Here is a 65,128-nt window from a genome sequence, read left to right as displayed (position 1 = left end):
TCTCCACTTCAATGTGACCTCCTTCTCCAAAGGCCAAGGGGAAGTCCGCACGTTAGGGTCCACTGAATATGCATACCCCACAGGGCTTACTCACGGTTAATCAGAATGTCTTGGGAATTATGGAAATAGGAAATCGAGGTAGAAAAATAAGTGCCTGGCACACAATCAATTCATGTGTTTATTTATATTTAATTGATTGGAGCCAGTTTTTGCAAAGAAAAAATATTTTTAAGCCCTGGCTGGTGTGACTCAGTGGATTGAGCGCCGGCCTGCGAACCAAAGGGTCGTAGGTTCAATTCCCAGTCAGGGCACATGCCTGGGTTTCAGGCCAGGTCCCCAGTTGGGGGTGTGTGAGAGGCAACCACATACCGATGTTTCTCTCTCTCTCTTCCTCCCTTCCCCTCTCTCTCAAAATAAATATGTAAATAAATCTTTAAAAAATATGGTTTTAAATATATTTTTAAGAAATCCCCTTGATGCTGAGCTTGAACCCATCTGAATCCGCAGCAGCACGGTGGGAGCTGTGGGTGCAGCAGGAGCACACGCGTGGGTCTGTAACGCTCTCCGCAAACCGTCTCACCCCGCTCTACCTCCGCCGGGATCGCAGGCGGGCGGTCGTGACGGAGAGGGTGGAGAGCAAGCCAGGGCTCTGGGTGCGGTCAGCAGCCGGGACTCGGGCGAGCACACGGCTCTGCAGAGCGGCCGGAAGGCCTCCATGAAGGAGAGGAAAGCGTCAGCCTTCCTCGTGGACGCTCCCGCCCCTCGCGGAAGGCTGTGCTTCTAGGAGTTCAGTTAGGGCCCTAGTCACCCGGGGGCCTGAGGGGAGACAAGAATCACACCGCCTGTGAGCTTTTCTAAACACGAGATTCCTAGAAGAAGAAGATAAGGGGTCACCGCGAGGTGACAGAGGAGGGAGGATCCGGCAGGGAGAAGCAATGGAGTGCGTAGGCTGAAATGTGCCACGGGGCCTGCATTCTTGCTCCAAAGTTTACAGGTGCTGCAATGTCTGTGCCGTATATAACCTCGCAGCCCGAGAGACCATGCACGAGTCAGAATAGTGGACTGCGTTTCTCTCGTGGTCGTTTGTTTTTCTTCTAATAGTATCACTAAATAAGCGAGTCATCTTTGCTGACAAAGAAATCCCGGTGACCTCAGTGTTTGATTATTTGAGTGCACCCTAAGACGGCTGCGCTAGTGAGGTCCCATGACACAGTTCCTCTGGGAGACGTGTATCGGGACTGAACACAGCCAGGATACAGTGACACGCGGTGAGTGCGTAGCGTGCTGCAGACCGTTCTACGTGCGTCACTGATGTCACCTCGTTTACCGAAAGGGAGGGAACGACGTCACAGAAAACGTAACTTTTATTGTTCGCAAACTAATTCATTTTTTAAATGTATTTTATTGATTATGCTATTACAGTTGTCCCATTAACCCCCCTTCATTCCCCTCCACCCTGCACACCCCCTCCCACCCACATTCCCCCTTTAGTTCATGTCCATGTGTCATAAGTTCTTTGGCTTCTACATTTCCCACACTATTCTTGCCCTCCCCCTGTCTATTCTCTACCTACCATCTATGCTACTTATTCTCTGCACCTTTTCCCCCCTCTCCTCTTCCCACTCCCCTGTTGCTAACCCTCCATGTGATCTCCATTTCTGTGGTTCTGTTCCTGTTCTAGTTGTTTGCTTAGTTTGTTTTTGTTTTTGTTTTAGGTGTGGTTGTTAATAATTTTGAGTCTGCTGTCCTTTTACTCTACATCTTTTTTATATTCTTTTTCTCAGATAAGTCCCTTTAACATTTCATAAAATAAGGGCTTGGTGATGATGAACTCTTTTAACTTGACCTTATCTGAGAAGCACTTTATCTTCTCTTCCATTCTAAATGAGAGCTTTGCTGGATAGAGCAATCTTAGATGTAGGCCGTTGTCTTTCATGACTTGGAATACTTCTTTCCAGCCCCTTCTTGCCTGCAAGGTCTCTTTTGAGAAATCAGCTGACAGTCTGATGGGAACTCTTTTGTAGGTGACTGTTCCCTTATCTCTCGCTGCTTCTAGGATTCCCTCCTTCATTTTAATCATGGGTAATGTGATTATGATGTGCCTTGGTGTGTTCCTTCTTGGGTCCAACTTCTTTGGGGCTCTCTGAGCTTCCCGGACTTCCTGGAAGTCTATTTCCTTTGCCAGATTGGGGGAGTTCTCCTTTATTATTTGTTCAGATAACTTTTCCACTTGACGCTCTTCCTCTTCCCCTTCTGGTACCCCTATAATTTGAATGTTGGGATGTTTAAAGATGTCCTGGAGGTTCCTAAGCCTCTCATCATTTTCTTTGAATTCTTGTTGCTTCATTCTTCTCTGTTTGGTTGTTTCTTCTTTCTGGCCCACTCCATTGATTTGAGTTCCAATTTTCTTCCCATCAGTGTTGGTTCCCTGTGCATTCTCCTTTATTTCACTTAGCATAGCCTTCATTTTTTTTATCTAATTAGCGACCAAATTCAACCAATTCTGTGAGCATCCTGATCACCAGTGCTTTGAACCGTGCATCTGATAGGTTGGCTATCTCTTGGTCGCTTAAGAGTATTCGCTCCGGCACTTTGATTTGTACTTCTGTTTGAGCCACTTCTTTTTGGGGGGGGGGGGTCTAGTCGCACCTGTTACATTGAGGGGCGGAGCCTTAGGTGTTCTCCAGGGTGGGGCAACCCAGTTCCTGGGTTGTAACGTTGTATGTGAGGCAGGGGTCTGAGAGGAAACAATGGTGCTTGTTCCTCTCTCTCACAGATTTCAGTCCCTTCCACCGCTTCCCCCAAGCTAACTGGGCCTTTCTGGTGCTGATTCCTGTGTGGGTGGGCTTGTGTATGCTCTAGGACCCCATGGGTCTCTCCAGCACACTCTCCTGTGAGGCCGGGTGTCTCTCCCTGTGGCTCAACCCCCACAGGTGTTTTCGATCAGTGTCCTGAGGCTCTGTTTCCTGGGTTGCACACAGGGCCTTGCTTCACAATCGCTGCCTCGCTGGGTCTGCCGTTTGCCACCCCTCGGCCGGGGTCCACCAGCAGCTGTTTGCACGCTCAGGGTCCACCCGCTGCAGCCTTACGCACCCCGGATGCCTTACACGCCCGGTCCCAGTGCTCTCTGCTCTCTGCACCTGGACCAGCACCTGGCTGCCCGACTCCGCCCCTCCTACCGGTCTGGAGGAATGGGTCTATTTTAACTCCTTGGTTGTCTGACTTCCATACAGTTCAGTTGTCTGTCAGTTTTGGTTGTTATTCTGTTTCTAAATTGTTGTTGTCCCTATCTTGGTTGTGCAAGGAGGCACAGTGTGTCTACCTACGCCTCCATCTTGGCTGGAAGTCCTCAAAAATGTATTCATTTTTAACATTTGGAGTTCCTACATAGAAGAAGGTGAAAAGAAAACATTTGTGGTCCAAGGCATCACCAAGAGATAAGAACTCTGTACTGTCTAAATCTGAGAAAGGATTAATATCCTTTTCATTAAAAAAAAAAACTTTTTGACCTGGCTGGCATAGCTCAGTGGATTGAGCATGGGCTGCGAACCAAAGTGTCCCAGGTTCGATTACCAGCCAGGGCACATGCCTGGGTTGCAGGCCACAGCCCCCAGCAACCACACATTGATGTTTTTCTCTCTCTCTATCTCCCTCCCTTCTCTCTCTAAAAATAAATAAAAATAAAATCTTAAAAAAAAACTTTTTGAGACAAAATATATTTCTATACGAAACAATAAATAGGCATGTCTAGGTATTGGTAAACCACCCCAGACTGAAGTGTGGGGCCGGGCGGGGACGGGCTGGTGACAAGGACGACAGGGAGTGAACCACCGATGGCACAGGGCAGGGGAAATGCCGGCAATCTCACCACTTAGTTCCGTTTAATAAACATGTATCCAGGCCCTACTTCTCCCAGACATTTTATCTGTGTGTGTTCTTTCTGATGGTGTCTGAGCCTCAGCGTGATTTATGAACACGAGATAACAAGACTGTTCATTAATTTTAGAGCATTGCATATGCCACAAGAACAGAGAGAAAAATAAAAATTCATTGCTGGAAAAAAGTATCGTTAAAGACACCGTATCTTGCTTATATGGTAAGATAAACTGACATAGAAGAAATGAGATTCTATCTTCAGTAATTTTTTTGTCTCAGGCAAGGCTGTTAAAGCATTAGATGCCAAGAAATACAATTAAAAATAAGCTCTGACATAAAATTACATGATAGGTTTGGAGAAGAGGAGATGTTATTTAGGTTGTTTATTAGTCTTTTATGAAAAATAAAACCTCAGAGGTATGTTAAGATGTTTCTGAGCCCCAAGTGACAACAAACTCAGCCTGTTCTGATAAAAATGAATCCTTAACAATGCCTGATAGTTCATTAATTCAACAAATAGTAATTACACTGTTACCACCTGCCCAGTACTGGTGCTCAGATATCATCTCACACACGGTTTCACATTAAAACCTCGACCCCAGACTCCTCTGATCCAAATCCCCAGCACAGCCGTCTTCGCGTTACTGCTCCCCGCTCTCGCAGGGGCTGGAAGCCCCAGGTCCACAGGTACCTCGGGACCCACCCCCAGACCTGTTGCTCTTCCTTCTGGGTTTTGTCCTCAGACAACGGCTCCACTTTCCACCTGAGGGGCGCAAGCCAGACGCAAAGTGGTCATCGCGGATGTCACGGTCACTTGTCTCATCCAGCCTCTCCCCCAAGGCCTGTTACTTTTACCTTTCAGGTGTTTCTCAAACCGACCGTCTTTCCGCCACCCTCAGCCACCATCTGGGTCCAGGTTCTTACTGGTGTCTCTTATTTCTGGACGGGACCCGGGCCTCCAGTCCGCCGGGCCCTCCGCCTCACTCCACATGGAAGCCCAGTCTGGTTGTGGTGTTGCTTATCCGCCCGCCCCCGCCCCATAAAGGTCTGTGCCTCCCCACTGGGAGAACAGAAGCTTTGTGGTGGCCAGCAACACATTCACAGTGTGTTCCTCCCTGTCTCTCCACCCTCCCTCATCCCACCGTCTCCCCTCCCCCATCTCTCTGCCCTTCCCTGCCGGCCTTAGAGTCCCTGCGTGCACCAGGCGCCCCCTGGACTTTGGACATGCTGTTCTCTCGGAATTGAAATACCCCCTCCATCTCTCTTCCCTCTCCCCCTTTTATTTTAAATTTACTTTTATATCCTCTGCGTATTGATTTTTAGGGAGAGGGAGAGAAACATCAGTGTGAGAGAGAAACACCGATGGGTTGTGGGGACAGGACCGGCATCCCAGGCATGTGCCCTGACCCGGAATTGAACCTGCGACCTTTCGGTTTATGGGACGATGCTCTCTCTGACCGAGCTGCACTGGCCTGGGCTCTTCTTCCTCTTTTTGACATAGGTCATCCATTCACTCACAAGTGTTCATTGAGAACCTGCCGGGCCCTGATTCAGGTGCTGAGGATTCATACCTGGATAGACTGCCTGCCCGCTTGAAGCTCCCATTTGGGTGAGCTGAACTTGGACCCTGGTGGATTCACACTGACCGAGCTCAGCATTTCTTCTTCAGAGAAGTCTGCTCGCCCCCAGTCCGCCAGGCCTCCCCGTTATACGCCCTCCAGGCCCCACGCGCTCCTTCCCAGCACGTCCTGCGGCCCGCAGCCGTGCGTTTATCTGCGGGCTTATCTGAATGACATCCGCCTCGCCCCGAGTCTGTGAGGCTCCTGCCGGGCAAAGACGTGTCCGCTTTCACTCATCACAGCGCCAGGTGCATAAAAAAAATCCTTCATCCAGTACCTGTGCACCGAGGGAATAAACCGCGGCTAGAAAACGGTTAATCTGGTGCAGACCGAAGAGGAGGGAGTAAACGAGACGCTGGGGGAAGGATGCTGACCCCGAAGTAGACACACGAGTTGAAGGGACACAAAAGGCCCCTCACTTTACTATTGTTTTCAATGGGAAGACACACATTTATATGTGAGAGTTAAGGTCAGGAGAGAGAGAAGCTGCTACAGGAGGGAGGGAGGGCGGGAGGGCGCCCTCCCCGGGGAGCAGGGGGGCGGAGGGGGCGCGTGCGGAGCTCTGCGCAGGCGCAGGCGCGCCGGGCGGGGGCGCTGGTGCGCCCTGTCGGAGGGCTGGGATGTCCTCGGGGGTCACAGGCTAGATCCGCTCTGCTCCGCACGGGGGCCACCTGCCGCGTGCGACCCCGGAGCCCTTGACCTGTGCCCAGTCTGAAGAACGCACACTCTGCGTGCAAAGTACGCGTTACGTTTTAAAGACGTAGCCCCACAAAGTAATCATTTGTATGTGAATTATCGTTGCATGAATTACCTGCAGAAATGATGACAGAGTGAGCGCTCAGTGGTTGTGGCAGCTGTGTGGTAGGAAGTTGCTCCACCAGGGGTGTCCAGCCTTTCGGCGTCTCTGGCCCACCCTGGAAGAGGAAGAGTCACTTTGGGCCACATTAAATACACAGACACTAACAAAACCTGATGAGCAAAGAAAAGGTTTTAAGTGGATTTACAGAGTCCTCCAGGCGCCTCTGGCTGTGAGCAGGGTGGCACCGCGGGGCTGGGCAGTGCATCCGCCTCTCAGGTGTGCTCCTAGCGGTTCAGGAGTCGTCCAATGCCTAAGGCTCCTTTTACGAAAAGGAAGGAGTTCTGCAGCTGGAATGAAGTTTACAGGCCACTGCCCTAGGCCCTGTAAGCAAACGCTGAGGCATCGGGGTGGGAGGGGGCCGGGAGTCCCCGGGGGGAGGAGTGGCTCCCAGGAGCGCTGGCCCAAAGGTGGGGGCGGAGGTGAGCCGAGGAGAGGAGGGCATCCCTTCTCCCGGGCAAGGTGACCTTGGTCAGAAAGGAGCTTTGTTTTGCATTAGGTGACTGATCCCTGCACTTTGGATCTGAAGGGTCCCTGAAAACCATTTCATGACCAGCTGCTGGGTGCCCTAGACACGACGGAAATTCCAAACTGGACTCTCACTGGCGTTTGACCCTCGGTCCCCCTCGGGGTTGCGGCGGACCCCCCGGCACCCATGACGCGATTGTGCTTGGAAGGCGGTGTGTATCGGGTCTGCTGGGCACAGCACCCAATGAAGGGACGACGTCACCCGTTTTCCTGCGCGGCGGCCGCTTGGGAACGCAGGTCGATGCCCTCCTCCCAACTCCCCACACTGTCCTCGCCTGGGGCACTCCTCCTGGGCTCCCAGTTTCAGAAGATGTGGGCATACAGAGTGTAATAGCGATCTCGATTTTTATTCTTCCTCGTGGATCTACAGAAAACTGCTCTTCCTACCATGAGCTTGCAGTTTCTTTGTATTTTTATTGCTGTAAGTGGCTTTTCATTGCAACAGCCCCAACAGTGAATTTAACAAGTGGTAGAGACCTTAAGAACTAATTCCTTTCTCATGAGATTTGAAGAAATATCCTTACTGTCTTGTTCGTGCTTTTGTGCTCCTTTTTGTACTATGGGGACATTATTTCTTGGCTGCACATAATTTTATATTCATGCCTGTTTACAGACTGCCATCCTATACTTTCTAAAGCAAACTTACCACATTCTTGCTGAATTATTGTTTAATATACACTTCACAACCTTGATCTCCCGGAGCTTATCTTCCAGGGAGACACAAAGCGAATCGGACCCACGCTCTCCTTATCTGGACACGGACGGATCATCTCTGATTTCAAAGTCACTTCAAAGTTTGTTTCTCCATTTTCTTTCTCGAACCCCATCATTACTTTGAAAACCAATGTACCTCCTTCGCGCCTTTGCTGCGCCAGCCCGCCCCCGCGCGCTAGTGCACACAACTTGGTCAGCTTTTCCAAAGCGACTCTCTGTGTCCTCCTTGTGACGTGGCCTGACTCCCTCCTCCTGGCTGGGGGCCGACGCTGTCTCGTGGGCAGGTGTCTTCGCCAGGCCGCCCGAGACACAGCTGCAGCCGTTCCTGGCGGGTTTCCGGCCATCCCACGGCTGTCGGCACACGGGCGTGCCTTCCGACGGTTTCTTCCCGAGACCAGCTTTCTTGCCCTTGGGGATCTTGAGTCTTGCCAGGCTGCCTGCGGAGCAGGAGTCGGCTTTGCCGTGTGCTCTGCGCTCAGGATGAGGCGAACCCGTGGGGGCATGAGGCCGGCTGTGCGCTGTGGATAGGGCCACCGCCCACCCACGGCTTTCTCCCTCTGCTCGGGCCACCGCCGCGGCTGTGTGCGGGGGCTGTGCGCGGGGGCAGCTCCCCGGCGGACCTGCAACCTCGATGCAGCTGTTCCTCATCAACATTTTTTCCTGATTATGCAACTAATGGCCTCGAAACTTGGGGAAATATTAGAAAACTCAGAAAAATTAAGATCGTTTGTCCTCTCACCCGACAGAAGGAACTGGCTATCGTATTTTGCTGCAGTTCTTTCCAGTCTTTGTTGAACCACACACACACACACACACACACACGTGCGTAAATACACCCGGAGAGGTAAAAGGGCGTCCTAGTGGGACCTAGACCGGGTCCTTCTGGGTGCCTGGGGGGCCTGACAGCGGACCCGCTGAGCCCCAGCCCCCCCCCACCACGGCCGTGGGTGGGTCCAGTGGGAGCTCCACAGACGCCTCCAGACTCCCCTCCGGCCACCACCCCGACTTCCCGCGCGCCCAGACTCACGTACGGAAGGAAAGGCCCGCTCACGATGCCGCCCCCTGAGCGTGGCGTGGGCTCTCTTCCTCATTCCACGGGGACTTTCTCCCGCGTAACAACTTCATGCCGCTCCATGCGAGCGTCTTCACGGCGTTCGCGTTCCCCCGAGCAGTGCCTCTCACCAAGGGACCGTGCACTTGCAGAGACCGGGGTGTGGGGGGGGGGGGGGGTGCTGTCGGTGACGTGCGCCAGGGATCTGCGGTTTTGCCGGCGCAGAGACGTGTACCGCTTTCCCACATCCTTCATCCCACCAATAGTTAGGCGCCTACTATGTGCCAGGTATCAGCGAGGGCCAGGACCGCAGCCCTGAGCTGTTCACGGAAGCCATTGTCTAGGAAGACGAGACAAGCAGCACACGGAGACGAAGAAACACGTAACACACGGTCAGGTATGCGTGTCATAAGGAAAACCAAGAGAGCGATGACCTGAGGGATGCTGTTTGAGATCGTGCGGCCAGCAAAGAACTTTCTTTGTGCGGTGGCTTCAGTGTGGCCAGGCGACAGCCCACCTGTGAGGACAGTTACGGATGGACGTGCTGGGTGGAGGGATGGACAGATGCAAACGGCTGGAGTCGGGGACGTGCCTGGTGGTTGGAGGACAGCTTGGGGCCCTCAGGGCCGAGGGAAGAGGGGCAGGCGCTCCCCGCCGATGCCGATGGGGTCCGGATCCCGCGGGGCCTTGTGAGTCACCCCAGGGACTGAGGGTTTCTCCGAGTAGGATGGGAAGCCACTGGACGATACCAAACAGGACAAGGGTGAACTCGGCATTTTAAAAAGGTCGCTCTGGCTCCGGAGTGAGGAATCTGGGGGCAAGAACGGGAGTAACGAGAAGGCGGTTGTGGGAATTTGGGACATTGGTGATGTGAGGGGGGGGGATGAGGGCGACAGTGGGTGACAGGGCCACCGCCAGGCAGCCGTGGACCAGTCTGTGAGCGGAGGACCAGTGGAGTCTGCTGGGGGATGGGTCAGGGCTACGAGCGGGAGAAAACCAAGGCTTTTGGCTTCAAATGTTTTTTTTTCCTTTTTCAAGTAGGAGAGAGCGGTTAGCCCCGTGAAATGCGGCTACAGATTCAGCACCTCCAGTGCCGAGACTTACCCGTTGCCTTTGGCAGCAGAGACACGATCTGCAGTCTCCACATCAGAGGTTGTAGCGAGCGGACCCCAGGCCCGACTCCAGTGGCTTCGGAGGGACTGGCTCTCTGTCTGGCAGACGGACGGGTCGGACGGAGGGGGAACGCGCGGGGCAAGCCGAAGCCATCGGTTACCTGCCAGTTCTCCGGTCGGGCGTCGGTGGGCCAGCTCACCAGGTCAGCCTGTGCTCCCCTTCACATGGGCATTCACACGTGCCTGTCCGTGGTTCCGACAGCGCCCTTCCCGCACTTTCCGTTTACCAGAGAAGGTGTCACACAAGCGGGTAACAGCTCTCATTTCGTCCTTCGGTACAGAGGTCGCACAGCCTGGCCCATGACGTCGCCCTCTCCGCATTCACTGTGACCCCCCTCCAGTACCGCCGGGCGAGGTGACGGGCGGCCCCTCCCTTCCTCCCGCCCCGGGGAGCAGGGCTGCGTGTGGAGACGGGGGTGGGGAGGGTTGGAGGAATGGATTTTAGAGGAGAGACTGACCTCTCCTCTAAAGGCGGTCACACTGCATCACGACGGCACCTCAGTGCAGACGTAAACTGGGGTTCATTTGTTCGTTCCGCCCACCAGTGCTGCCCGAGCCCTGGACCAGGCCCGAGCGCACCGGCTCTGCCCTGCAGGAGTTCACGGGGACGGCAGGTCCTGGGAACAGGGACCGTCATCAGGGTGATTGACTGGGCTTCCTCTGAACCCCAAGCTCCGTTGCTGGGCGCCCGGGCTCAGTGTGGCTCCCGGAGACAGAACTCAGACCCTCCGGCCGGAGGCACAACCAAGCAGGCTCCGTGGGAGGAGGAGCGATTGCTTCGTTGTGAGTGTCTGGCAGCGCTGTGGGCTCTGGCCTGGGGCCTGGGCAGTGTCGTCCCCGCCACAGGAAAGGTCTGGGCAGGAGACAGGCAGGGATTCAGAGGACCCTGCATGGGTGGCAGTTTAGATCGTAGGACGGCTAAGCTTCCTTCCAAGTCCACAGCTTTGGGTTTGAGTCGGTTGGGGCACGAGGCTGATAAAGCCATAGGATGGGTAGAAGATGGGTCACGGTCAAGGTCACTGGGAGCTGCAAACAACAGAGCCCACCCACTCTGGCTGGTTTCAGCAAGAAAGGGATTCGTTTATTAAAACAGATCGCTCACACGATGGGATGCTTTCCAAATACGGTGGGGGCCGAGCTTCCAGAACAGGACACCAGTCCCCTCCTGCGGCCGCTGAGTGCTGGGCGCTGGCCTCCCCGAGACGGACTCCAGCCTCCTGGAAGTGGTTACATTTGTTCTGATCGGTTCTCCGGGTAACTCTTTGCTTGTGTGATTGGCCAAGGAGAGCACGGTGACCGTGAGATCGGTGCTCGGAAAGGCCCAGCGGAAGTGCCGGCAGGTGCGGAAGGGGCCATGTGAGCGGGCAGGGAGGGAGGGGGCCGTGACGGAGAGGTCACGGTAGAAGTCGCTTCACCAGTTGACCTCGGGGGCAGCTGAGCTCTCAGGAGAAGGGGGGTGGGGGGTGGGGAGAGAGAGAGAGAGGAAGGAGGAGTTCTAGGAGGTGGGGACGGTAAGCAAAGGGGAGGGGAAAGTGAGCTACACGAAACCAAAGCCTGTCATCTGTTCCAACTAATTAATGCACTTTCCGCACCAGACAGCGCCCGGTGACTCAGGAGACCTATTCGAGTCTGTGGGCAGCAGCCTGGGAGGCTGGGCCAGATGGATGCTAACGGGGCCTCCCAAACTCTCAACTGCTGACCTTGGTTCTAATCATCAAGGGAGAGGAACCCTATGCAAAGACACAGCAAGCTTGGTTTTGTTCTGCATGGAATTATCTCTGTTTCGTTATCTCGGTGAGACATGGGTCTCAGGGCTGTGCACTTTAAACACAGGCGTACAGGCAGCCCGAAGAACTGCATCCCACGTGTGTGGATGTGGTTGGTGCATGTGGTTGGTGTGCACAGGTGCCTTAAACATGCGTGCTGTGTAGCTTCGCTCTTGCTGTCATGGGCCATTTCTGGCATCTTCTGTTGACTGCTCTGAAAATTCACTCGTGGTCCTTGTACTGTTTTGCACACTCACCCAGCTTGTTCCCTCTCAGCAGCTGACGGGCCCTCCTATCCCACCAGAAGACAAAAACCATCAGCTTCACGTTTCACGTCATCCTCTCGGCCTGTGTCATCCCCTCGGCCCGTGTCAGCCTCTCAGCCCAAAGCACACGGGCCTGCCTCTCTTTGCCTTCCACTCCCACCGGGACACCGCCCCGTCTCATCCCCCACTCAGGAAGACACGGTCCTTTGGACCGGAATCTATTGGCATGTACTCCCTTTCATCTGCACGCAAGATAAAAAGTCAAACATCGTTGAAGGGTTTTATTAAAAAATCATCCATCTCGCATGGTTGTGTACCTTTCAACTGTTCTGTTTGTGCTTGGCATTTCACCTCAACATTTTAAAATAACATGCAGGTACTTTTTTCTCTGAATCATTTACGCAATTGCCCAATATAGTCATAATCATAATCCTCCCTCCCATTCATAGTAAGAATAAATATGCAAAGTTGATTCACAGCTGAACCACACAAGGTACTATGAGAGCGTCCCTTCAATCACACAGTTTTTTTCCCCGGAGAGTGATCACTGCATTTTTTTCTTTCTTCCTGGCTCTGAGGCGTGACCTACCCCTCCAGACTGTGTTTTGTTCTTTCCCTTTTAGCGCAAGTTGTAACTCTGCTGAGAGCCGGACGTGAATAATCAGTCAGGTCAAAGGAACGGAGGTCGAGGGTCTTCCCTGTGTGGTTCTGTGCTCATCTGGCTGGGGCTGGGCTGTGTTGACTGTTTGTTTCTTTTTCTGTGCTGTCAGAATCTACAATTTTCTCTAACGTTCTCGGTTTTCTTCCATCCTATCGTCTTTGGGTTTCCCTAGGGATCTCTTCCTAAATAGGGCCTGAGGCCTGGAGTTCTTTGAGCTCCTCTCCCCGGTTGGTACCCGGGAGCCCCGCTGATGTGGTGGGCGGGGGCGTGGGGGGAGGGAAACACTCGGAGGTCCAGTGGTGGTGGCCTCTGCTGCTGGGCCCGCACTGGGCGGTTCTCGTCCTCCCTGCCAAAGGCGGAGGGAGCCGGGGCGGGGGATTTCCTGCCCTTCACCTGAGCTAACGTTGGTAAAACCCCAGTCGTCCCGGCTCTGGTGCAGCGGCGTCCCTTGAGGGAGCCGAGTGAGTTAAAGAGAACAGAGAGCTACAGACGGTTTCGGAACACCCCTCCCTCTCCCCCGCCAGGAGCGCGGGGGATCTTGGTTCCCTCTCTCTGCGCTTAGAAGCTGGGAGGGCTCATGGAGGTGAAAGTCACGGAAGTGTGGAGGGTCCCTTCAGAGTTTTTAACTCTGGAGCTCCCCCACACCGAATCCGTCCATCACAATGTGAAGTCGCCCTCCCGGGGTCGGCGCCCGCGGTGGCCTTGGCCCCGGGGGAGCTGTCCGTCTCCGTACTACCGCCCTGTCTGTCCAGTTTGGGGGCGGGGGCAGTGCTTCTTCGATGCATCTAAGTGGCTTTTCAACTTGCACGATGTTTTCCCCGTGTGAGAATGATGGCTTCCAGGCTTCCCACGTAGCGGGCCAGACACCTGAGACCCATTGCTTCGAACCCTGGCCCCGTTTTCTCCTTCCCGCCCGGAGTCCTGTGAAACCTCTCTTGGTGAGGTCAGTCCATACAGACTGTTCCTCTGGTTTGATCGTTTGTTCCTTTGTTTACTGGCACCCTGCCCTTGGAGCCCTGCATTCTCCCGCCCCAGCAGGACGCCCCTGCTCTGAGCTGGCTGCGCCCCAGCCTCCTCGTGCCGCGACCCCGAGAGCTCCCTACCTGTCCACGCTCCTCCGGCCTCCCCGCCTCTGCCTCCTGCCGCCCACGCTTCCTCTGCCTGCTTGCTCGTTTGCGCCCTCGTTTTAGCAGGGCACACGTTCTTACACCTTCACAAAGAAACATGTGCCTCTTAAAACACCTCTAATGCCTGCAAATGTCTATACGACCATTACACTTGGCTATTAGCTCGGCGGAGTGCGGAATTCTGGGTTGAAAATGGTTTTCGCCCATAATATCCACAGGTCTCTAATTCTCACTGTTACTGCTGAGAAGCTCCACACTCCTGTGGTTCTTGTTGTTTATTTATTTTTTCCTTCTGGAATCTTTAGGTGTTTGGAATCTTCAGGGTTTATCTTTATGTCTGGGATTGTGCAACTCCACAATGATGGACCTTACCTTGGGTCTTTTTTCGTGATTGCGCTACAGAGGCCCTTTGAACTGGAAATGCATGTCCTTCAATTATATGAAGTTTCTGTTTTTCTTTGTTCTCTCTCTCGGACGCCTATCAGGGGGATGTTTGATCTCCTTAATTTTCCTCAACCTTCCTCTCTTATTTCCTAACTTTTTTTCTACTAATTTCTAACAGATTTTCTTGTGTTCTAATACTTTTACCAATTTTTAAGTTTTAGTTTTGTCATCATATTCTTAGTTTCCAAGAGGCTTTTCTTCTTCCTCTTGTTCCTGTTTTCATTCTGACCCCGTTCCTGTACCATAGGTGCAATCCCTCTCTGACTGGGAAGTACTGACGACAGGCTTTGTCAGTAACACCGAGGAGGTTCCTGCTACCTCCTCAGGGGTATCTGCTACCCCTGGTCCGTCCTTTACAGCTAACCGGTGCGTCACTAGGGCACACAGTCTAGAAGGCGCGGCGCAGGGCGGGGCTGTGGATCACGGGGCTTTACGGCCGGGAGTCCCGAGCTGGCCTGGGGAACAGCTTGCTTTGCAGAATGTGCCTTAGTCCCATGCCCCACCCGTCCTATCCCCCACCTACACTGTCCCCACAGCAGTAGCCTCTTCGCGTCCATGTCCTGGGAGAGGGTAACTGCCCCGTGAGCCGGGGGCGGGCAGCCCCAGGCCCCGTGAAGGGCGGGAGATCGGGGCAGGACGGTGGCTGTCTTCGGGCTGCCGGCTGCCCCTCTCCTCTCACGGAATCCCCGGCCGTGAGCCTTTCCAGAGCAACGCCAGGCAAAGCGCCTTGCCTCTCGTGCTCCTGCCCCTCGGCCCACTCACGCAAACCAGTGCTCCTTCACCCCCGTCCCTTCGCAGGCGCTGACCTCTCTGCACTCCGCTGGAAGGACACAGGGCTCTTGTTCTCCTTGTTGAACTGGGGGCAGCTTTGAAAGGAAAGGGAGCCGAGGCATCTGGACCCCAGCAACCGTGAGCCCCGAGTCCTTGCCGTTGTGCTCCCTGCTTCTAGACATGAGAGCCCGGTGAGGACGTTTTCGGGGGTGCGGTGTGTGCAAAGCTGCCGGGCTACAGAGGCCGTGCTGTTCTGCAGGAGGGTGGGCAGGGCAGGCAGGGGTAGGGGGCAGTATCCCAGCCCTTGGACACCTTCCCCGCCCCCCAGAAGTACAGACCCCCAGGAGCAGTGAGGTTCGTGGGCCCCAGCAGTGCCCAGAGCCCCGGCCGCCTGGTGGCTCCACAGTCCGCGTCTGTCCCAGAGCTCACCGGGAACCTGTTTGCCGTCATCTTGAAGCCTCTAGGGAGCTCTCTCTCTCTCTCTTTTAAAGATTTATTTATTTATTTTTAGAGAGGGAAGGGAGGGAGATAGAGAGAGAGGGAGAAACATCAATGTGCAGTTGCTGGGGGCCGTGGCCTGCAACCCAGGCATGTACCCTGACTGGGAATCGAACCTGCGATGCTTTGCTTCGCAGCCCGAGCTCAATCCACTGAGCTACGCCAGCCAGGGGCGGGAGCTCTCTTTGGTCGCCTTCGCAGAAGCCGTCCGTCCACCACCCTCTCCCACCACGAAGGCCACCACGTGGCCTCTGTTTTGGCCTCCGTGCTGTCTCCGTGTTTGACACGGGGTCGGGGGGAGATCCTCAGAGTCCACACTCGGCTCCTTGAGACCCCAGCGGTGCTCTGTGTCACCCTCTCCCCCAGACCACCCCCCCCACCCCGTCCTTCCTCCCCTTGGCCTGTCCGCCTCCGTGCGCGCGCATGCGCAGAGTTCCTCGTCTGGAAACTCTCTGAACTGTGCCAGAGGCTCGCGCGACCACCCTGTCTCCTGCCTTCCACGGGCCAGCTCCTCGGAAGCACGCGTCGCGGGCGTGTTTTCCCGCCCCTCACAGACCCTCGCCGATGCCCGGTACTGCCGTCGGCGGAAACCCCCGTCACGCTTTCAAAAACCCGTCTCCAAACTCACCCAAAAGCCTAATTTCTAGACCAATTTCCTTTTCTCATGAGTCTGATCATCCCTCCTTTTCCAAATGCTCAGCTCCGGAGCGTGAAACACACATTTGTCCCGGGACTTCTGGCCCTGCCTTTGGGGTGCGGTTTTCTTTTTCTTTTTTGTCTCCGTTGCACCCGACCCACCCCCACAGATGGAGCCGCACGCGTGTCCAGGCTCAGCCCTCCCTTAGCTGCTTCTTTCTGGTTGCCCTCCTCTCGTTCCCTGGCCTGGCATCCAGGTTTCTGGTCCCAACCCCCAGCCTGCCTTCTGAGCTGCAAAGAGGTGGGGCTCCACAATTATTTGCTTAGTATTCTCTTACATCTCGGATGGACACTGGACATCCGGCACAGTTAGCCTGGAATTCATCTTTCATCAGAAATTAACGGCAGCCCCTCCTCCTTGTCGGTGCATCCGCGTGGCAATTCTTTGTATTTGTAACTAAGCTCCAAATATTTAAGTCCTCACCCCGTGTTCCCTCTCCCTCATCTCCCACATTGAATCAGTCGTCCTTGTGTTTTGCCTCACACCTTTCCTTTCTTTTTCTTGGCGTCTTTCCCCATACTGGGCCCAGGCCTTCCTGCACCCAATGTCCAGGTGATGGCCGCTGCTCCCAAGGCGACCCTCCAGGTGACAGCCCCTCCCCCTGTCGGCGTTACTGTTGCGTCAATTGGCTGGGTGATATGGTCCCTTCCTTAAAACAGGGAGAGGCCTCTTGCTCTTGGCCCCCTTGGCTCCACTGCTCAAAACCTCCCAAGGCTCCTGAGTTGGGCCAGGATACGAGGACTCTCACAGATTTGAAGTTCGACTCTTGGACGGTTAATCATTTTCATTTTTGTTTTGCTGGCAAGTAAATGTGCAGAACAAGCATACCCCTGGGTGGGAGTGGATTCCTGCCGCCTTCCTAGCTCTTCACGAGGGTGCTGATGTTTCGGGGCTCCGAACACTCCTGCGGGGCGAGGAGTTTGCTGGGTTGGAGAGGCCCGACACTCTCAGGTCACGGCCTCGTCAGTCTGTTTGGGCCGGTCAGAGGTGTGCCGGGTGTGCCGGGGAAGAGGGTGATGTCCGCGCTAAAACTTCCCCGCAGTGACCTAGTTCTGTCTTCTACTTCTCGTGGCATCATCGGGCCCACCCGAGGCCACAGCGGAACGGGCTTGGGACACAGCCGACCCCGGGATGTAGGCGGATGCCCGATGTGGCACTGTGTGGCCGCTTCTCCTTCCTGTGCTCAGGGCAGACGTGAGGAATCAGTCACGGCCTCCTTCAGAACTGGGATGTGGCCTCACCATTCTCAACAAAGTGCTCGGGCCATTTCTTACCAATCCACCCGCCCGTCCGTCCTTCTGTCTATCCATCCATTCACTCCACAAGCGTGGAGTGTGCAGTGTGCAAGCACTGCTCTAGCTGTTGGAGACGCTTCGAGAAAAAGCCAGGCGCCTCGTCTCAAGGAGCTTACCTACCGTTTTAGTTGGGGATGGAGACAGTCAACAAGCAAACACACAAGATCCTCTGAGTTACTCACGAACCCGGAGAGAAGAACAGAACAGGGCACTGGAACGGAGGGCAACTGGGAGTCACCGCTTTCCACGGAGAGCTGAAGGACGCAGCTCTCGGAACGCGGCTTTTGCTCCAAGGCCTGACTGAGGAGACGTGGGCCGCCGAGCTGCGAAGAACATTCCAGAGGGAGCTGGGAGCCTGTCCAAGGCCCCGAGGCTGGGAGCCAGTGTGGCTTGTTGCCAGGACGACCAGGAGGCCAGTGTGGCTGGCTGGGGGGGGGCAGGGGCAGGGAGCGGGAGAGGCGAGCAGCGGCAGGACTCACTGGCCTGCGCTGCTGGCTGCTGCCTGCTGCCCCCCAGGGCCTGGACCAGCGCCGGGCACACACCAGACCCGTGGTTAACGTGTTGCTGAGGGCAGAGGCTCGGACGCGGTGCAACAGCGAAACCTTCATGTTAAAGACTCTTTAGGGACTGACCCCCCTGTCCCTTCAGTTTGCCCTTTCCTTGCACACACAGATTTCTGTTTCACTTTATTTCGTATTTCATTCCATTCTATCTGTTTTATCACACATGTGCTGCAAACTCTTTTTCTTCCATGTTTTGCTTCCCTGTTCTCCTTGTCTTTGGTCCCCTTGCAAGGGTCCCTCTGTGGCCCTCAGCTGTGACGTCACCCTGTGAGACTCTCCCAGGCCAGGAGGTCGCTTCTCCTCCCCCCAGAGTCCCACTCGCAGCCCTCCCTGCCGTCATCCGTCCGTGCTGAGCACGACAAACTGAAGAACTTGTTTACCGTCCCTGTCTCTATCCTGGCTCTCCCGTCCGGTGTTGTCTTTGAGGTCAGTGGCTGTCGTCTCTGTTTTGAAATCCTGGGCTCCCCCAGGTGGCACTGCATGTGGTTGTCACTCAGTGTTGGGGACGACACCGGGAACTCCCCAGTGAGGCTACATTTCTGTGGCTGGTGAGCGGAGACCTCGCAAGGCTGGTGATGCGGTGGAGCGCTGGAGGGCTAGCAAGCCTCCTTCTGTGGCCTTGGCCACGGAGGGCTCCCGGGTCCCAGGAACCTGCAGGAGAAGAACTGGTCGGGGGGGCTGATGGAGGGAGGTGTTGGCTCAGTGATGGCAGTTAGGGTGTTGGAAATCATCACCGTGACGAGTCAGTAGGTAAAGTTAAACATTTCCTTTCCTGTAATGCACCGACAACCTCATCTTTATATGCAAAGCACAGTAAGTAATAACACTCTTTTTTGTGTGTGTGGGAGAACAAACCCTAGAATGAAAGCCATACTTTAGATGTTGGAAGGTAGCGCTGAATGATGAGAACCCAAGTAAAACAGAGCGAACTGGAAGCGGCAGCAGCAGCTTCTGGGACCCAGGACCTCGACAAACCTCGCGCTCCGGAAAGGAAGTTCAATTGCCCAGTAATCTTTATCGTGGGGTTACATCAACGGTCACCCGGGCACGTTTCTGCAGATGCTAAAATTGCTGATGTTCTAACTTAGGGGGATATATGTGCTTTACTTCTGTCCCCACCCCAGAGAAACGTGAACTTTAAATGTGAAGCATTTAGCCCTGGCTGGCGTAGCTCAGTGGATTGAGCATGGGCTGCGAACCAAAGCATCGCAGGTTCGATTCCCAGCCAGGGCACATGCCTGGGTTGCAGGCTAGGTCCCCACCAACCACACATTGATGTTTCTCTCTCTCTCTTTCTCCCTCCCTTCCCTCTCTAAAAATAAATAAATAAAATCTTTAAAAAAATGTGAAGCATTCAGTCAACTTGGTCCTTCTTTTTAATCACTGTTCTAAAAAAAAACCCCCTTAAATGTTGTTGTTACCGTTGGCTAAATGAACGTAGCACTAGATAGAGTCCGCCCTGAGCAAACAGGCCATGTACATCCGCAGGTGAACTCTCCGCCTGAGCTAGTGCACTTGTTTCCACGTTTCTCGTGGGAACGTCAGCTGCAGCACAGCAACCCTCCCGTCCCCAGCTCCAGGAGGGGATTCGGCCCTGCGCGCAGACACGGGAGTCTTTTAACTCGGCTGCAGGAGTCTGTGACCCTGCACCTGGGTGCTGTAATGTTTTACATCGCTGCTGTGTCATGTTGTTGTTTTTTTTTAATTTTAGATTCCCTGAAACATATAAATGCCCCACGTAGCCATAGCAGTAGATCTTGTTCTAGTCCGAGGGCTTCGTGTCACTAACTGGGAAAACAGGTGCTCCCTGAAGTTGGGAGTGTTTAGCAAAACACAGGGATACATTCCTTTCACTTGCGTGTTAAGGGAAGGGACGAGAGGATCTTCATCGGCCACATTTAAAACTCGGCTGATTTTGAGTGTGTGCGGAGCAGCCCAGAGTGGTCCCCGGGCGACAGTGGGTGCACCTCCGTGAGGACCCGGGTCGCTCCACACGGGTGCGGGAGTGTGGGGTCCGGGGCACGGGGCTCTGGGACCGGAGGGGAAGGTTTGTTAGCAAGATCTCGCATTAGTCTGGGCTCTTCATGTGTGAGTCACCCGTGCACCCACTGTCTCCCGTGAGCTTCCCAGGCCTCCAGGCTGGCAGGGTTGACGCAGCCGTCACCCCGTGATCCATGAGGACCCCGAGGCTCCTACCCGCCCAGGTCCCAAAGGGGGGGGGGACCCAGGCTCCACACACACCCGGACCCACTCAGATGGACACCGAGTCGAAAGGGCTCTGGGGCAGCTGGGAGGACCCCAGCACCCTGTTTTGTGGCAGAAAGAATGGGTACTTGGTCTAAATCTCAAAACCTTGGTGTTTTGTGTCTTTTTTTCTGTCGCTTAAAAAAGAAGACGAATAATCAGCATCCATCATTTGAAGCTCACCAAGTAAGTCCGCAAGATCTAACGAAAGAAACCAGCGCTGGTGTGAAAGGGCGAGAAGACAGCAGGAAGAGGAAGGCCCCCAGGGCCGGGCCTGGGGGACGGCCGTCCGGCCCCGCGCCCGGGGACGGCTCTCACCTCCATGCCTTCGCTGGCAGCATCCCGAGTTGCCACCCAACCCCCCCCCCCCCCCCGCCCGCCGACCTTGCCATCCCAATATGACTTCAGCCAATTCTGAATCCGCCCTAGTCGCGTCTACCTAAAGCTTTCCCCGTCTTCCCGGGGGTAGAAAAGAGCGAGCAGGTGTCACCGGGCCGCCGGGCGCGCAAGGCGGGCAAAGGCCCCGCGCGGGACTCGGGGAAAGTTGGCCGGCCGCCGTCCCTCCTGGGCCCACCCCGGCCCCGCGGCTCTTCCCGCAGCGCGCGCGGATGGGCGAGAGAAGGCGGCGGGCAGACAACTCGTGTCGCCCGAACATCCTCCGCGGCGCCCGGGCGCAGCGAGGAACAGGTGCGTCTTCTCCGACGTCCCGGATCGGCGCCTGCGGCCCCGAGCGGCCTGTCGCGCTCCCTCTCCCGGCACCCGCTCGCCTCTTGCGCCCTGGTCTCCCCATCGCAGGGCGGGGCAGGCGCCAGCTCGCAGGTAATTATTGCCAGCCGGGCCCGCGGGGGAGAGCGGGGGTGGGCGCGCCGGCGGGGGGAGGGCGGCGCTGCGGGGCGCGGGCATAAAGGGGCGGCGCGGGGCCCCGGCGCCCGGATCCGCTCAGCATGCCGGCCCGGGCCCCGCCGCGCAGCCCGCGGTCGCCGCCGCCGCTGCTGCCGCGGCTGCTGCTGCTGCTGGCGCTGGGCGGCCGCCACCTGCGCGCGGAGCCTGGAGACGGCGCGCAGGTCTGGAGCCGCTTCGCGCGCCCTCCGGCCCCAGAGGCCGCGGGCCTTCTCCACGACACCTTCCCCGACGGCTTCTTCTGGGCCGTGGGCACCGCCGCCTACCAGACGGAGGGCGGCTGGCGGCAGCACGGCAAGGGCGCGTCCATCTGGGACACGTTCACCCACCACCCGCCGGCGCCCCCGGGCGACCCCCAGGCAGCCAGCCTGCTGACGGGCGCCCCGTCGCCGTCCCCGCCCGCCACCGGGGACGTGGCCAGCGACAGCTACAACAACGTTTTCCGCGACACGGAGGGGCTGCGGGAGCTGGGGGTCACCCACTACCGCTTCTCCATCTCGTGGGCGCGCGTGCTCCCCAACGGCAGCGCGGGCGCCCCTAACCGCGAGGGGCTGCGCTACTACCGACGCCTGCTGGAGCGGCTGCGGGAGCTGGGCGTGCAGCCCGTGGTCACCCTGTACCACTGGGACCTGCCGCAGCGCCTGCAAGACGCCTACGGAGGCTGGGCCAACCGCGCCGTGGCCGACCACTTCAGGGACTACGCCGAGCTCTGCTTCCGCCACTTCGGCGGCCAGGTCAAGTACTGGATCACCATCGACAACCCCTACGTGGTGGCCTGGCACGGCTACGCCACCGGGCGCCTGGCCCCCGGCGTCCGGGGCGGCGCGCGGCTCGGGTACCTGGTGGCGCACAACCTCCTCCTGGTGAGTTGGAGGGGCCAGGCGGAGGGACCCGGACCCGCGGGGGACCGGGCCTTCGGGGACGCCGGGGGCAAGAGGGGCGCCTGAGCCTCCAGCTCAGACGCGGCGCCATTTGAACACGTTTTTGAGGTAACTTAGGAGTCGCACGGGGTGGGAGGTGGGGGAGCGGGGACTGAGCAGTTGAAGCTTTTCCTCTGGGGCCCGTGGAGCCGGGGATGGGAAGGAAATCCCGCGGCGCGCGCGTGTGCGCGAGTGCCCTGAGCGGGCGCTCTTTGCAGCCACTTGTCAGGGGAAAACTGGCAACAGTTTCTTGGGTGAGAAGAGGGAGCTCCTTCCTCTGGGTGTAAAGGAATCCGTAGGGGTCGGGTGCGGAGGATTTCCCCGCAGAAGCTGTGGGGAGGAGGAGGGCGGGGGGAGTTGGTGAAAGACGCAGGTGTGTCGGGAAGGTGCGCGGGGAGCGTCACTCTCTGCCCCAGTTTGTGGGGAGCGCCCGAGGCCAGGGACCACCCAGTGAGATCTCGGTTGCTTGTGGCTCAGTTCACGCCGCGTCTCCGGGGTTTAAGAATCTTCGGGCGATCTTTCTGTCCATCCTCACTTCACTGCACGGGGTGTGACGGCCCCTGCAACCGTCTGAAACAAAGCTGGCCGTAAGCATACCCAACCGCGGAGGGACACAGACGGCGCCCTCCCACAGAGCTCACCCCCCCGACGCTCCCTCCGAATGGGAGCGAGCATTCCTCCGGGGGAGGCTCTTCACCTGAACAACCCCGTGTGAGCACCCTATGGGAGACGCGTAATGCGGTCGGACAGTGGAGCCTGTTGCTATGGGGTGAGGAAGGCGCCTCCCAAATAACTCTGCCTCCTTTTCCTCCTCTGCCTAGGGTTCAAGGTCAGGGCCCGCTGGTCCGAGGGTTCCTCTAGGACAACGCCGGTTGTCGGTGTACTTGGTACAGTTACTGCCAGAGACTATTTTATGTGTCATGGACAAACACTTTAATGCCAGTGTTTATTTAAATGTACGTGACTTTTGGTCCTGTATTTCGGTGACTTGTGGGTCGCCTGGAAGACCTACTTTTAAACTTAGAATTGAGCCCCATGGTTTGGACAAATGTAAGAAGGGCCACTTCTGCATACTTGTTACTGAAGCTGCACTGCAGCCCATGGGGGCAGGCCGTGGCGGGTTACGGAGCCGGCTCCGTGCCCCCGGCTGCCACGAATGTGGCGGTAGTGGCTTGGATAAATGGCATGGCAGCTCCACAGAATCCGCTCCCACGGATCATAAAAGAATGCTGGATCTGTTTGAAAATAAAATTGAGACGGTGATTTCAGTTGATCTATATCTTTTCATGAACATATTTTAGCGCAACACTAATACACTTTTTCAGTCTGGCTGTCCTTTTCAGGAATCAGGGACCCTGGGCCCCACCTGCTTATGGTTGGGGGCAGAGCAACCGTGGGGAGAACCGGCCCCTCTTGTGAGGAAGACGTGAGCACATTTCAGTCCACACCAGAAAAAAAAAGTCTGAGGTTCATGGGCAGCTGGAGGACCAAGCAGACCACTCCCACAGAATCAGTCCTTCCGGTTCCGACCACACGAGCTACATTGTTCGAGTGCGTGGAGTAAACTCGGTGTGTTTGCAAGTCGTCAGCTGCTATTTTAGTGACTTTCACGATTATTTCACTTAGAAAATAAGGACCTGGGACCTCAGGAGCTTCCTGGGGCTCTGGCGTTTTATATCGTGAACATGCTTTTGATTCCTGTGCCCGTTCTCAGCACTTTGATGAGATTTTCAGCTATATTTTTGGATCCTCACACACACACACACACACACACACACGCCCTTGCCAAACACTAACCGCCCTTCCCAGAAATGCAGTGGACTTTGAATTTGTAAGAAATCAGTGACAGGTGGACAGTGCTTTTGCTGATGCCGCAAACAAAATGCTGATGGCTGTGAAACATTAATTTTGCTTTCAAATTTCTCTCGCTTGGAAGTGAGTCGTTTTCGTATCTTATAAAGTCAGTGGTCATTATCAAGGAATACCTTAAATTCACTTTTCTCGAGGTAATTTGCTTCTGTTTTTCATGGTCTTTCTTGGTGCAGTGTTGCGGGGAGGGGCGTAAGGAAGCTCTGACCTACTAGAAGACATAAGACGTATTCTGTGGGTTTTGTGAATTGAACACTTCAGCCCGGGGTTCGATGTTGCTGTTAGGGGCCGCTAAGCTCCTCACGTGGTCCTGTGCATTTGGGGTCTGATGCTAGACAGGGACAAACGTGCCCCACACCCCTCCCCCCTGAGGAGACCCCCTGGGGACACTAGACATCGACACCTCTCCTGTCCCCACAGAGATTGAAGCACCCTTGTCTGGTGGCCAGGAGGCCAGGAGGGCGGCCCAAGGGACTCTGGGATGAGTCATTGGCGCTGTGCTCAGAATGGGGGTCTCCATGCTCTTTTGTGGGTTCCTGGCACTGGGGAAAACCTTGACAAAAAGAGGGGGGGGGGGAGGGAGGGAGGAAGAGAGAGAGAGAGGGAGGTGAAGGAAAACACGGGACTTAGAACTTCCCGGGACTGGGACTGAGGGCCTTCCAGGCTCCGGGGGCCCAGCTGCTTGCTCACCTGAGTCTGCCCCAGGGAGAGAACACAGCTCTCTCTCTGACTTGAAGAGGGACCGCGTGCCATCACAGCCCTCCAGAGATGGCTCCTGAGGGCCCTGGGACAACCAGCAAGGAGCCCTGTCGTTGGGAGCTCAGCCCCGGCGCCACCCCTGCGTGTGCGCCCTGCCCCTGGGGTTCTGAGCGGCCCGGACTGAACTGAAGACAGCTCCGTGCACCGGGGTCGGCGGGGCCAGGAGCTACTACTTTGTGCCAGTGTGTCTGGGACCAACAGGACTGGTGCTGAGCGCTGACCTCCACGTGGAGGTCACATGCCCACGTCTCAGCTGACCTGTCGGCGGCATGTATCCAGCGCTCTCCTCTCTTCCTTGACACGCCTTCTCAGCCTGGCGCCCGGAACCACTCTCTCTTGCCGCTCCTCTCTGCTCCCTGGCCAGAGCGTCCCAGTCCCCTTCGCCCGGGCCCCCTCCCCCGGCCTCCTCTCCAGGATGTCCCGCTGGGGCCTCTTCTCTGGACTCACCCCAGCTGATCTCTCTGAATGCTGTCTACTCTCTGACGGCAAATCTCCAGCCGTCATTTCTGCCCTGCGCTCCGGACACGGGCAGGCAGTTGCCTGCCCCACCCAGGTGTCCCCTAGGCCCGTCACATGGGACATGGCCAGACACAAACTCCTGTTCTCCCCCATCTCTGTTAAGCCCACTTCGTTCTTTCAGCTGGTCGAGCCCCCAAATCTTGACTCCTTTCTTTCTCTCGCGTCTTCTTTTCAATCCACCAACAAGACCCAACAGCTCCAACGGCCCCGAAGACGGACTCGGAATCCCACCACGTCCGTCCGCACCTGGGGCTGCAGCGTGAGCAGCACCCTGCGCACGGACCTGGGTCTTCGGAACTGCTTCCCGGTGGTTGTCCTCGCCTCTGCCCTCACTGCACCCCCCGCCCCCGGCCACCACCACACTGCCCCAGGCAGAGAGCCTCCAGGGCATTGTTCTATGTGAACCAGACAAAGTCCCTTGTTTGTGAAAATCCCACCTTCAAGCACCAGCTAACTGGGCCCGCCCCGGAATGCTGGTTCTTCCCTCCGTGGACTGCTGCAGTGCCGCCTTCCAACACCTTCTGATGCCTCCCGACACCTCCTACCTCATCGTCCCCGCCACTGAGCCCGTCGCCTGCCCTCACCACTCCGCTTGCCGGGCAGTTCCTTAAGTGAGGAGACTGTGTCCTCGTCCTCTGTCTTAGAACGCCGTCTTGCCCTTGGCAGGTGCTCATGACCTCTGGCTACGTAGGGGCCCGACCCTCCTTTATAAACGGTGCGCCAGGGCTCACTCTCTCTGTCGGTCTTGCTCGCTGCTTTCCGGTGGGAAGTGCCAAGCCCCAACCTTGGATAGGAAGGGCGGGAAACATAATGGGGCGGAGTTTGACATTTTTAGTAAAAATGTAGGGTTCATCTTCCAATTTATGACTCCGTTGTAAAGATGTTCAACCCGTTAAAAACCGTCTATAATCACCACGGACACCGTGAAGAAGTTTTCAGACTGGGAGCAGGGGCAGTGCCCTGGCTGGCGTCCGGAGCCTGTGTGGCAAGTGGCTTTGTGGTCGCGCTGACTCTTCCCTCCCCCAGGAATGGGAGAGGCAGTTTATCTACGAGGTCTGTGTGCTGAAAAGAGACACACTGTGTGCTTGCGGGGAGCGCTGTGCCCATTCCCCTCTCATTACAATGCACTCGGTGCACGGACGGAGCACTCAACTGGGTTGAAACAACGAGTTCTTTTGGAACAGTACTAAATTCAATCGTGCATTTAATCAGAAATAGCTAAAATATCTCCCAAAGAGCTTGACTCACTCCTCTTTGAGCAGCTGATGGAACATAGCGGTTGTTGAAGGTCACCGTCAAGTTCGAGAAACAAAATTAAGAATAGGGAGAAAACTAAGAAAACTATTTTAAAATCGTGGCGACGCGTAACAATGCCCATTGTTTCGAGTTGAAGAGAAGAGGGAGAATACAGACCACTCGGCATCCAAACGTCAGCGTGCACGTCTCACGGACAAAATGAACGCACGCACAGCCGCGCCGCCTGGGTGTGCGGTTAGTCACGGCTGTCGCACGTAAACCTCTTCTGCGCTATCTTCAGTTTTCCAACAATACGATTGCTCTGAGCCAGAATTTTAGCATAAATAATTCGTACAAAAGGTGCCTTTCCTTTTCAACCAATTCTGTTGAACCATTTCTGAAGGAAATGCCAGCTGTAGGAGGAGAATAGAATGCATACCTATTGGGGAGGCAAGGAATACAGAGCGTGTAAAAATACGTGCGGTGCCGGCATCTTCCAAGATCCAGTCGTCTCGGGAAACGCCGAAGGTATGCTTGCAATCTCTGCTTAAACAGATACGCATAACCTGCCTTTCGTTTCCCCTGTCCTGATGTATTCTGGGTACGAAGTTAATCCCCCCTCTCACAAGGATAAACTCTTATTTATCTTCCAGAAAGTTGACACGAACACTCTCACTGTGTGAGGACAACAGGCAGAGCAGACCCTGTACTCGTGTGTGATTTCCTGAGATCAGAGGTTGTATATCATACTTAGTTTTCAATTTGTAGTGCTTTTCTCGGCCCTTGGAACAGAAAAAATATTGGACACAACTGTTAACGAATGAATAAATGTAGATGTCAAATCATTTCCCCTTGCTTCAGCATGCCCCTCTTCTTTCTTGTAAATCGGATGGTTGCAATCTGCTTTCTCACACAGTATCTGGGAGGGAGCTCTAGAGCGAGGAAGTAAACAGAGTCAAAAATGTCGGCGACAGTCGTTAAAATGATGCCCCAAGATGGATAAAGATGATCTGAGAAAGACAGGAGCAGGGAAAAATTCCTGCCTAGGTAGTTTATATGACCTTTCTCATTCCCAGGGCAAACAGCATCCTTATTCCCTCCATTACACAGGAAAAGGGGGGAGGGGAGGGGCAGGATGCGCCTGATTTGGAGGCCAGACCACCTCTTCCATTTAAGCTGATTTTAGAAACGTATCTCTTCTATGTAAGTTCAGTCAATCAAGTAGTATTGATTGTCTCCATCTATTATACTAACACACAGGGTCTGGCATAAATAACGTCCCTCCATTACCACAAAGCCTTTTATTATAAAATCATGAGCAGGTGATTCTGTAACATAACAACACCACACTCAAGCACACCCTAGGACATTTCAGGTGAACTGTTCAAATTAAAGCTATAAATTGTCACACCCATACGATGACCCTACCAACCGCACTCACGCAGGCCTTACTTCTGCCGGACCCTGTATTATATTAAGTTTGTAATTTTGGGTTTTATTTCATGCACACGCAGTGGTGCTGAAGCAGCCCTGAGTGCCACGTGGGTCGGTGTGTTGACAAGTGAACGCCCTGCAGGGTGACCCACTGTGAGGTGGGGTGCCCCCCCCCCCGCCCCGACCCCGAGGCAGACGCGCTGTTTGAACTGAGTGACGGGGGCCAGGGGAGGGCCAGGTGTGGCCTTTGATGAGCATTTGCCTCGACTAACTCGGCATCAGGAGGGCCGACGTGCACCTCTCTGATTTCAGAAGAAGCCAGACATTCAGAATCTTGTGTGACATTTTCCGATTTTTAAAGATTGTGTCAAAAACATTTCGAGCATGACGAAGGCCAAACAAAGCTCAGTGGATGTTGAGTTTGTAGTCACTGACCTACAGCTTCGGGCTGCTGGGGCGGGAGCCTGACGCCGAACCCCCCAGGGGGCCTGGGCCCAGGTCCGTGCCCGAGGCTGGACCCCAGGGCTGGGACCTCCTCCCCTCGAGTGTCACCTCCCACTGGGCGGGGCTCCCAGACTGCCCACCTCCCTCGAAGTGAACGGCGGAGGATGGTGGAATGGCCGGTTTTTGAGCACACAGCTCCGTAATATATGGGTCCTGTAATACTGAATACAGAGTGATATGCGTTTAAACTTGTTTTATCCGATGAGACAACTAGGTCTCTGTCAAATCAGGAGACACTTGACGTCGTCCCCAGGAATGTGTACCCTTGGGCCCCGCTCCCAGGCCCGGGACTGTGGTTCACTTTCGGGAGGAGCTGGAAGGGAGGGAGGTGGGCCTTCGGGGTGCTGTGCAGAGCCGGGGGGCTGCGGATGAGACTCGGGGACGAGCACAGAGACCCCCTGGAACGGTGGCCGCCACGTTCCCGTCTCTTCCCCACAGCCCCATTAGCAAAAGAGGAGATTGTTTCTCTCTGAAGGCCCTGCCAGGCTCCAAGGGAAGGGGCTCAGAGGCCTTTGGAGATGGGTTCCCCACCGAAACGGCTGGCTTCCCGGCTGGCCCTGACAGCGGCAGCTTGCTCGCTCTACAGTGTCGCTGAGGCTATAATTTTTGGTACTTCTTTATTGTTTTTTGTAGCTATAGTTGTTTTCTTTTTTTTTAAGACTTTTAAAAAAGATTTTATTTATTTATTTTTTAGAGAGGGAGGGAGAGAGAGAGAGAGAGAGAGAGAGAAACATCAATGTGCGGTTGCTGGGGGCCGTGGCCTGCAACCCAGGCATGTACCCTGGCTGGGAATTGAACCTGGGACACTTTGGTTCCCAGCCCGCGCTCAACCCACTGAGCTACACCAGCCAGGGCTTTTTTTTTTTTTTTAAGATTTTATTTATTTATTTTCAGAGAGGGAAGGGAGGGAGAAAGAGAGAGAGAGAGAGAGAGAAACATCAATGTGTGGTTGCTGGGGGCCGTGGCCTGCAACCCAGGCATGTGCCCTGACTGGGAATCGAACCTGCGACACTTTGGTTCGCAGCCTGCGCTCAATCCACTGAGCTACGCCAGCCAGGGCAATTTTTGGTACTTCTAAGTATGAATGGACAGCCAAACTTCAAAAGATATTTGAGGAAACGGCTCAGTAGGAAACAGAGAAAATAAAATAAACCAACAGAAAAGCAAACCAGGAAAATATTACGCAGGATATTAACTACAGACACACTGAACAGGGAACAACCAGAACATTGAAACATTCTTGAACATCAACAGTAGGGCTGTGGAAGTAAAATGTTTGGTAAAAAGATTAAAAATAAAAGAAACACCCCCAACACAGTACAAAACGACAACGAAATGCAAATATCAAAGAGAGGGGGAAACGGTGAAAAGACCAAGCACCGAAGTCCCGCAGCGGACTAGCCGGAGTTCTAGAAGCACAGTAAGGGTGGAGGGCAGGCAGTTGTGAGAGAAATGACGCGAGAACCGGCCCGGAGCTGCAGAACCCGCGTTCGGCTCGGAAGACGCCCCCGCGGTCCTCGGGCAGCGGACACAGAGGCCCAGGGGCCAGATGGGCCTTACCTGCAGTTTCTGAAACAAAGAGCTCAACATACACATTACTTGCTAGGGTTATGGCATTTACCTTAAGCTAAGATTCTCCAAGTTTCGAGCCCCCTGTCAAAATGATCACGTGGTAACTCGCCCAATGGCCCCGAGACAGCGCCGTTCACTTCGGACCTTTCTCGTTCTTCTTCCCGCTCGATCCCCGTTGCTGGGAAGGGAAGGCCACAAAGACGTGTCACAGGAGGACGCTGTGAGGTGTAGCGGGGCCCCTCGCGTGGATGGCTACGCCGGGAGAAATAAAGGACAGGGGGAGGGGAGGGCAGGGGAAAACCAAGTCATCCACAGTCCGATGAATAAGCTTCCTTTTTCCACTCGCTCTCATGCGGAAGCCCCGCCGTCTCCCGTTTTCCCTTGCAGCCCCGAGGTCGGCGGGTCATGCCGCCGGGGCTCCTACATCCCCCGGGGCAGGTTTTTTTTTTTTTTTGACACACTTGCCCTCAGTGCAGACTCCTGCCCCTCACTCCCTGCCTTGGGGACACGGAGCGGGTCTTGCTGTGGGGCCTTGAGTCCTTTTCCTCCGACTCATCTCTCAGCCTGGCTGGCCCCCCCGCCCCCCGACCGCCTGGCGCCCACCTCCTCGAGGCCTGTGCCTTCTCAGTGAGGCACGCCCTGGCCCCCGTTTCTCCCTGCCTCTCCCAGGAAGCCCACCTTAGGGGACTGGGGGGCAGAGAGGACCACTTCCTGCCCAAGAGGTGCTCCCTGGTGGCTGGGGTCTGGGGAGCTCCCCCCAAGGTACGGGTCCTGCAGATGAAATGTGTGAAGATGAATTTCTTGGCTTTGGCTTCTTCTAGCTTCTCGGCTTGAGGGCAATTACAAAAGGAAAAGTAACAACAGACAACCAAACGCCCTCTGGCATAACTCTGGCTATTGAAAACAGTCTATGACTCCTGGGAGGATCCCCAGACGGAAGCCAGGTCTTTGGATTTAGTAGCTGCTCAGCGCTGTCCGGGCCGAGAGGCTTACGCGTGTTAATTAACACCCCTGGATGGACGTTTGTCCAGGGATCCGACCTAATCCTGGGACGTTATTTGTGACCACAAAGGGAGCTGTTAGGAAAAATTTTCCTGGGCTTGACAATGGGGCAGAAGGATTACTGTAGCTGGCGTTTCGTAAGCGCTTGTGGAATGAAAATATCTCTCAAATCAGTGACTTTCAAAGTGTTTGACCTTGACCCACACAGTAAAAAAAAAGCATTTTACATGTTGACACGCACACGACTGATACCAAAGTTTCATGAGGCGATGCTTACCGTTCTCCCCGCAGTGCACGCTGATATTTGCTAATTAGTCCTGTTCGATTACAGTTTTCAAAACGGCTGCGGCAGCACATAACCTTGTTTCACGGCTGGGAAAGGCCATTGAAGGGCACGGAGAAGCTGGCACCACGAAAAGGCTAATGGAACGCAGAGGGCGACAGGGCTGGTTGGTCACTCTGTGCTCTCAGCGGCTCTGTGAAGCCTGTTTCCTACCCCTGCGATCTATCTCACCGTCCCTGTTCTCTGGGTGAAGAGTGTTCTCTCCTGCACGCGGAATGCAGTGATTTCCAAAGCAGCGAGCCCCACACGAGCTTGAGAATCGGTCGGTGACCCATCCTCAAGTCTCAGAGTCTGTAGGCTGGCATCTGCCATGGGCCATGCGGAGCAGGAGAACTGGGGGAGCAGGGAGGTGGAGGGCGAGCGAGCGCGGGGAAAGTAACGGGGACTGGTGTAGAAGACATGGCTTTTCGTAAAAGTGTGGCGATCGATTGGGGAGCAGCGGCTCCGGCAGGGCATTGCTGGGCCGCTTTGGTGGTGGCAGCGAGGGCTGTGCACCAAAGGGACCCCAGCAGATGGACGGCTGAACCTCTGGGGCCTCAGCAACACACGCTGGGCCTCAGCCCTTTGTTTTCTGGTCTCCGCCTCTCCTGCAGCCCGAGGTCTCCCTGCCTGTCCCTTCGTGCTTCCGGTCACGTTGCTATCAGGAAAGCAGATATGACAACCAGGGATTGAAGGGCCTCTGGTCCCTGATAACGTTGTGATTAATGGGCCAGACAGACTCTGGTCCCAGGCCAGGCAGTTTGTTAACAACCTAGCATCGATAATTTGGAAAGATTTTCGTAGCAGCGTGATTTAATATTAAACAGAATGATTTAACAGATGGCAATTAGTTCTGTACAGAGAAATGAATGAGTCAAGAAACGTAATCTCTGATTTACTGATGTGTTTACCCAAAGTGAGTTATAAAATCATTTTTTACTTTCTTTGAAGGAAGTTATTTTTTAAAACGAATAAATAAAGGCCCTGGCCAGGTAGCTCAGTTGGTTAGAGCGTCACCCTGATGCACCAAGGTTGCCGGTTCGATCCTTGGTCAGGGCGCATATAAGAACTAAATACATCAGTGAGTGGAACAACAAATCTCTCTCTCTGTCTCTCTCAAATCAATAAATTAAAAAAAAAAGTGAATAAGGCTTTTTATGTAACCGACTTTTAGAAAATCCAGATGACATGATCATAAGTAACTAGATTCCAAAACTACACTATAATTAAAAAAAAATCTCCCCTGGCCTTTACTTTGCCCAGCTGTGAAAGCCTGCCTTTAGCTGAGTTCTTCTAGAACCTCACATGTGGTGATTACATGTGCGCCAAGGACTTCTCTATATGCAAATGACCAATGCTCACCAAGCCTCGGTCCAGGGAGAAGAGGGATGGAGTAGAAAGAAGGACACGGGGGTGACCCACAGAACGGGGGAAAGAACGCTAGGCATTTCGGGAATGGAACTTGCAAGCCACCCTTCTTGTCGAGGAGCGCGGTCTTTCTCCTTCCCTGCGAACGGGCCCCGTGCACGCTCGCCCCCTGGTCAGCGCGGTGTCTGCACGCCCCACTGCGGAAGGGCTCCTCCCACCCAGCCACCGCAGAAGCACTCCCTCCGCCCCAGCCTCCACCCCAGCAGGTCAGCCTCGGGGGCGGGGGGATGTCTGCTGGCCCGGCTTGGGGCGTTCCACTGAGCTAGGAGAAGAGAGTCTGTGCCCTTTTCGTTTTGCAGCTTTCCCGCCAGACCAGTGAATAACACTAAACGTGCCTTAGGAGCAGGTGCTGGGCCTTACCCATGCCCTGGGCTTCCGGAACCTAGTAGGCTAGTATACAGCAGGTGTTTAATACACGTCATCAAACTGTACACTGAGAAATGATTAGCGAGTAAGTTTCATGTCGTGTATATTTGCCACAGTAAAAAAGTAAAATAAATCTATTACCTAATGTTCTGTCTGCTTCTCAAGACTAGCGTGTGCATCATTTCTTGTGATTTCTGAGAAGAGCTCTATCTCAGACTTAGTTGTGTGGGACAGAAGAGTAGACAGTGTGAACAGCCCTACTCAGCCATCTGTTTCACTTTGAAGATCTTAACCAAGGTTAAAATCACAATTTCATGGTATGGAACATACCGATATACTGTGGCTGGGTGCAAAGAAAGGTCTTAATATCAGGACCCTACACTTGCTACTTGGTGGACATGGGGAATCAGTTTCTCTATCCGTGCTATGTGGGCAGGATTAATGGCATGCATCTAACTAACCCGGGTTTTGTTCATTTCTGTATTCCCATTCTGTAGTTCATGTCCATGGGTTGTATATACAAGTTCTTTGACTTCTCCATTTCCCGTATTATTCTTAATTTCCCCCCGTCAGTTTTGACCTACCATTTATGCTTCTTATTCCCTGTACCTTTCCCCCCATTCTCCCTCCTCCCCCTCCCCACTGATAACCCTCCATGTGATCTTCATTCCTGTGATTCTGTTCCTGTTCTAGTTGTTTGCTTAGTTTCTTTTTTTGTTGTTTTTGGTTTGGTTGTTGATTGTTGTGAGTTTGTTGTCATTTTACTGTTCATAGTTTTTGATCTTCTTCTTTTTCTTAGATAAGTGTCTTTAACATTTCATGTCATAAGGGCTTGTTGATGATGAACTCCTTTAACCTGACCTTATCTGGGAAGCACTTGATCTGCCCTTCCATGCTAAATGATAGCTTTGCTGGGTAGAGTCATCTGGGATGTAGGTCCTTGCCTTTCATGACTTGGAATACTTCTTTCCAGCCCCTTCTTGCCTGCAAGGTTTCTTTTGAGAAATCAGCTGAGAGTCTTATGGGAACTCCTTTGTAGTCGACTCTCTCCTTTTCTCTTGCTGCTTTTAAGACTCTTTCCTTATCTTTAATCTTGGCTAATGTAATTATGATGTGCCTTGGTGTGTGCTTCCTTGGGTCCAGCCTCTTTGGAACTCTCTGAGCTTCCTGGACTTCCTGGAAGTCTATTTCCTTTGCCAGATTAGGGAGGTTCTCCTTCACTGTGTTCTCAAATAAGCTTTCCATTTCTTGCTCTTCCTCTTCTCCTTCTGACACCCCTATGATTTGGATGTTGGAAAATTTAAAGTTGTCCTTGGAGGTTCCTAAGCCTCTCTTCATTTTTTTTGAATTCTTATTTCTTCATTCTGTTCTAGTTGAATGTTTATTTCTTAATTCTGCTCCAAACCATTGATTTGAATCCTGATTTCCTTCCCTTCACTATTGACTCCCTGTACATTTTCCTTTATTTCACTTTTTAGAACCTTTACTTTTTCCTCTATTTTGTGACCATACTCAACCAATTCTGTGAGCATCCTGATTACCAGTGTTTTGAGCTGCACATCTGATAGGTTGGCTATCTCTTCATCACTTAGTTGTATTTTTTTTTTTGAACTTTGATCTGTTGTTCCATTTGGGCCATTTTTTTTCTATCAATAGTAAGGGGTGGAGCCTTAAGTATTCACCAGGGCTGGGCAACCTACGTCACTGTGTTGTGGAGCTGTATGTGGGGGAGGGTCCGAGAGGGAACAGTGCAGCTTGCTCTGCTCTCTGCCCACTTCTAGTCACTTCCCTCGCTGCCCACAAGCAAACTGGGCCCTTTTGGTCCTGATTCCTGGGTGGGTGGGTTTGTGTATGTTCTAGGACCCTATGGGTCTCTCCAACGAACTCTCCTGTGAGGCTGGAAATTTCTCCCGCTGCTCAACCTCCACAGGTGTTTTCAGACAGAAGTTTTAAGGCTTTATTTCCCCATGCTGGAAGCCTGGGTTGTGCAGTTTTTCTCGCTCCCCAGTTGTTCCTCCTGGTTTATCTGCATGCAAATGTGGGGCCACCCACTCCGTCAGCTGCCACCTTGTGCATCCAGCCCCGCCTCACCCACCACGGTCCTCCAGCTGCAGCCTTGCTGTGAGTCCTCTCCGCCCGGCTGCCCATCTCTCTGCCCCTCCTATCAGTCTGGATGAATGTTTCTTCTTTAACTCCTTGGTTGTCGGACTCCATATAGTTCAATTTTCTGGCAGTTCTGGTTATTATTTTTTTTTTAAGTTTTTTTGTTCTTCTTTTGGCTGTGCGAGGAGGCACAGGTATATCTACCTACGGTTCCATCTTGACTGGAAGTCGTCAGTTGCATTTCAGACACAGGGAAATTTTGTCATCAGTGTTTCATTGCAGGCATTCCAGTGCCTGTGGCTGCTCAGTGTGGTTTTGTTTTCACGTCCTTGAAAAGTTGACGTTGAGCATTGGTGCTGATGCTCTTGTGAAAAGTCTGCTCAAGACTTTCATTCGTGGTGGGGTGGGGTGTTGTTTCTTTTTTATCATTGACTGTTAGGGTTATTGTGTTTATTCTGAATAGAATTCTTTTGTCAGGTGTATTTTTAGCATTTCCCTTCAGTGGTTTACCTTTTCATATTGTTAACTTTTAAAGAGCAGAGTTTAATTTTGATGAAGGCCAATTTATTATTTTTTTCTTTTGTGATGTGTGCTTTCTGTGACCAAAGAAGTATTTTTTCTATCCCATGATCAAAAGGCCATGTTTTGAGCTACACACGTAATGGTTTTAGCTTTTACATTTGCATCTATGATATGTCTCAATTGCATTTTCATGCAAAGTGTAAGGTTGAGTTGTTTTTTTCCCCATACATTTTCCAAATGCAGGACCTTTTATTGAAAATCCTCTCCTTTCGCCACGTAAGCACTTTGGTGCATTGGTCAAAAATCACCTGGCTGTGGGTTTAGTTTCGAATTCTCTGATCCTTTCTTTAATCTATTTGTCTGTCCTTATGGCAGTATCTCCCTTGGTTGATCATTATAGTTTTATAGGAAGTCTTTAAATCAGGTAGTTTGAATGCTTCAACTTTGTTCTTTTTTAAATTTGTTTGAACTGTTCTACACCCTTTGAATTATCATATTCATGTTAGAATCAATTGCCAGTTTCTACAGAAAAATTGTTGAGATATTAGGTGGGGTGGCATTGAGTCTATAGATCAGTTTGGGGAGAAGGGACACTATTGAGCCTTCCAATCCATTAAAAAGTGGCATCTCTCCCCATTTATTTAGATCTTAGGAATGTCTAGCAGACGTCACACCTTTTGTTACTTTTGTTAAATCATTCTTAGGTACTTTATGGTTTTGGTGTTAAGTGGTATTGTATTTAAAATTTATTTTCCACATCTTTATTGTGTGTATATAAAATGCAATTGATTTTTGCATATTGACATATTCTGTTAACTTGCTAAGTTTCCTTATTAGTTCCAATAGTTTATTGTTAGATCCCTTAGGATTTCTATATAGATAATTGTGTTTTCTCTGAATAATAGATTTGTTTTCCTTTCCAACCAACTTGTCCTTCCTTTCTTTGATCTGTCTTGCTATTCTGGCTAGGACCCAGTATAACGTAAATAAAAGTTCTGAGAGTGGTTAAATTTATTCATAAATCTTTTATTCTTTTTGAACCTATTATACATTGAAGAAATTTCAGGGGGAAGAAATACACAGTAGAGAACTGTGTTTTTCTCTATATCATAGGCAAAAACCGAAGTTTTCCTTTTACAGTGATTTATTACATTGATGGATTTTCATGTGTTGAACTATCCTTGCATTCCTGGGATAAATCCTCCTTGATTCCGGTATATAATCCTTTTAATATACTGCTGAAATTGCTTTGCTAGTATTTTTCAAGTTTTTTATATCTATTTAATAAGGGATATTGGTCTGTAGCTTTGTGTGAGAAGGATTGGTGTTAATTCTTTTTTAAATATTTGGTATTATTTACCATTAAGGCCACTCCCCCTCAGTTTTTCTTAGTTGGAAGGTTTTTTTTTTAATGTATTGATTGATTTTTAGAGGGAGAGAGGAAGTGAGAGAGACAGAGAGAGAAACATTGATTTGTTGTTCCACTTATTTTTACATTCATTGGTTGATTCTTGTATGTGCCCTCACCGGGGATCGAACCTGCAACCTTGACATGTCAGGATGGTGCTCTAGCCAGATGAGCCACTTGGCAGGGCTGGCAGATTTTGATACTGATTCAATCTCTTGATGTTTATTTTATGTTCCAGGATGTGGCTTATATTTATAAACACTTCATGTACAACTTGAAAGTATTGTTGAGGGTAGTGTTGACCTAAACCCTAAATGTCAATGAGCTCAATTTGGTTTATAATATTATTTAGACAATTTATATACTTACTAATATTTTTTGCTATTTCTGCAGTCAGTTATTGAGGGGGAAGTTAAGATCTTCAACCCATTGCCAAATTGTATACTTTTTAAAAAAACCTATGAATTTTTGCTTTATGTATTTTAAAGCTCTGATATTGTTACATTTAGAATTATATCTTCTCAGTGAATTGGTCCTCTTATTATTAAGAAATATCCATCTTTATCTCTGGTAACACTTTCTGTCTTGAAGTCTATTTTGTCATTAATATACCCTTGCAGACTTTTTGGGCTCGCTACATGCCTGAGACATCTCTCTCCATCTTTTCTCTCTCAATTTAGCTGAGACGTTACATTCTAAGTGTATTTCTTGAACACAGCATGTAGTTGGAATGTATTTCAAAATCTAGTTTGATAGTATCTATCTTTTCTTTGGAGCATTTGGTACATTTTTATTTACATAATTATTGATATATTTGGGTTTATGTTTACCGTCTTGTTATGTGATTTCTAATTGTCCTATCAGTTTTTATTTCTTTCTTTAGCATACTTCTCAGTGAATCAAATATTTCTTGGTATTTTATTTTTATTATTCTTTTGGCCTTTTAGATATCTTTTAATATATTTTTATTACACTATTTATCTTTATCATATAGTCCATATAGAATTAATAGTGTTAAACCCATCCAATGAAATTTTTATTTGAGATATTTTACTTTTCAGTTCTATAATTTTTATGTTTTTCCCCCCATTTCTCTGTTTTTAATTCCCCATTTGCTCACTTTTTACAGCTATCTCTTCCATGCCATCCTTGCACATATTTCTAAACGCTATGTTAAGATCCTAGATCTTTTTGGCTGTGTGGTTTCTGTTTCTTTTGAATGCTTTTCTTAAAATTTAAGGTTTTAATTTTCCTTCTTTTTCAATGTTTAGTGACTTTTTATTGTACTCTGGACAATATGAACGACACACGATAGTGAGTCTGGCTTACATTGTGTTCCTTTAAAGGGTGCGCTATTGTGGGCTGCCAGGCAGGTAAATCACCGGGGGATTGTTTTTTCACCTGCCAGGCCTGAAGTCAGTCTTCGTCAGCCTCCCGGCTGTGCTTCGCCCGGGCAGCACTGCCCCATCCCGGCCTGAGCTTGGGCGGAAGGCTGGGCTGGGGTGGAACTCACCCCCAGGTGGCCCTTCACCCCTGTTTTTAAATGCCTTATTTGTGGGAAAGTTTGTGTTGGGTTGTAGGAAGGATAAAAACAGGTAAACGACAAGATGCTTACAATTTAAACAGCAAAAAAATGTGCTATGAAATTCAGGGTATTTTACTTCCGAAATTTGGTGATACTCGCTGATTAGTAAAGAAATACAAGATCTATTTATTCTAGACTTTTTGTACTCTGCATTTCAAAATCTGCATTGTGGCTGGTAAGCAAGTGAGGAGGACTGGGTGGAGGGGGGCAAAGGGAGAAAAACTGGGGCAATTGTAATAGCATGATCAATAAAATATAATAAAGAAAAAGAAAGTGAGGGGATATCATTTGGTCTTTTACACCAAAATGGACCACTCGTGCATTTTGAGGCAACACAGTATTATTCTTAGAGGGCTACCGTGCCCAGTTCCTTATAATTTACTTTTTAATGAAGTCTGTCTGAAAGTTCTCTCTTAAGGTCTCAGAAGTAAAGTACAACCCGGATACCTTATGAAAGAGTTCCGCTGCTCTGGCTCAGAAAATTGTTTGCTTTTGTCCCGGACTTTTTGACCTGGCTCTTAACGCCAGCCTGCATCCTCCATGGCTGCTTATGGAACACTCACTCCACCCCGATACCTCTCTGGAGTCTGAGGCCAGAGGGAGAAAAGCCCAGGTCGATGCCTTTGAAACGCCTACAACCTAGACAGTCAGATAAACGCAGCGTCCTATGGTTGAGGCGTCTGAGAGGGACCAGATGTGGAGACGCATGGAAAAGACATTTAAGGGTCGGGATAGGGAAGAGGTCAGGGAGGGCTTCCTGGAGGCGGTGATGTCTGAGCCGAGTCATGAGGAGGGTGAAGCCGGAGAGTCTGGGAGTAGGTAAAACACGCGAGGGCTGATCCCGCAGACATGCGGGAGCCTCGGGGATCTCAGAGCTCCGAGCGGGGCTCAGTGCGCCTGGGAGTGTGGACTTGAGGCGGGGGCTGCAGGCAGGCTGGAGGACAGCCGGGCAGGCTTTCATGACCTCACAGCTTTCACAGAGCCACCACGGGTGGGTCCAGCAGGGCCTGCCTCGCAGCTCCTATGAGCTGCTTTCCTGTTTGGAATTTTAAGTGTCTGTCTTACTTCTAAAGCAGCACGTGTGTGTGGGAGGAAATGAAAACCACAGAGATAAGCAAAATGAAGACCCTGCTGCCCCCCCCCCCCCCCGCCACAATCCTGGCCTTTCCGTAACAAGGTATAAACCCTTCTAGATCTTTGCATACATATTTTTCTCAATAATCTAAACATTTTCTCTAAAGTGCTATGAAACCAACATATTGCTTTGTAATCTGCTTTTTTTGTTCAGTTAGTATTTTAGCAACATATTTTACATGTTAATCGACATCCCATTCTTCTGTATTATTCGTAACATCGACTAGGAGCATTGCTTCAGTCGTACCCCAATGTGTTAAAACAGGCATAGGACGGTGTGAATGTCCTTGAATATTGGACATTTTGATTGGTTGCAGTATTTTGCCATTGGAAACAGTATTTAGATAAACATTCTTGCTCATGCCCTAAATTATTTCCCTGAGTCCTTGTCAATAGCTTTATTAAATTTTAATCTTAACAAGATTATAAGATTTCCATACCCAGAGTAATTAGAAAGCAATGCAAAAGCATGCATAGCCTTTCTCTATTAATCATCCTTCCTTGTTACAATGCGGCAAACGGTGACCTTGCTACTTACTACCCCTTGCCTCGTAGCCTTTGGTTACGCACACCTACCGTCTGGAAGTGAAATGCGCTCGGGAGGCCGTGACACGGCGTTTGGTTAAATGTGGCAGACACCGCTGGGCCTCTCTCTGTGTGCCGGGGGTGGGCGGGGAGCGAGACAGCCCTTTTGGGGGCTCAGCTCAGGCTGGGGAGGCAGGTGAGACGTGGAAGAAACAGGGGTCCCCAGAGGCTGGCCATGCAGCTCCGCGTGGGGAGCTGGGATAGGAGTGGGGGTGGGGGACTTCCGGGAGCAGAGGCCCCGCCCGGAGTGGCCCCCAGTTTGGGCTGCGGTAGAGAGCAGTCAGATATCAGGTCCAGTGTTTGAGGGGAGGGGAATGGGGTTGGGGGTTAGCTGAGCAACGCCTGAGATGCTGCTCTCTGTGCGAGTCAGGGCTCCCCAGGGACCCGGGCCGGCGGGGTTAGTTTGGACAGAGGTGCACTGCGTGGGATTGGCTTGCGTGTACCGAGCCTGAGGAGCCTCCCGATGGGGAAAGCCGGCGGCGTGGTTTCTGTCCCCACCCGGAGGCCTGAGACGCAGGAGCCAGTGACCCAGACGGCAGTGGGTGGAAGTCCGGGTTCAGTCAGCGTGCAGCCTGAACAGCGTGGAAGTCCGGGTTCAGTCCCCTCCCCCCAAACACTGGACCCTTTTCCTTCTGCTCCGGCCTCCGCGGGACCCACGCCCACCCTCCTGGGTGAGGGCGGCCCTCTGCTATCAGTCCACCACCGAAGCTAATCTCCCCCCGCAAGACCCTCACAGGCAGACCCAGAAATGATGTCGCCACGGGTTTGTTCAACTTGCGTGTGCTCCATGGAGCAGAGGGTGCTGCGAGGCGGCCACTGTGAAAGGACAGAGCACCGGCGCGGCTGGAGTGGGGGTGCCGGGGGAAGTTCACGGCAACACACAGGGGGACGGGAAGGCAGAGCGGGGAGAGAGAGACGGGATCAGGGACCGTGCCATTACTACGGCCTGTGGGTGGCGTGCTTTGGGGTTCCCAGGCCGGGGCCAAATCCGTCGATTCAAACCGAAAGATGGGTTTAGGTGAGCCCCACGAGGGTCTTATCCAAAACACTCAGAAACGGTACAGGCCCAAGGAGGGAGGGGAGACGGTAGATCCCAAACTCTTGCCGGGAAAGTCCCCTCTGGAACTCGCCAGGGCTCATGGCCCCACAGGCTGCTTGCTCTCTGGGTCCTGTGCCAGCGCGCGAGGCCGGGTCAGTGCAGGCCCCGCAGGACGCTCGGTCAGACAGAAGGGACGTGGACCCAGCAGAACCATGAAGCCGCTGGGCTGGACTCTCCCCCAGCGTCCCACCAGCTGTCTGGGGTCCCTCAGCCCGGCCAGGCTGAGGCACAGAATTAACCGCCCTGCCCTGTGGGGCTGCAGATGTGCGAGTCTCTTAGTAAGGAACAGCTTGCTAGAACCTCTCACTCGCATCCTGGGCTGTAATCCCCACGCTGCCCCTGCAGGAGGAGAGATGCTATTCCCCTTGGTGCAGGGGAACATCCAGGGCTCCCGCTGGTAATGGAGAGAGGACGCGGGATCCAAAGCCGCCTCTTCCAACCCAGCCCCCACGCGGTATCACGACACCCCATCCGTGTGGGGTGGATGCGCTCCCTCCTCAGCAGGCGTGATTCCTTAGTGGCGCGCGCCGTCTTCCTTTTCGGTCTGCGCACCCCTTGGGGCAGACGGAATACGCGTTCACGGAGACCCTCCCGCCCGCAGGCTTCGCGATGGGTGCTTTGCCTGAAGCCTCTCATTTCCCACTTCCTAAGGGCCGGGGAGTGACCCGGGAACGCAGGCCTTCCCCGCGCAGGTGAGGGAACGCGGTGAAAGGCACGCAAGTAACTGCGACGGAGCAGGAGTTTCATCCGACGTCGAAACCGCGCACGCGCTTTTGTGCAGCCTCGGCCACCGGTTTCCTGGCCCACCGCCCTCTTGGAGCTGCGTCCAGGTCGTCGCAGGTAGAAGAGGGAGCAGTCCAGGGCGGCGAACAGTCCCTCCGCCCCGCTCCGACTCCAGCTGCCTGCAGAATGCACCCCGACTAGGAAGTCCTGGGGCTGCCCTCACTCCCGTCCGACCCCCGACCCCCCTCTGCCCCCTGCGGGGCTTGCTCTGCGGAGGCCGGTGAGACGTTAAGGGCCTGACTGTTAGGCCTCCAAGTGCTGGGGCCTGGCGTCCCGAGGAGGAGCATGCACGGGTCCCATTCTTTTCTGTTTCACCGCTGAGCGTCAGGCTGAGGTTTCCTGTCCGTTGGGAAAGGGGCGGCCTGATACCGAAGGAGAGCACGGCAGAGAAAGGTGGAGGCGGGGCCTCACCAGCCAGCAGTGTCTGAATCCCGTGGGCAGGCGTCACTCTTCTTCGGCTGCACAGTTGATTCCGTATTTCCCCCTTAGCATGCGGAGAGCTGCTTTGGGTCCTGAGAAAAGAACCATACGTTCAGTGAAACGACACAGATATTCAGTAAGAAACTACAAAGGAGAGCTCAACGGAAACTCTTCCATTCCACGGGAATGCTTGGCTGAGCTCCTGAGCACAGCGGTGAGGCCGCTGTGGGGCCCACACCCCCCACCCCCTGACACCAGCCACGAGAATGACACTCAGACAAACACGAAGAGGGTGCTGGGCGCACTGCGTGAGCGAGCTCCTTTGGGCCCAGGGAGGGGGCGGGAGTTGGGGTGACTGTTGCAGAGAGCGTGTGTCACCCAGAGTTGAGTGAGTTTTTGAAGATGATCTGTTAGTGGGGCCCAAGGCTGATGAACAGCACTTGTATTTTTAGCCAAACAGAGTAAACTGAGGAGTTGAAAAGTGAAGAGAAACAATTCAAATGAGGCAGGAAGAACCCTATGACACTCCCTTTCCTTTACGAAGTGAAAGGAAACAGGGACCACAAGACAGCAGGGGTCAGGGGGGTGTGATGGGAGCATGACCCCGCTGTCGTGGGAGGGAAGCCCATCTCGTTGCTGCAGGGGTGTCCGGGCTGGGAGTTCACTGGCCACGGGCACCGGGTCCCCTCAAGGCTCCATGTGGGTGGTTTCCGCTCTTGGCGGGTACCGTGGGCCCTGGGCCCTGCGGGAAGTCGGCGCCATCCCTGAGTTCCGCAAGGTCAGGGTTAAGTTCACAGATTGCAGTCGGTCCTTTAATTTGTTGCACGGATTCCTCGTAGGGAAGAGCAAAGATGGTGAGAACACGTGCCAGAATTTTATCTCCGACCGATGACTCCAAGATATTAAATCGGCTCCAACGGCGTGAGCCAACTTGAAAACTCCCAGTCTCTCAGGATAGAAAGAAGTATACATAATCCTATTTGGAAATTCCTGGTGCGATCCCGGGTCTGGGTTTGGTCCTTTCCGCGAGGCCTATTCATTACACAGTGCATAATCCAAAGTCAACGAAGCAGCACGATATTATAACCGATTCTTGTTTCGTGAGTTTTTCAAAGTATGAATAATAACTACACGTTCAACACCAACAAAATTCACATTTTCCACTGGCGGCCGAGGACGGTGGCAATGATTCCAGGCTGGGCAGTGGCCGGCTGTGGGCTGACCTCCCTCTCAGATGACTTATCGATGCCAGGTGACATTTCCCTCGAGGGGTTCGTCATTAGGTTAGGCTTGATGAGAAACAGATACAAATAGGGTCGGGAATTCAAATATGTGTTACATCTCTCCTCGCAATCAAACACCAATTTACTTACCCGAGGCTCTTCCTTGTGTTCTGATCTGTGTAGGCTCATGCCAAAATCTGGCACCTCTACAACACGTCCTTCCGCCCCACCCAGGGGGGCCGCGTGTCCATCGCCCTGAGCTCCCACTGGATCAGCCCCCGGAGGCGGACGGACCACGGCATCCAAGAATGCCAGCGGTCTCTCGACTTCGTCCTCGGCTGGTTCGCCAAGCCCATATTCGTCGACGGCGACTACCCAGACAGCATGAAGGGCAACCTCTCGTCCCTCCTGCCGGCCTTCTCGGACCCGGAGAAGGAGCTCGTCAAAGGGACGGCCGACTTCTTCGCTCTTTCCTTCGGGCCGACCTTGAGTTTCCAGCTCTTGGACCCCGCCATGAAGTTCCGCCAAGTGGAGTCTCCCAGCCTGAGGCAGCTGCTGTCCTGGGTGGGCCTTGAGTACAACCGCCCGCAGATCTTCATCGTGGAAAACGGCTGGTTTGTCTCGGGGACCACCAGGCAGGATGACGCCAAATATATGTATTACCTCAAAAAGTTCATCATGGAGACTTTAAAAGGTAGGCTTGGGGGTGGAATTCCAGTTTCCCGTGCACATCCGCTGCTAAAACAATCTCTCAGATGATCTGTAATAAACTATGTGAACTTACCGTGTTTTTTAATGTTAGGTTCTTTTTTTAAAAGATTTTATATATTTATTTTTAGAGAGGGAAGGGAGGGAGAAAGAGAGAGAGAGAGAGAGAGAGAGAGAGAGAGAGAGAGAAACATCAATGTGCAGTTGCTGGGGGCCGTGGCCTGCAACCCAGGCATGTACCCTGACTGGGAATCGAACCTGTGACACTTTGGCTCGCAGCCCGCGCTCAATCCACTGAGCTATGCAAAGCACACGTTAACTTACTGTTTTTGATCATAACGTACAAATTGCTTTTGGCTATAAGAGGAATGAATTCCTGTCACGCCGTTGTCATTTGGGGACTTGAGGAACTTAAATTAACTTTTAAACTCATCTTATAAATGAGAAGCTAGATTATAATGTGTGAAATTACTTGACTTTCAGGATGACTGCTCTAGGTGTTTAGATTACATTAAGCATTAAGGAAACCCCAGGGAGCTGGCTCTCCTTACGTGTTTTGGGTTCTTACAATATGTATAGAATGAGGCACTTAAAAAAAAAAAGAGAATATCGACATCCGGAGAAAGTAGTCAGGACTTCATGCTTTCAAAGACTCCCTTCGTTTATTACATCAGACGGGGCGTTAGGTGCCGGGATAGAAAGGGGAGCACACCTGGCCAGGCCCAAAGGCCAGCCCCTGGGAGTGGGGAAATCCAGATAAAGACACCGTGGAGACGAGGCTGTTTGTGCAGAGCGTATCTGTGGAGTTATCCCGGTTGGGCTGGGGCCTTTGCAGGCCCTCGGTTCACCAAACAGTAAGCGCCCTGCGGAGCGTATTCCCTCACACAGGAAGGTCTCCGGGGCTCGTCCCTGGCGGGCGAGCGTCCAGCCAAGGGTCGCTTGCCGCTGTCCTCTCTTCCCTCCGCAGCCATCAGGCTGGATGGGGTGGACGTCATCGGCTACACGGCGTGGTCGCTCCTGGATGGCTTCGAGTGGCACCGGGGCTACGGCATCCGGCGTGGGCTCTTCTACGTGGACTTCCTGAGCCAGGACAAGAAGCTGCTGCCGAAGTCCTCAGCCTTGTTCTACCGCCAGCTGATCGAGAGGAACGGCTTCCCCCCTTCGCCCGAAAACCAGCCCCTGGAGGGGACCTTCCCCTGCGACTTCGCCTGGGGAATTGCGGACAGCTACATTCAAGTAAGTCAGCTGACAGGACCATGAGCGGTGTCACCGCGCCCTCTCGCTCGTAAGTAGACCCTCCTTCTGGGGGGGGGGGGGTCGGGTGGTCCTGGCCCCTCGCCCGCCCTCCTCCGACCGCACGCGGTGCCCGAAGGGCATCCTTCGGAGCGCTGCTGCGTCCTTCTCTCCGAAACTCTTCCTAGCTCCTCCCCCTTGCCCTTCAGATCGGCCCCCAAAGGGGAACAGAACATGTATTAATATTTAAGATCTGATAAGATATACTTTTTTTTTTTAACACGGTGGTTTTCAAAACTTGCAGAGCGGTTGAGCTCCATAACCGTGACGTAGTGCAGAGCCCCGCCTTGTCTGAGATCTCAGTGGGGCGGCTGGGCCCGAGGTGGCGGTGGCGCACTGGGCCGAGCCCCTCCTCCTGAGACCTCGCTGGGGGTCCCCAGTCTTGCCGAAGGACGCATGTAGCGGAGGAAAACCCTCGTCGGAACTCGTCTGGAGCCCGCCCCCTGCCCCCCGCCGTCCCTGAGATGGGGGAGGGGAAGCGCTTCACAACGGTCAGCTGATGTATCTACTGAGCACCTTCTCTGCAGTTGGTTCTCGGTGTTATGTTAATTTAACGATTTAACTTAAGAAATTCAAACTGTAATCTTCTTCAATTTAAAAAATAATGTGTGTTCTAGAATTTGATCGAATAGTAAGCACTTGCGGGACAGCCAGCCAGCGTGTGCCCAGCCCTGTGCTGGTGGCTGGGGGTGCTCGCTTGTGGGGGGCGGTGTGCGAGGAGGCGAGTGAGCCTGACCCCTGCTCTGTAAGGAGGCTGGAGAGGACACGATGGCCACACACACGGGATCGCACAGGGAACCGAGCACGTGGGAAGCGAGCGGGGCGGGGCGGTGCTGCTGCCCCGCAGAGCGTGGGAACGGAGCGCGCTCACTATGGGCGCATGGGCAGGGGGGCGTGGCGCGTCCTGTCAGGCGCTTCTAGCCAACTCACTGGTTCTGCAGGGGAGGAAAAACAACGTCCCCTCCCCCTGTCTGAGTTCTCAGCTGAGACCCCGGTAATGAAAGACAGGTTCACGGGAGAAAAACACACCCAAGTTGGTTAACACGTGCACCTCAGGCATGTGTGGGGAATACTGAGGGAGAAAGGGGCAACCCCCAGAGTGGCTTAGAGTCCAGGCCTAAACGCCGTGTTGAGAAATGGCTTTCAGGAAACATGAATGGGCCCTTGTAAGAACAGGTGTGAACGATGGCAGTTTGGGGCCAAGTTCATGTGGGTGTGGAGTCGACCCCTCGTCTCCTGTTCTGTGACAAGGGCCAGTCTCCCCTGGCTGCTGGACTCGGGAGGGGGTGCATGTTCAGGCAGCTAAGGAGAGTGCAGGGAAGGCCCCCCACCCCATCCCCCGCATCCACCGTGAGCACCTGCAGCCCAGCACGCCAACACCCCGGAGGCGCCCGTTCTGGCTGGCTGTCCTGGGGTCCTTCAGCTCAGAAGTATTTGGAAGAATGTTTGGGTCTGAGGAGAGGCCTTCTAGTTGACATGGGTTGCTTGTTTCTTGTAAACATCAAGTTGCCATCTTTCAGTTCAAGGGCAGCACGTCAACACCGTGCCTACCGTGTGTTTTGTGGGTCTGCGCTACCCTTGTGTCTCTTTCAGACCCCCAGTTAGCTTTAGGGGCGGTCTCAGAGGTGAAGCCCTTCCCTGCAGGTGAGTAAGGATGTCCGAGGCCACCCCCAGTCCTGGCTGCTCTGCCCGCTCAGTGGGGGTCTCCAGCATCCCCCCACGCCCTCCCTCAGCCCCCTGCTCTCCGAGGTCTCCCTGTCCAAGTTGCTGTCCTGCGAGGGGGGTGCCCAGTGGGGCCCTAGTGCCCCCTTGCCGTCGAGGGTGCAGGCTCCTCCCCGATCTCCAATGGTCGCCTGAGCCTGGGCAGCCACCCCCATTCCGCCCTTTGTGGAGAGCCGTCCCCGCCAGCATCTCTGTGCAGACAGCGGCGTGAGCTCAGAGAGGTGGGAGGGAGCCCCTGTTCCCTCTGCTCGGCCCCCACCCAAGGGCAGAAAGGTTTGCCTCAGAGACAGGTAATGAGTGAGGAAGTCTTAAGAATGTATCCTATTTCCTCAGAAGAGAAGAGGCACGGTGGTCAGATGCAGCAAGAATGGCAGTGAGGCGGGGGCGGGGGAATTGGGGTGAGAACCCCATTTCCTACCCCTTAGAAGCACTGGTTCTAGAATTTGATCCAAAGTCAGGCTGCACCCCCATTTACGTCATCAGCTCCTCCACCCAGCGGGGCCCCAGGGCTCTCCCGTGCAGAGCCAGCCAAGCACAGGGTCAGGCAGGTTCTCTCTCCGCCTCTCGGCGGACTTGAACTCCTCCCGGAGATCTGTAGCGGGAGGAGGCTGCCCCTGCAGTTCTGTTTTCTCTGCTTTGCACCGCCAGCTCTGCGTTCCCCCGGCAACGCCCTCCCCCGCCGGCTTCCTGGCGGACACAGTGGGAACAGGGTTTCTGGGGGGGCAGTCTCTAGGAGTGTGGGCGAACGATTTAATTTACAGGCTGCAGTGTGTGCTTCTAGAATATTGCATCGAAGTCCTGAGAAGTGACTTTTAAACCATGGAAAGGTGCCTTTTCCCTCCGGCCTAGCATTTCAAAATCCTCGTATAAATGAGGCACGCATTTCACTTGAAAAACTGTAGAAATCAAGCCCCTGAGGCACACCACCTGTCTGATGCCTGACCTCAGGCGTCTCCTTGAGGACTGTCACGGTGAGGGACCCATTCCCCAGCTCACAGTGTCTGTCCCCAGCTACTCACTCTGACCGTGAACTTGGTGCAGAGCCTGCTGCCTGCGGGGGCCGGGGCTTTTCCAGCACCGGTCACGACGTGAGGAGCGAGGCTCTTCCATAAGATGCTCAATACATGCTTCACGCCCACTCCTTCTGACGGGTTCAGCCTTATTAGCTCATTTTTCTTTATTAAGAAATACGTCGACTAACTAATGGAGTTGAGATCGAATTTTGCCTAAAGTCTATCGTTTCTCAATGTCCTGTATTTTCAAGAAATAGATCCTCCCCACAAAATGTATACTTTAGTCTCTCCTGTTTGTTTCCAAACAGACTGAATAAAAGCTGGTGTGTTGGGGACAATTGTGGTAGAAAAGGTACGAATTTAGCCAACTCAGGGTTCCGTAAAAATAATCCAAGAATTCCTTCAAGCCGTGCGCACTTTCCCTTCAGAAGAGCGTGCGAGAGTCTTTTCTCCTGCAGAGCAGAGCAGGCGTGGTGCGCGGTGCATTGCGGGGAGAAGGTAGCTTCTGGCAGCACCCCCGTAACACTGGGGAGACGCACTCCTGGGCGAGCCGCAAGGGGCCCTCCTCCCGAGAAAGCAACTACCCCCCGACACGCTGATTTTCATTAAGACGTTCCTTCACGAACCCAGCACCAGCTCCTGCCGAGAGGCACACGGCAGCCCGTTGGCAGAGGGCCCCAGGAAACCCCCAGGACACCAGTCCTAGAGGTCCCAAGTTGGGGCTCGTCTGACCTTGGCTTTTGTCCAGAGGGTCACCCCATGTAACCCTAAGGAGACCCCGGGGTGCGGGGGCAGCGGGCTGGGGTGCAGTTTCAGCCTGCACCCCCTCGCGGTGGGCATGTGGAGGGGGCATGCTGTCACTCTGAGTTTATAATTCGTCCACTCTCCCGAACGCTTAGTTTCACTTTGGAGGTTTCAGTGTCAGATGTTGACCGTCACAGAAAAACAATTAGGAAAAAAAAATGAGCCCTGGCTGGTGTGGCTCAGTGGACTGAGTGCTGGCCTGCAAACCAAAGGGTCCCTGGTTCCATTCCCAGTCAGGGCACATGCCTGGGTTGTGGGCTGGGTCCCCAGTAGGGGGTGTGCAAGAGGCAACCACACATTGATGTTTCTCTCCCTCTCTTTCTCCTTCCCTTCCCCTCTCTGTAAAAATAAATAAATGAAACCTCTAAAAAAATTTTTAACTATGTTAAAAAACCCCATTATGGGTGGATGACAGTTCCATTTCCTATGTCCACCCTCTTCATCACCTCCCACTGTCAGATAGAATTCGCTCAGTTCAGTCACCAGCCGCAAAGCTAACAGAAGGCTACGCTCTGCTCATTCAGTGTCTCCGCTCCTGAGAGCAATGCCCAGCACAGAGCGTGATTTTTGAGAAGCACGGTTTAATTTCAAAGGCCACGTCGTTTTTTGACTCTCACTCACTCAGGCATTAACCTTTGTCTTTGCCATTTAAAAAATAATTTCGAAGGCTCATCGCGTCAGTCATTTCGTGTATCGAAAGAAAAACGCCCCCAAATCCTCTGCTGCTTCCCGCGGACCAGCGATGTGTGAGAGCATCGCGGCTGATGTCTGCCATCCGAAGCGAGGGCAGAATTCGGGTTTTTAAAGCAGTGTGGAAGTCACAAAGAGATCTGTGATTTTAGGCGTGAGACAATGTGCATTAACACAGTGGCTGCTTTCTTGCTCAGGAGCTCGTTGTTACTGAAAAATCGTTCCGGCGTTCTGCCAGGAGGGGTGCTGCGTTGGCTCGCGCTGCCGGCTAGTTTCGCTGGAGGAACGGCACGGACGTCCCCTTCCCCGCCGTGCAGGTGAGCCACATGTATGCTCCTCTGTCCCCGCAGGTGGACACGGCTCTGTCCCAGTTCACGGACCCGCACGTCTACCTGTGGGACGTGCACCGCAGCAAGGGGCTCCTGAAGGTGGACGGCCTCGTGGCCAGGAGGAGGCCGCCCTCCTGCGCGGACTTCGCGGCCATCCACGCCCAGGTGGCCCTCCTGCAGGACACGCACGCCACGCACTTCCACTTCTCGCTGGACTGGGCCCTGGTCCTGCCGCGGGGCGACCGGTCGCAGGTGAACCTCACCGCCCTGCACTTCTACCGCTGCCTGGCCAGCGAGCTGGTGCGCGCCAACGTCACGCCCGCGGTGGCCCTGTGGCGCCCGGCTGCACCGCACCAAGGCCTGCCCGAGCCGCTGGCCCGGCAGGGCGCCTGGGAGAACCCCCGCACAGCCCTGGCCTTCGCCGACTACGCCCGCCTGTGCTTCCAGGAGCTGGGCCCGCACGTCAAGTTCTGGATCACGATGCACGAGCCGCCCACGCGCAACCTGACCTACAGCGCCGGGCACAACCTGCTGAAGGCCCACGCGCTGGCCTGGCGCGCCTACGACGGGCACTTCCGGCGCTCCCAGAACGGGAAAGTGTCCCTGGCCCTGCAGGCCGACTGGATCGAGCCGGCCTGCCCCTCCTCCCCGAGGGACCAGGAGGGGGCGGAGCGGGTGCTGGAGTTCGACATCGGCTGGCTGGCCGAGCCCGTGTTCGGCTCCGGGGACTATCCGCGGGTGATGCGGGACTGGCTGAACCAGAGGAACAACTTCCTCCTGCCTTACTTCACCGAGGACGAGAGGCGGCTCGTCCAGGGCTCCTTCGACTTCCTGGCCGTGAGCCACTACACCACCATCCTCGTGGACTGGGAGGAGGAGGAGCCGAGCAAGTACAACGGCTACCTGGAGGTGCAGGAGATGACGGACATCACGTGGCTCAACTCGCCCGGCCAGGTGGCCGTGGTGCCCTGGGGCTTGCGCAAAGTCCTGGGCTGGCTGAAGTCCAAGTACGGGGACCTGCCCACCTACGTCATCTCCAACGGTGTGGACGACGACCTGCAGGCGGGCCAGGACCGGCTGAGGGTGTACTACCTGCAGAGCTACGTCAACGAAGCTCTGAAAGGTAGGGCCCCCGAAAACTGTCTCTGGAAAGGTGATGTTGCCCAGGGCGTCACACCTGCTAGGAACTCTGAAACACACACACACACGCAGTCACACACAGACAGCCGCCTTCAGAGCGAAGTGCTGTCCGAGTTTGCCAGACTGAAAACGCCCTGCGGAGAGTTGGGGTTTCCCCCGAGATAAAGGGGTGCAGCTACATGCCGCAGCCCTGAACATCTGGCCACCTGCTCTGGGCCTCAGAGGTGTGGACTGCCCTGCCCTCTGCCCTCCCCCCACCCCCCCTCCCCCGCCCACAGCGGTCCCACCTGCTCCTTGGGCACGAAGACACACCCAAGTCCCTCGTGGTAGGGCGCATTCTGTAAAACCCACCGTGTTCCGTGTCGCTCCACATTAGTCTCCCCAGAAAAGAACCTGAAGTGTTATGAAAGGGCAGTAACACTCCCCGGACACCCCAGGGACAGGGACGCCTCGAGTGCTGTGTGCAAAGCGTGTCCCTAACCCCTCCTCTGCCCTCCGGTCCCCGCAGCCTACGCCCTGGACGGCGTCCACCTCCGTGGCTACTTCGCCTACGCGCTCAGCGACCGCACGGCGCCCAGGTTTGGCCTCTACCGCTACGCGGCGGGTCAGTTCGAGCCCAAGCCCTCGGTGCAGCGCTACAGGGAGATCATCGACGGCAACGGCTTCCCGGGCCCCGAGCCGCCGGGCCGACTCTGCCCGCGGGAGCTGGCACTGTGCACCGACTGCAGCTTCTTCCACACCCGGAAGGGCTTGCTGGCCTTCATCGCGTTCCTGCTCTTCGCTGTCGTCGTTTCGCTCTCGCTCGTCTTGTACTACTCCAAGAAGGGCGGGAGGAGTTACAAATAGGCCCGGGCGTTGTAAAGGCGGGAGGAGTTACAAATAGGCCCGGGCGTTGTAAAGGCAGGAGGAGTTACAAATAGTGCCGCACGTCGTCCTGTGTATTTATTTCGAAATAATCGTGCACACACGTGAGCTGTTCGCCATTTGCCCCTGCCGGCGTTGTGACGCTGTAGCTTTCACACATCTGATTTCCACGGAAACTTTCTGCGGCGTGGGACGGAGGTTTTGAAGTACGCGTAGGTGGTTGTAAAATCTTGGATACTGTGAATTGTGCCTGGGGTATTATGGGGGGGGGTGCGGGGGGGAGTGGTCAAAAACCAAAGGGCCGTCAGTTCTACGTGCGACACCTTGTGTAACAAAAGCCTGAGAAACGGGAACCATCCTGTAACATTGTTACAGAAATTTAATGACAAGGTTAGGATATTTGTATCTGTGCCCATTCCTAAATAACGTATTCTACTTAAAGTCATCACTGCAAGGGTTGGAAATCAACGTTAAGACCCAAGCAACCAAAGTTAAGTCCCAAGCAACCGTCTCCCAGCCTCCACGAGAGGCCCAGTGGTCTCCGTCCAACCGAGTGTCCCTTGCAAAGGAAGGTGACAGAAGACAGCAGAGATGACCGGGGGTGGGGGGTGGGGAGGGGGGCCCTAGGTGGGAGCAGTCCTTCCAAACGCAGCGAATTTCTGCCCGATGCTGCTGGCGTGCGTTAATCTGCATCTGGTTCACGACCTGCCTGGCGGAGCGAATGGTAGGACCTGCTAATTGTAGGTGACTCTCCAGGCCCCCCCTGAACCCCTGAGTCCTTGGGGGCTTGCGGGGCCTGTGGAGGGCCGGCCTGCTCACGGGGGACTTCGCACAACTTTGCACACATGGCTCAGGAGTTGCTGGCGCTCCAGGAAGCACACACGGGTGCCGACCGAACGCGCCGTACTGCCGGGCTCCGGGCTCCGGGAGGAGGGAAGGCGTGGCAAGCGCATCTTCTGAGCAACGGGACGACTGGCTTGGCTATAAACCCTGTCCTTGCAGAAAGGGCCTCGGAAGGAATGGGGCGCCCTTCCGGAGAGAGTCAGAATACAGTCCTGACTCACCCTGTGACGAAGGACATCACCTTCTGCTCGTTAGCGTGCGCCGTCATTCCTGCGAGCCGAGCTTTAAAACCGCTCCCGGGGTTCCGGAGCCCTCGGCCTGCTCGCACGGGAAAGTTCGTGCCGGCGAACGCTGAGTCCCAGCTTCCATTGTTGCTGCTGCTGCTGCTGCTGCTACGGCAGAACCAGCTCCCAACTAGTGACACTTTGAATTTTTATGCCAAAACAGGCTGCCGATGTCCTGATGCCCCTCATGCCCTGACCTAAGTCTTGCGGACACTCAGACAGGGAAATCCGTGGCACCGGGGCGGTGGGTGATCTCGGCGTTTGTTTCTTAGATAAACCAGCCTCGTGTCGAGTCAGATGAAGCAACGCGGTGCCAGGTGTAACTACTCCTGCTGACGGTGTTACCAAGGCTAAGAAGTGCTGTACTGCATTGCGCATCACCTTTAGAGGCGGTCTGATTTTTTTCCCCCATGAGAGATAAGCTTTTAGAAACTGAACTTATCGAAATCGGAAACTAGAGAATCATATAGTTTATTTTATGTATATATTTTTCTGATTATAAGAGTAATATATATTCATTGTAAAAAGTTTTCAAACACAGACGCTGTATGTAAAAAAAAAATTAACCTGTGATTTCACCACCTTGAAGCAGCCCCTATTACCATAGGCTATGTGTTTTATTTTACACGATTGGAGTCAGATCGTGTTGTAAATGGTGACGTGTCTTTGTTAACTTTTATTGTGTGCATCTCCTTTGTCATTTATCTTCAAAAGCATACTATTTTTAATAGTCATAGAGTAATCCCACTATCTGAATTCGTCACAACTTACTTAACCTCCACCGTTCCTGTGTGTTGGACTAGTTTCTCATTGTTAATTACTGTTCAACGAGTGTTACTTTAAAATGATTTTCTCGCTACAGCAATTCCTTTGAGTGTCTGGAGAAGCGGTTCGTCCCTTGATAAAGAGTTACAATCAATCTGCCTACGACCACGTTGCCTTTTTCTGTAACCATGTGACGTGTTGCTGGGTGAACGTACCGAAACAGTGTTCTGAGTTGTCTGAACCACACAGACCAGAGCGGGGAAGAGACAGACCTGCCGGCAGGAGGGAGCCACCTGCCGGGCCGTCCGGCTGGGGAGGGGCCCTGGCCGGTCTGTGCAGTGGAGCCGGAGCCCAGGGATCGGCTGAGGGGTCATTTCAGACTCCCAGGGAGCAAACTAGGGGGAGGGCCAGGAGGGACAGAGCAGACGCCCAAGTGTGGAGGAGAAACGGCTCTCCAAGGTCATGTTGCTGAGTTACAGGGAGAGCAGCGTGCTAACTCGGAGTCCCTGTGAACCCCAAGGGGAGTTTGGGGGCTCCCCGCCAGCCTGGAGGAGACAGGGCCCTCTGGGATCCGTCCCAAAATGTTCAGCTCATCGGTGAGCGGCTTCTCAGAGCACCGCCCCTCCCACTGAGGGTCTGCTCTCAGGGACGCTGGGCTGTCCCCACGTCGCAGGTGGGGCGGCAGAGGCAGGTTTGAGGTTGTGAGTGAGTGAGGTTCTTCCGAGTCCGTAAAGCTTGTGATGCCCAGAGCCTGCATGTCTCTTCCCATACAAACAGCTGTAAACCTGCCTTTGCCCACCACCCCATGCATGTATACACAAATTACACACACACACACACACACACACACACACACAAATACAGAGACCATCCCCCCAGAACTCCAACCTCTCTTGGCAGTCGGGGGCCGTCTCTACAGGGGCACTGAGCGGGAGCTGTGGTTCGTTTTACCTGGGGCTCATTGGCCTGGTATTCAGATTCATGAAGGACAGTTTTCATTCCTCTTTTTTTTTTTTTGTCTTCCACAGACAGTATGAGAATCTACTAATGCCTTGGAAGCGTTCCTTTATATTACTTGTAACAGCATTCTCCGACGGAGATACAATGCAAGCCGCATATTTTATGTTTTCCAGTAGTCCCATCAAGGAAATAAAAAAGCACAGAAGAAATGCAGTTTAGACTGCCCTGTACTTTTCCTGCATATCCAAAATATTATCATTTCAACAGGCAGTCAGTGTACACATGATGAACATTTTCACACCCTCTCCTTTGGTGCTGAGCCTTAGACACCCGAGGCGTGCTTGGCAAGTGCGGACGCTGGAGCTCCACATGGGTCGGCGGCACGGGGGCGGGGGGGGTGGCGGTGCACACAGGCCTTCGGCAAGCACAGCCCGACTCCGCCGAGTCAGCAGCATGACTAACGTATCCCGTGTGTTCAACAGCTTAGAACACTGAACTTCTTTCATGTGTCTTCTAAGCACCCTGGCTGGGGCAGCCCGTGGATCGAGCACCTGCCTGTGAACCGAAAGGTCACCAGTTCGATTCCCAGTCGGGGCACAGGCCTGGGTTGTGGGCCAGGCCCCAAGTTGGGGGAGTGCAAGAGGCAACCGATTGATGTTTCTCTCCCTCTCTTTCTCCTTCCCTTCCCTTCCCTTCTCTCTAAAAATAAATAAATATAAAATCTTTAAAAATAAAAGAATCTTCTAAACTCTATAGTCCATAGAAACCATTGGTGTGCAAGTTTACAACGAAGCTTCACTGGTGACTAAAACAAATATTTCAAAGACGTACACGTGGACAGAAGCATTTTGCAATCCTGATTGCAGGATTAAACTGCTTTTCTTCTTTACGCAGTGTGTAATCCTGTCTTTTCTCTAATTCACATCGCCCCTTTCCAAGTGGCTAGAGCAGCTGTATTGTTCTGCAGCCTCTCGGCTCCAGGTTTGCTATGAACGGCGCTGCTCCAGAGTGCCTGCCCGGGAGGGGAAACGTTAGCTCAGGTGCCACGGACCGGCCTGGGCAGGGGGCCTTGGGTCCCGAGGGGAAACGGGGCCCTGTCCTCGCCGTCTGGTTGGTTGCTGTAGTTACCCCGTGTCTGGTAGTACACAGCCTTCTGGAGCGCTGATTAGCGGGACAGAAGCAGGAGCGCGTGGCGGGGTAAGTCGGCGAGCAGAGCCAGCTCACTGAACTCACCCGTGTCCGGAGACGGGCTCACGGGGACCAGTGGCCACGCACAGGAAGGAACTGCCGTGTGGGAGGCACCACACGCCTCCACTCCACGGGCTCGGAGGCGGGCTGGTGCGCTTGTGGGGGACAACCTTCAAGGACCTGTCTTTTTTTTTTAGGTGGCAAGGCTGTAGAACTGCTGTCCTAAGTCGTCACCTCTAGCCTGATCACCGAGAAAACTGTGATTTTTTCCTCCATCACAGACCGTGTCCCTGTCTTCGTTTGGGAGGCTGGTCGTCGGGCTCCGTGCTGCGTCTGCAAGTGTGAACGGGAAACGCATTGTCTGGAAGGGACAGACGGAACCCCTTCACATCACCTCTACATGCTTACAATTCCTTAGAACACGTAGCTTTTTGCTCAGACCATTATGTTTCTCCATTTTAAAAAATCCTTACCCAGGGATTTATGTTTATTGATTGGAGAGAGAGAGGGAGGGAGAGAGAAGGGAGGGACCCAGGACCGAACCCACAACCTTTGGGGTGCAGGACGACACCCCAACCACCTGAGCCACCCGTCCAGGGCATAGTTGTTTTTGTTTGTTTGTTTCACTTTTATAACCATTAAATATTGTCAGAGTTTTGTTTGTTGCAGTGCATTTTCTGGAATATTTTTGTCTCTGACACTTGTGGTAAATACCCATCGTCTGAAATCAAGCAGAAACAGGTGAAGAAACCCACCCCCCACCAGGACCCCTAAGTGAGGAGTGGACACGCCACTAGTGGCTGTGACAGAACGCCTCAAATACAGCGCGCTCACGCCGGAAAAGACGTGGCAACTGACGTGCCAGCCCCATTTCTTGACCCAGTAGGTTAGAGATGGAAATAGTTCGTCCTGCGTCCTGATCGAGTCAGAAGAGCACGGGGTGCGAGTCAGCAAGACCCGCTGCACTGGAAGGGTCACCGAGCGTCCATCTCCTCACCCTGGGGCCAGGCAGAACGCCCGTCACAGCGCAGCGCGGAACGTAGTCAACAACTAAAACACCTGCCCCAGGTGTTGTTTTCCCGGGCGAGTCCCACCTGTTCTAACAGGCGTGTGCTGTGTTGGTGGTGGTAACCAGATAGCTGGAGTTCAGTGACAAGGAAACAAGGACTGCGGCAGACGGTCTGCGTCACCCCGAGCCTTCCGCTATTTTCCTCGTGACTTTAAACACGCATCTTCCTAGAGCGCCCTTGGGGACACTAGACTGAAAAAGGAAGTCAGTTGTCACTGTCACTTCATGACGCTAGCTGGTTCTCTTGGACCCGAATCCCACACACGGTGGGTCGCTGGAGCCCCGAGCTGATTCGGCAGGGGACGTGTCTGTGTCAGCCGCGTCTGTCTCTGCTGGGCCATCTGCTCCTCTGAAAACATCCGATGACACCGATGAAACGCAAGTTTGTGTATTTGTTGTTCAGTCGGTAAATGTTTGAAGGCCCATTAACTAAGTTTTTATTTATTTATTTTTAAAGATTTTGCTTATTTTATTTTTTAGACAGAGGGAGACAGAGAGGGAGAGAAACATCAATGTGTGGTTGCCTCTTGTGCGCCCCCTACTGGGGACCTAGCCCACAACTCAGGCCTGTGCCCTGACTGGGACTCGAACTGGCGACCCCTTGGTTCTCAGGCCGATGCTCAATCCACTGAGCTACACCAGCCAGGGCCCGTTAACTAACTTTTTATGTGATTCAAAATCTCCGGTAGAGTTTTGGCTTTGGGTTATAATCTTTCAATATGCTTATTTTATGGCAACGCTAATCAATTTTAAATGATCTTATTTTCTATAAATTACTTGCAGCTGAAACACGGCCACTTAATGACTGCTAGGGTAGCCTGACGATTCTTCTTTTCTGACTCTCGATCGATCCACCTGTAAAGTTCGCTCTCCTTTCGCTCCTGTGGCAGCTGCTGTCTAATTCCGGCTTCTGAGCCCAGCGGGCACGTCAGCCCGTTTTGCTCTCCAGCTGCAGGCGAATCAAAGCTTCGGCGAATGTGGTTCCCAGTTACTCGACGGCAAGTTCTATGGGCTTCGAGGCCGTGCTGTCTCACGTAGGACATGAGGCCGTGTAGCCGTTCTTTTCCTCTTTCCGGATGGGGATCGGGAGGCTCTGAAAGCAGCCCAGCGGCTTCACAGCGTACCAGTCCCATCGCCAGGGGCGGGAGTGGGCAGTCACGGAACTGGGAGATAACTGGAGGCAGATTGACAGGTCGGGTGAAAATACTCCACGTGTAAAAGACTAAGATGAAACACGAACAAGATTTTATCCCAAATCAGTACATTCGGAACCGTCCTTATTTTATCTGCACCCCTCGAGGACCTAACGACGCACCCCAACCAGCCCAGTGGCCTTCCAGTCCATCACACTGACAGCGCTCAAACCACGAGAGTCTGGCCTGTGGGAGCAGGGCTGCTGGGGCCCCCTGGACGGGCAGCAGCCAGAAAGGACAGGCAGGGCTTGCGGAGCTGGGCCCCTGGGTCTGGGGGTCCTGGGGTGCGCTTGGCCGATGCAGGTGGCCCGGCCTTCCTCACAGCCCCCCTCTCTGAAGCGTCCCTGGGGGGAGGGCGGCAGCACCCGCTGTGGCCAGAGGCTCTCCTGAGTGACACCGCCAGAGCGTCCGCTGAGACACTGAGGGTGACGGGGAAGACGAGGGCCCAGGCAGGTCCAGCGGATGCAGGACGGTGGGCGGGAGGGAAGGTCGGGGGCCCTGAGCCAGAACCAAGAACAGCAGGGCTCCAGAGCTTGCGCGGCGGGGGGGGGGGGGGGGGGGGGGGGGTTGGAGCCAGTGCTTTCGGAGTGCAGCCGGGGGGCCAGGCGGAGGGCGCAGCGGTGACCCTCGCTGCTGGGGCGGGGGGGCGGTGCTTCCAGGGTGTCGGGCCAGGGCGCTGGGAGGGGCGTTTACAGGGGGGCTGGAAAGGCCACAGTGGCCCATGGGAGAAGGGGGAGGAAGCAGAGCCCTTGGGTGGAAACAGATAGAGGCATGAGAGCGCGTTCAGAAAGTGAGGACCTTCCTAAAACGAGGAGGAACGAGAGCAGGTGCGCTGTGCAGCTCCTGAGCCCGGGCAGGTGCTGGGAGGAGCCAGCCCCAAGCCCCACTGGGCCTCCTCATCCTCCCTTCTCTTCTCAGATGCACCCCACACCCTGGAGCCACACCTGCGAGCCTTGGTGCTCCAGCCTGTAAAGGGCGGTGTGTCAGACCGGCAGGTTCCAACCTCGGTTTCACATCAGAGTCACGTGGGAGCTCTTCCCGCTTTTCAGACCAGTTAAGTCAGAGGTCTGGGGGTGACTTCCAGGCACGGGTGCTCTGTACAGCTCCCAGGTGACCAATCACAAGACGGGGCCAAAGGAGACCGGGTGATCGATATCAGCGCGTCTCCAGCTGTCCTGTGCCGGACCAGCTGCGGATCTCGGTGCGAAACCGGCTCCGAGTCCGCAGGTCCCCCGGGGCCCGACCGCTTGCATCTCTAACTGCCGGCGTGCCGGGGTGCTGCCCCCTGGGGACCGCACTCGGCGTAGCAGCGGGCGGAGGGCCCTTCCTCTGGGTTTGCCTGAAGGATGGGGACAGTGTGTCCAACGGGGATGCTGAGAGGTGGGGAAGAAGGGCCAGCTGTGTCCAGTTTCCACTGGCTGGTCCCCGAAGCCCGAACAAACCAGCGGGCGCTCACGGGTGGGAAACAGGTGCCAGCGGAAGGCAGTCCTAATCGTACCGTGAAGACGCAATTTCTCATGACAAGTCCTCGCCTTAAATGCATAATCACTCCTTGGAAGAGCACTTCGAGGTCTAGATAACTATACCTTTTAAAGTAAAAATAATTCAAGATGAAGAGTTATGAGTGCCCTGGCCAGTGCGGCTCAGTTGGTTGGAGCGTCAGCCCACAGAGCAGGGGTGTCAAACTCACTCTCACCGGGGGCCACATCAGCCTCGGGGTTGCCCCCAAGGGCTGAGTGTAACTTTAGGACTGTATAAACGTAACTACTCCTTAATAGTTAAGCAAGAGCTCGGTGCTGCCGCTGGCTGGGTAGAAACCAGGTGCCAGGCCGGATAAAATAAGATGGAAGGCCGGATTCAGCCCACGGGCCTTGTGTTTGCCACCTGTGTCCTAGACCAAAGGGTCATGGGCTCGATTCCTGTCAGGGCACAAGCCTGGGTTGTGGGTTTGGTCCCCAGGTGGGGTGAGTATAGGAGGCAACTGATTAATGTTTCTCTCTCTCTCTCTCTTCCCCTCCCCCAACCTTCCTTCTCGTCTCTCTAAAATCAATGAGCAGGTCCTCAGATGATGAGAAAAACAAAGTTACGAGAAAAACAGGACACACTTTCTCCTCTACCTTCTTACCATTTTAGGAGCACAAGGCTGAATCAGGAGCCTCGGGATATAAACTCCCCCTAAGCCCACACACCTTGCAGTGACGTTGGTCTAATACAAAGTGACAGGAACGGTGTCACATTGGTTGTAGCGACATAAGGTCATGGATGTATCCCCTGAAGATACAGACTTCCATGGCGAGGTAGGAGAGTTTGCTGAAGCTTTTTCAATCATTAACAATGTGTCTAAGAACATATACGGAATGAAGAGCAAATGACTCCAGCCTTGAAGGGGGATTGCCGGGTCGGGCAGCTTGAAGTCTGAAAACGTAACAGTTCTGGAGAGAAGTTCTCGGAGCCTGTCGGAGACCAGCCCTTCTCCACCTGGAGGCGTCCGGAGGCCTGGGTTTCATCATCTGCAACTTCTCTATGGCACCTGGTGCGTTCGTCTGTAAAGTAATTACTGACATCACTTCCCAGGGTTAATATTTAGTTTCACCGCGTTCAGGTCATACAGGAAGGTACTTTGTGTCAGAGCATTTCCCAGATCAGGTTGCTATTACCTGGCTCTCCCTCACAGTGAATTCATCCCTACCACCTTCAGAGGACTGGTATAATTTCTTCCTTAAATGTCTGGTCAGCGTCACCAGTAAACCCATAAGGGCCTGGTGCTTTCTGTTCCAGGAGATAGTTGATTACTGATTCTATTTCTTTAGTCGATAACGCACCTATTTAGATTGTCTGTTTCTTTTTGTGTGGATTTTGGCAAATTGTGCCTTTCAAGATATTCTCCAGTTTTATCTAAATGATCAACTTTACGAGCATAGAGTTCACAGTATTCCTTTATTGTCCTTTTCATGTCCTGGAGGTAGGCTAAGATGTCCTTCAAATGCCATTTAGATTCAGTTCCCTTTTCTCATCAGGTGCTTTTACGGGTGCCCCTGGCTCCCCACAATCAGCGGGCATTTGCTCTTACACCTTCCTGCTTGCGCCCTCTGATCAGGTCATCTGCCAGGTCGCTCAGCATTCGAATCACACCTGCTACCGCCCATTGCAACTCACGTGATTGTCTCATCTTCTCCATTACAGTATAATGTGCTCTGACGTAGGGACCTCATTTTCCTTGTAACTCCCCCCAATTGTCTGCTAATTGCTCAATAAACAATATAAATAACTGCTTAATAAAAAGGGGCAGAAACTAGTACTGGGGTTCTTTAAAGAGAGTTCACGGTTTTTCCAATTACAGAGGCTCCGGTGAACTCTTGGTACCTGGAATTTTGGCAGTCGGAGTTCTGTGTAATAATATTTATGATGATAATTGGCGTTCACGGCAATTACCCCAAGGCTGTACAAAATCTTCAACTGCCTTCTTGGGCATTGAAAAGAAGATCATATTAAGATGTTTGTTTCTGGTTCATGGACTCATTATACGTATCATCATGGATTACTCATTTTAAAAGAACTGAAATACACTAAAAAACATTTGGTGATTAGTTCACTCGACAAATAATTAGCACGCACTTAAAATGTGCAAGTTAATAGAGTCATTGAGTGGGAGATTCTACTCTAGTCAATTTGTACATATTAGACATGCCTTGTGCATCCATTGTGCTAGAAAACGGTTGGCTGTCATTGACATACAGTGATATTTAATCATTTTTTTCAATACACAAGGAGTAAAATATGGTTCTGGAAAATAGTATATGTTTCAGTCCAGGGCCGATGCCATCCGGGAAATGTAGGTTCTGACCAGAAGCTTTGAGTCCTGGTTGACCAGCCTGTCTGCCCCCTGGAATCTCGGGGGAGTTTTCCAGACCATGGAGGCCTGGTCCCGTGTGCAGAGACTCTGCCTTACACTGGCCTAGGACGCTGCCGCACCTCTGTCATTGCTCCAGTGCCCCCTGGGGGGCCTGCCAGCCTCTCCCTGGTGGCCCTGGCCCCTGAGGTCCAGCCACACCTCCTCCTCTATCCTGCCGCCCAGAGGGTGCCGTGGTTTTCTGTTGTGGCTACTGAGTTTCCTCGCTGTGCCCTGCTGGGTCCACAGCTCCTCCGTCACCCCTGTAAGCAGCTCTCCATGTGACACTCCCTCTGCTGAAAAGTCCCCAAGTTCCACCGCCCTCCCTCGGGTGCTCACGGGACCTTGACTCGGACACCGGGCAGCGATGGTGGTGAGGCGTGAACTCGGCGCAGCGTGGAGCGTCCCTGAACGGCCCCCCCCCCACCTCGTCCTGGCGGGGAGGGCCGACAGGGCTCGGACAAGTGGAACTGGGGGTGGGAGGGGTGCACGGGGTGGGGGTGGGGGGAGGACACCCGGGGCAGGGTGGGGAGGACATGAGGCGGGTGACGGTTTTCAGGGACCGCCTGGTGGCAGCAGAGACACCGACGTGTGGTCTCCAACACACATGTCCCGGGAGATTTTAGTAAAACAGTCTAACTTGGTCATTTTTTGGATGATTTACCTTCCTCGTAATAGGTCACACATTTTATGAAGTCTGTTAGGGAAGAAATCAATTTTTGGTTTACATGATTCATATCTGTTGGCAGGGGCGTCTGACCTTTCGGCGTCTCTGGGCCGCACTGGAAGAAGAAGAGCTGTCTTTGGCCAACACATTAAATCCGCTGCAACACGTAATCACCAAAATATCTCGTAATGTTTTAAGTAAATTTATAATTTTGTGCTGGGCCACATTCATAGCCATCCCAAGCTGCATGCAGCCCGAGGGCCGAGGGTTGGACACGCCTGAGTAGGTTTGATTAATTGTCCCCGATTCACCTTTTAGTCCATATCACTGAAGGTGAAGGAAGCTAAATGCAAATTTGTGTTAAAATTTGGAATTCTTTTTACCAAACCGGCTGTTGGCTTACGCTTCAAATTCATGACCAGACTTAAGGTAGGTCTCAAAAGCCTCATCCCAGTGAAACAAAGAAATCAGCTTCAGAGACGCCTGCTCATTGTCCTGGGCGTGGAAGAGGACGCGCTCTGTTCTCTGTCACTCACCGGTGTCACGCCCGCGGTGATCTGTCATCTGTGGCCGCGTGGACAGGAGGAGCAACCCCGGCATCCAACGGAAGCCAAGTGCGCTGTCGGCTGTGCGCACGGACTCTCAGGCCTGCTTTCAAGGGCGTTCCAGGCCGATCACGTGCACGCCCACAGCCTTTTCTTCACACTCACACGCGCACTCGCACGCTCACACACTCACTCGCACGCTCACACACGCGCAGCAGCCTTCGCCCAAGTCTGGTTCCGAATGGCCCCCCTGAATTGGATTCCGTCCCTGCTCCCTTACAGGCACCTTCAGGAAACGCCAGTGAGCACCCTCCACATCTCACACACACACAGATTGTGAGTCACAGCTGGCACTTTTGCCTTAGGCACAGCACGGCTGTGAGCTAAGAGAGTGAACCCCGTTAGGTCAATTTGCAGAACAATAATACATGGCCGTAAAGCCCTCCCTTGAAGAGCATGCTGCTATCCCCATTTTACAGATGGGAAAACTGAGGCCCACGGAGACTCGTGGCGGGAGCGTGGAGGTGGAGCTGGGCCTGACCGGGCAGATCACTGTCCGGGCTGATGGGGGCACAGGGCCCGGGCTGAGAAGGGCCCCGAATGGGTTTTGTGTTCTCCTGTGACTACCTTGAAATTCTTAGCACGATTTTATTTCTAACACTGTTTCATGATGATGCTGACAGGCCAGCCTAGCAAGCACGTGGATCAGCGGAGGGACGCCAGGCCACAGCGGCACCAGGGTGGCAGCCCTCTGGCCCAGTGTGGTCGCCCGGACCTCACCAGTGGCCTCAGGGCCGCCCAGGGTCCCTGGGCAGGTGGTGGTGGTGGGGGGAGCCTGGGTCTGGCTGGTGGCAAATAACATTTTATAAATTGACACTTTGAGTTAATTTCAGACTCCCTGGAACCCGTTTGTACAGAGAGCTAAATCCGCTAGCAAAATTCTTTTGTGCCAATCAGGAGTTTTAGATGAAATAAAATGTATTTTTTGGTATAGTTTATCAGAAATTTGTCCCAATATGCCCTCCAAACCCCAACAATGCTGTCACCGCCTATAAAATACTCATAAAAGCTCCAATTACAGTTGTGGATGCAGAAAAATCTGTCTCAAAATTAAAAATGATCACCAATTTGTTTGTAATCTTACATGGGTGAGAATGACCCATATTGCCTTAAATGATGAAAAGTAAAATTGCTGAAAGTACCAGTTTTAATGATGTCACACATTTGCAAGAAAGCAAGCCGAGAGATCACAGGCTGAATCAAGCTGGCCCATTTAATACAGTAGCATCATTTATCACGTTATATACAATCATGACACCAA

The 65,128-nt window shown here is 53.6% G+C and overlaps 1 protein-coding gene across 1 annotated transcript; it reads left to right on the top strand.

Annotated features, from left to right (window-relative positions):
• Positions 1 to 21,071: 21,071 nt before the first annotated feature.
• KL (klotho) lies at positions 21,072 to 52,386 on the top strand. The gene is made up of 5 exons (XM_028526747.2): positions 21,072 to 21,911; positions 44,025 to 44,535; positions 45,517 to 45,785; positions 50,422 to 51,523; positions 52,049 to 52,386. Exons 1-5 carry the CDS (start codon positions 21,093 to 21,095, stop codon positions 52,384 to 52,386), a joined length of 3,039 nt encoding a protein of 1,012 aa, XP_028382548.1. The 5' UTR covers positions 21,072 to 21,092.
• The last annotated feature ends 12,742 nt before the right edge of the window (positions 52,387 to 65,128 follow it).

Source organism: Phyllostomus discolor, chromosome 11 (assembly GCF_004126475.2).
Source record: "Phyllostomus discolor isolate MPI-MPIP mPhyDis1 chromosome 11, mPhyDis1.pri.v3, whole genome shotgun sequence".
NCBI lineage: Eukaryota > Metazoa > Chordata > Mammalia > Chiroptera > Phyllostomidae > Phyllostomus > Phyllostomus discolor.
This window is presented reverse-complemented; position numbering and strand designations above follow the sequence as displayed.

Coding starts and splice junctions, on each gene's coding strand:
- KL (XM_028526747.2), top strand. CDS start 21,093: ATGCCGGCCCGGGCCCCGCCGCGCAGCCCGCGGTCGCCGCCGCCGCTG. Junction 21,912..44,024: donor TGGCGCACAACCTCCTCCTG/GTGAGTTGGAGG, acceptor TGATCTGTGTAG/GCTCATGCCAAAATCTGGCA. Junction 44,536..45,516: donor CATCATGGAGACTTTAAAAG/GTAGGCTTGGGG, acceptor TTCCCTCCGCAG/CCATCAGGCTGGATGGGGTG.